This window comes from Delphinus delphis, chromosome 2 (assembly GCF_949987515.2).
Source record: "Delphinus delphis chromosome 2, mDelDel1.2, whole genome shotgun sequence".
In the NCBI taxonomy this organism is placed as follows: domain Eukaryota; kingdom Metazoa; phylum Chordata; class Mammalia; order Artiodactyla; family Delphinidae; genus Delphinus; species Delphinus delphis.
The window spans coordinates 155,750,119-155,822,207 of NC_082684.1; positions in this window are offsets into that span (position 1 = coordinate 155,750,119).

The following is a 72,089-nucleotide window of genomic DNA, read 5'->3' on the forward strand; positions in this document are numbered from 1 at the left end:
TCCATGTGTAGCACCATAACTGCTGTTTTCTGTAACGTTATCAATGTAAAAAAGTCTATGTAGTCTGATTTTTAGACTATCTGCTGGGGATTCCAGGACAAAGAGATAAGTAGCATAAGTTGGAAAACAAGTGATTTTCAAGAGTTCTAAATGTTATTAAAATACCATTGTTTTATATTGATTTCCATGCATTTTCTTGTGGTAAGAATTGCAAAAGTAAGAAGATTTTTGGAAAGACGATGTTGATTGATGGCTGCATAGATCCAAATCTCCCTGAATCCCCATATAATACCACACAGAGTGACTAGAGATCAAAACCAAAAATGGGTGAAAAACATGCAAAACAAAATTAGACTGCACGGTGTCCCTATGAATCACAAAATACAAGCAGGTTGAGACAAACCACCACCAGCCACAGACCTCAGGTTTCAGAGTCTGTGAAGGAGGATACAGAGGAAAGCACAGGGTAATGTACTGTGGAATGAGAACCCCAAAGAGCCAGGAGTAATTTCCTGAAAAGCACAATGGGCCAACTTGACGCCAGCAGCTGAAATGGGGAGGATTTTGCCAAACCTAACAGAGGGTGAGTCCAATGAGTATGTTGCAAGATCCGAAATGGCACCAGAAACCTAGCTGCAGTACCAGGAACTCTCCAAGATAGCCAGCCAGGTGCTCTTCCAGATTCTCGCTCCACAGTGAGGACAGATTTTTGCAAGTGAGATCAAAATGGAGAAGAAGAGAAACAATGGAGACAAAGGAAAGAAAGCGTTCCGATTAACGTCAAGAGGGGACAGGAGACGCACAAGACACACACTTTAGGACACTACATAAAAACAACAGAAAAGACCCTGTGAAATTAGAAACTCTATTGGACCACATCTCCTTGTAAAAGTCCAGAGAAACTAATTTCACATAGAAATGAAAATGGACAAATATTAAGGTCAAATCTCAAAGTTATTTTAAAGAGAATTAGTAGAAAACTGTCATTCTTAAAGACAATGGAAGCATTTCCGAAAGATATGGTAATCAAAAAGATCAAAATTAAAGACTTCTCTTTCAGAATAAGCTAAAAGATATTTAAAATAATAAAGGATTTAAAAAGACAATATAAATGAGCACACTTGAAAAGAATGAAAAATAATTACAGAAAGACTAAACTACAAAGAACACAAATGCAAATAACCCAACAGTTAATACTTTAAATTAAAGGTAAAAAAAATTAAATAAAAGTGAAATGAAGAAAGAATTAAAAGGACTTTGTGGAAATTTTTAAAAGCTATCAAAAGAAGACTCAACATACAGTTAATAAAAAGCCCTGAAAAAGTTAACCAAAATAAAGAGAACAGAATGAAAACTAAAGCTTTGAAAACTTCCTTTGAATATACCCCAATCCTCAGAATTTCAAGCAAAAATGACCAACAGAAAAATATATTCTACTGAAATTATTTAACTTAAAAAATAAGTTACTTGAGAATCTAGGCAAAAATAGCAAGTGTCTTAAAAGGGAAAAAAAAGGTATACAATCAGATTTTCTGACAACGAAGGTTTATACGAGAAAAAACTAGATAATAGGGCTTCCCTGGTGGCGCAGTGGTTGAGAGTCCGCCTGCCGATGCAGGGGACACAGGTTCGTGCCCCGGTCCGGGAAGATCCCACATGCCGCGGAGCGGCTGGGCCCGTGAGCCATGGCCGCTGAGCGTGTGCTCGGAGCCTGTGCTCCGCAATGGGAGAGGCCACAACAGTGAGAGGCCCGTGTACCGCAAAAAAAAAAAAAAAAAAAGATAATATACTGAAGTACACAGAAAAAGAAAATGTGAACCATGGGTTTTATATCCAAGAAAACTGACATTCCAGTACAGAGAGCACAAACAAAATTTTATCAATGTGCAAGAAATCACAGTAATATTGGAGATGAATTTCAGGCAATCAAAATAACTGAAGAGATATAGATGTAAGAAAATATATTCAGCACAAACTGCTGCTAAAATCACAAAAAGGAAATGGCCAGATCTTTTGTGATCCCATGTGAAAGAAAACAATGCCTGTAGTCTTTATAAAAAGAAAATTTGAGTGCAATCAAGCCTCTGGACCCAGATGCCAATGTGGAGGGATTACAGAGGACAAGGGGACATGTTAAACTGTACCAAGAGTGATTCCCACAGGATGGATTTTTCTCATTGAAATCCATACTATGGGAAATTCTGCAGATTAAATGACCTACAGATAGTTAATTTAGAAGGAAAAGAAAGAAATGAAGGAGAAATCTGAACATTAAAAGAGAACTTTAAAAATATATTTGAAAACAAAACAAAAAACTAAACTACAGAATCTAGGATAAACACTTGGGTGATAAACCTAATAAAAATGCAAGGAAATGATTACTCTGAAAGTTGAAAAGCAGTTAGGAGGAGGGAGAGTGATAGGGATGGGGTACATAAATGGGTTTCTGGCAAAGGTCTATTTCCTGACCTGGTTTGTGGTTATACATGCATTCACTATACAATTATTCAATAAACTATACAATAGTTTTGGATAGTTTTCTGTCTCTGTTTCATTTTACAATAAAAATCACAAAGACAAATTTTATCTGACTTCTATTTTCAGAAAACGCATGCAAAGTTAAAAAAAAGTCAAAAAACATTTTCCAAACAGAAGTATTATAAAGGTCAGTTAAGCCAAAGACTAAGGATGGTGATATTTTCAGGGGGAATTCAGAAATCATGGCTCTAATGTCAATGGCATAAGCAGTTGCAAAGGAATGGCAAAGACGGCTGGGTGATAGGGTGTCATTTTCTGGTCAAGGTTAAAGCCAAATATACAAAAGGAATGCTGACACAATAGCAAATATGCTAGAATTTATTTCCTTTCATACCACCACTTTAGGAGTGCTTTTGCCTGTTAGTTTAAACTGAGTTTAGTTGGCTAAATTTCAATCAGATAATCCATATTGTAACTGCTTACGTTCAATTTCCTAGTAACTTAACTTACATAACTTAGTTGTTGTCATACGTCCTCATTTGTGGCTTTGGTTTTTTTCTATGCTCTTTAAATGATGAGCTTTTAGCTCTATTAAAAAAAAATAAAAAACACATGCAGAAGAGATGAGAATTGCTTTTCAAATGATTTAGTGATTAGTAGAGTTCATTTGGTTATTATAAATTAAGGAAAGAAAGAGTTAACACACCAATTTATATCAAGAATATTAACAATTTGTAACTAAGTGAGCCTTTAAAAATATCCAGGTTTAGAAGTTTATTCACTTGTGTTTAAACATTATTGTAGAGAGTCGCATCCTAGTATTTGGAAACTGATACTTCTCTCTCAATGAAGGAAGAAATACTAGCAAAAAAGAAAAAGTGTGATGCCAAACAAGGAGACAAAACAACAAACAAAACAAGCAAAGGTATAAAATACTATGAACAAAAGACTGGGAAGACAAGGGCTTAGATGCAACCCACAAAATAAAATCAGTTAGTTGCACAGTATTGCCATGAATCTATACACATTTTAAATGTATTCAAATATTACAATAAAGTCTAATTTTGTTATTCATTTTTATATTTCATTATGTCTTTTTTAATGTCCTTCTTTTATTAATTGTTGTTTTATCTTTTTCAGCAAAATTGCCTTAAAGCCAACCAGTTATGGGGCAAAAATTGTTGGGGCAAAGATGCTTATGGTGAAAGTATCTAGAACCAGATCTTCTATTTACTACCTGTATGATCTTGAATAGAGCTCTTTCATAATTTTGGCACAGATTTTCCTATTGTTTAAAATGGCTATAACAATTATCTCGCCAAGTTCTTATAAAATGAAGTGTAATTCATATGGTCTCCTATAAGTAGTAGTAAGGTTCTCCATAAATTAATTCTTCTACTCATTTAAATTATAAAATTAACCAGACTACAGATCAGTTTGAAAACAGATAAAAAACCCATTATACTATTTATTTTAAAAGATCAATTTGATTTTTGCTTATTTCCTATGAGTACTTTTTCCTCATCATTTCAAATATGTACTCTAAACATAAATACATTAAAATATTTATCCAACTTCACTTAACATCATATCTTAAACTTGTCTTCATATAGGTACATGATATCTATTGTATTTAAATATTGCATACTTATCCATTGGTAGGCTTGGCCAGAAGTTTACTTTTTCTCATATTATAATCATCAATTAAATCAATTTATCTGATATTCTAAAAATTGTATATTTGATATATTTGTGTATATGTCTTTTTATACATTTTGAGAATTTGCCTAACATAAACTTCCATAAGTAGAATAGTTTTTCAGTATGATAGTTTCAATTTATAAAATAAATTGAAGCATACGAGTATCATTTTAAAAGGTCTTAGCTTTCTCTCTACGACACTGTTTAAAATTGTTTATGTCTTGCTAATAGATTCTTTCTTCCAAAGTTAGTACACAGGTAACTTCCTATTGAATCTGGCTCTGTTTTATCCCAGATTCTGAAAGATAGGACTAGTTGCAATTGGAAGGACTTTGTTGTGTTATTGTATTAATATATGTAGTTCTACTATTAAAGAGGTGCTATTAAATATTGAATAGAGGTTTTCATTAACTTCCTAAATGGTGCTAGAAAGTAGTTTTTGAAACTATGTGAAGAGCTGCAGTCAGTTAAAAACAAATACAATTTATGTATTTAAATACAAGTTTAAACATCAGCTAAGTCCACATAGTCACAGCTGTGTGATATAAGTGGTCTTTCCAAATTTATATTATGCAGATTATTGACAGTCATTTGCAAATGACATCAATTCATCAGTGAAAGTTAATTAGAATTTAAATCTGGTGGGACACAGGGCAACTTCACCAGCACAAGTCACTTTCCTTCAAACTGAGGCACCTGAGGTCAGATCAAGAAGGATCCAGTTAAAAGGAATAATTTATCATATTGAGAGAAAAAATCAAAAGAGTTCTGGAATCCTATTGGCAGTTTCAAACCCTCCTATTTTCCCTAGTAACTGGAGCCCTCCTCCAAATCAAGAGCAATTGATTTTTCACAGCAATGGATGGAAATTTCTCACTTAGACAGATACTTACACACATTAGAAAAAGTACGTGTGGGGAACAAGGATGTGGACAAATATAGTATAAAATATGTGTTTTTTACCATAATATAAAAAATTGTAGGAAGTGTATTATTTGATTTCTCTTTCTCTCTCCCCAACTTCCCTCTTTTCACACTTTTGCTGATATTGTCCTTTGTCATATACTTAATCCGTCTTCTCTCCCCATGTTTTTCCAACTTTTTTTCTTTTTTCCCATATTCCCAAATACCTGTTTAAAATGACTCACTAACAGCATTAACTTTAAATGAACAACCTAACCTTCTAAGTCTCACTGCGGTGGAGTCAGTGGACTACTGTTCTTTAAGAGAAGGCAGAGGCCTGAACATCTCTTGAAGCCTTGGCGGGGGGTGGGGGGGTAGGGGGGTGGATGAGAGAGTGCATTTTCTTTTAGAACAAAAATATTCCAAAGAAAACTAAAAATAAGGTGGCATAGTTTAGTTAGTCCCCGCTGTAGTGCAATTCTCTCCTAAAGAGAAAAGCTTCCTCTGCAGATGATTAAGTACATACTCTCACATTGTCACTTTACATAATTCTTCATGATCCATCTCCCCACCTGCACACCACCTCACATTTACCAGAATGTTTTCCTGGGTAGCAAAAGGTTAATTTTTTGACTTCTATTTGTGTGTATTCCATGGTTTTATTATTTATTAAATGTAGTTCAGGCTCTTCACACCGAAGTAGCACTGTTCACACTGTTCACCGAAGTAGCACATTTTATCAGCACTGTTCAACTTTAACTAGAATGTCACTGGCATAGTGATTCATTCCAGGATTATCACTTCTTTTCTCACATTCACAAAAGCTGTGAACAGAAACATCAGCTGGAAGAGTGCACTCTCAATGTGGGTGGGAGGTGGGTCTTTGCACAACCATGGTTATTATTAGCAAGAAAATCTGGATTCAGTTCATCTCTCTAAGACAAAACAAGCCCCCAGTGCCCAGCCCTCCATACTCTAAAAAGAACTCAGAAGGAGATCCTGAAAGAATCCCGTCTGAATAAACACTCAATTTTATCAATCTCTCAGGCAAAGGTAATATAGGTGTCGTTGTTATAAAGGTAATTCCTTCTAACTTCACTAAAGATTAATAAGTTAGAATATTTCTTTAGGATTTTCCCCAAAACCCTTTCCAAAAGAGTCTAACTAGAAGGAAAAAAGAGCAAAATACATATCTAAACACAACATTGAAGGACTAAATTAATAACAATATAACCAGAGCTGGTAAAAACAAAAACAAAACCGAGAAAATGTTATCAGGACTTTTGGATGTATTCTTTGGATGTTACTTCTACTCATTATAGACGTTATCTACACACACAGTGCTATCTAGGCATTGATAGATGAATGAAATAGACTTTGTCTCTTCTCACCTGGACTTACAAATTTTAAGTGCTAGGCAGGAAAAGACTGAGCTTTAAGAATATGTTGTAAGATTGAGTCATCCAAATATCTCTGAAGGATGACCAGGAACCAGTCAGGCAAAGAGTTGTGGGAAAAGTCTTCTAAGCAGAGAGAATTCTAGGAACTAAAAGAGAATCAAGCGTGGTTAAAACTCAGAAAAAGAAAGCTGCACGAAATGAGGTTGGTGAAGCAGGGCAAGACTAGACAAGCAAGGTCAAAGAGCAATAAGAAGCCCTTGAAAGATTAATAAAATGTTGGCATAAGCTCTTATTTATATTAATTAGATGATTAATCTATTTGCTGGTGAGAATGGATTGTAATAGAGGAAAAATGGGTACAGATAAACATATTGAGGGGCTCTTTAGGCATCCAGGAAAAAGAATAATTTTGAAGCTACAGTTGATTGAGTTTAGTAATGGAGAGATAAACATTAAGAAAAATTTGCTACTGCCTGGTCTGAGAAATCGGATGGATAGAGGTGTCATTTACCTAGGTAGAAAAGTTTAGTAGAAAAAAATATATATTTGCAGATTTGGAGTGTACGGGAAGGCAAAATAAAACATTTTGTTTGGAATATGTTAATTTTGAGAGCTTGCGATAAAGCTAATTGGAGATGCAAAAATAAGAGATACAGGGGTCTGAAAAGAGGCCTAACCCAGCAGTATAAATTTGAGAACTTTGGAATGTAAGTAATATGATAACTAGGGAGATTAATGACATCACCACTGTAGAGAAGACAGAATTAGAAAATGACTGAAGCCTAAGCCATGATAAGCTAGACAACTTTCAAGATGGTGTGCAGTGACCCCTGCCTCCTTGCATTCAACCTTTGTGCAATCCCCTCCCCTAGAGGAACTAGTGACTTCTAACAAACAGAACACAGAATGATAGGATATCACTTCTGAGATTAGGTAGAAAAAGACTCTGACTACTATCTTGCTTGCCCTTTCTTGCTTTCTGGCTTTCTCATGTGATTAGTGCCCCTGTGGAGAGGCCCACATGACAGATAACTAACGGAAGTGTCCCGTCAACAACCTGTAAGGGACTAAGTTCTCAACCACATACCTGAACTTGTAAGAAGATATTTCCCCAGTTGAGCCTTCAACTGAGACTGCAGCCCCAGCCTATAGACTGACTGCAACTCCATGAGAGACCTTGGCCAGAAGTTCCCAACTAAGTTGCAACTGGATTTCTGACTCACAGAAACTGTGAGATAAATGTTTGATGTTTTAAACTTCTAAGTTTTGGGATAATTTGTTGTGCAGAAATTGGTAGTGAAATCACCTGAGGATCTTCAGTAGAGAGGAAAATATGATGGAGACTGAGAAGAAATGGTTTTATTAGTCTGGAAATTGGGTGTAGTATGGAAGTCAAAAAAAGAATGTCTGAATAAGAGAGTTGTTGAAAGCATTTAGAGGAACTTAGAGACCTAGTGAGATGAAGACAGAAAAGATTGGATTTGGCAACATGAACGTCATGGAAACTTTAGTGCATGTAGTTTCAACAGAGTAGTGGAAGCAGATTTCATGTTGGAATTTATTTCATAGTAAAATGGAGATATGTTTAATAATAAAATAGAGAATAGAAAGAGTGTGTGAATAACTTCTTTGAATAGCTTGACTTTGAAGAAATAATGGACATGTTTTGGTTGCCCCCCACCATCCATTTCCAGTTTCCCCTTAAAGTTGGACTAGAAATTTTGTAGTTATGTGTTTTCAATGGCCTTGATGTCACCCCTAATTCCAGAAGAGATTTTGAATGGATTAATCCTACCAGGTTATGCCATCACTCAGGCCATAGTAATTAAAAAAAAAAAAGATTATGTCCCTTCTCTGCTCAAAATACTCCACAGCCTACCCATTTCACTCAGAGTAAAAGCCAAAGGCTTGCCAATGGCGTAGATGCTCTTACATAATCAGGAGCTCATTAACATTCTGACCACGTCTCCTATCACCTACCCCTTTTTCGTTCCTCTTCAGCCATGCAAACCTTCTTGCTACTTTTCAAACATGTCAAGCATGTGAAAACCTTATAGCCACTGTGGTAGCTATTCCCCCAGATGTCCGAGTTTCAAACTCTTCCATATCTTTCAAAAGTTTGTTCAAATGTGTTATTTTCAGTGAGACTAATTGTGAGCCTCTTATTTAAACATGATACCTGCCCTCTATTCCCAGTACTTGAATTCTGTTTACTCTGCACTATACTTAGTCCATTGTACTTACTTCCTTCTATATTACATACTTTACTTGTTTCTTATATTTATTCTTATAGTCTGTCTCCTCCTGCTTGAATGCAAGCTTAGCAGATCAGAGACCTTTGAAAATTTTATTTACAGATGCATTGCCTGGCACAAACGACCCTTGCTTCTAATAAACTTTCCCCATCATCCAATCAATTCTCCCTACCTCTACCAGAGTGATCTTTCCCAAAGATAAATATTAAAAGACTTAAACAGGACAAGGATATGATTATAGCTATCTTTTGGTTTCAGAATACATTATCCAATGGCTTTCAAATTATTTTCTTAAGCCAAATAGCTAACACTAATTTATTGCTCTAAAAAATCTATTGCCATATAATTTTTTAAATGGTCATCCATTAGACAAAGAAGTAAAGTTTAAGTCGGTCACAGAGAACATTTTGTGCTACAGAGTTTATCATTCTCCTGTTATATTTTAAAAAGGGGGGACTTCTTGCCTACATTCTAGTATCCTGCTTTTCCATTAAAACAAATTAACAATCTAGAGATAAAACTTTAAACATATTTCAAATATCAAGTAAGTGGTCATTTTAGTGAATTTTAGGTTCATTTTCCATACTTAAAAAATTAACACACTGTACTTTTAGATTACTCAAATATTCAGTTGACTTTAGAAGCAGTGGAAACATTGCAGAACTTGACATAAGATGGATATGTTTTGGCCATAACACTGATCACAGTCGGACCTTGAGCAAGTCAAGTTTTCTCCTTAGGCTACACTTTCTTCATTTGTAGGAAGAGATAATTGCTAGGTTCTCTTCCAGCTCAAAATTTCTGTGAAAGTATTTAAAGGCATTAGCTGGTCTTAAAAATGCATTGATTGGTCTTTAAATAATATCACAAATATGGATACGTAAAGGGAAAACCTTAGCTGCTATCTGAAGGTTCAGGTAGATTTGACTTTTTGCACTTGTTCAGTATAAATTGGGGTGGCTGGGGCTGGATTACATAGGATGCTTAGAATTTATTAGTAACAGCAGCTCCTACTATTCAAAACAGGATGAGACTGGTTTGAATAAAAGCTTTCAGGAATGAATAATTACATTCACTTTGGTTATTTCACAGAGGAAAATCCTGTAGCCCTTGGATTGCCAGAATACAGGTGGGCAATATGGTCAGGCATCCAAATTGTATCATGTATGCCTTCGGCCACTGTTAATTACAAGCTTCAAAACCAGGGTTGGTGAACGTATTATGAAGGCAATAGAAACACTCCCAGCAATATATATTAAGGCAAGTATAGTGGAATAACACTGAATGTAGAGTCAGAAATCGGAAACTGGAAGATTTGAGTTTTAGTCCCAACTCTGCCACCTATTCCCATTACCAAAAACGATTTCATCATTCTGGTGTAACAGAGTCTCCTCTGTTAAAGAGAAGAACTGATACATGATGCTGTAGGGCCCTTCTATCCCTAACAGTCTACCACGTCTAGACAAGGCATCCTTGGTGTCCATTTCATGGAGTCACAGACATACTGTCTTCATGCAACTACCTAACCAAGGACTTGCAACAAATAGTTCTGGGGCAGTTTTCATGTAATATAGTCTTTCTTCCTCAGGAACACTGTCATATTGATTGTATAAATGACACAGAACACATCCAAACTCTGTAATGCAAAAATAGTAAAATGAACTTTATCCTAATTACATTAGGGTAGAGAGCTGCATTGAAAGAGAAAGGTAAATACAGTATGGAAATCAGGGAAAATGTACCTCCTTCCTTGGTACTTTTTAAAGTCAAAACTTACCAATTTTCCAGTGCTATATAAAGGGATTTTGAAACATCATTTATTTTTGTGATAATCTGTATATGCTATAGCCAATAAATAGTAAACATTTAAATCATAAAAAACTATCAAATAAATTATACAACTAAGCACTTATATCAGAGCCTAACATATTTACTCAGTAATTGTTAGTTTGCTTCTCCTTTCCCCTAATAAATACTTGAGACTGAAATGCCACTTATTAAAGTTTACTTAAAATAAAGGTTTTAAAACTCTTTAAATCAAAGTTCTATATTTATAAATTTTCAAATATGTTCTTTGTTTCACCAGCTAGAAATTTCCTAAAATTTTTATTTCATGTGGAAATTAGTTAGAATTTTCTTTACGTCCTAGACTACATTATGTGGGACTGATTTCATTCATACTGAAACCAGAAAGGAACTGATGGGGTAACTCCATCTCTTTGGTTTAGCTGGGTGGTTGCTTTCTAAAACTTGAAAGTGACTTATTATTGCTTGAATACTGTATCTCAAGATCTCAAGATCTGTGTCATTCAGTGAACTGAAAAGTGATTCACATTTCTTAGGTACTTGCAACTAGGAATTTGATTCTTAGAAGTTAAAATTCAGTTGTGTGGGAAGATGTTTAGGTATCAGGCGTGGATTTGAGATGACTTCAATACTCTCCCCACTTACAAAATACACTGTAAAGAGTAGGTTATCTCTTAGATACGAAGGTCAGACATTATTGGGTGAAACTAAAAAATTAGTGGTTTGACTTTTATTTCATCTTGATCAGCAGAAAAATATAGTCATACATGCTTTTGCTACAGCAAACAAGAGGGTTCTACATGTTGCACTTTAAATAAACTGATTTTTCTGGTGGACAGAATGGATTGTTCTTTTCGGAAGTAAGTGAAAACCACATAATAGAAAAATTACAGAGGACATTTGAGATCAAGTTAAATATATTTCAGACTAAATTAATAATGGAAACAACAGCAATGGCAAAGACAATAACAATGGTAGCTAACATATATTTAGTAGAGTATGATGGACATCGTTCTAACTAAGGAATTTATCTATATTAATTCACTTAATCCTTACAATAACCTTATAAAATATGTTCTATTATTACCCTTACCATTGTTTCTACCATCAAACGAAGCTTAATTTGTCGAGTTTCACAAAGCTCTTGTTCTACCATTTCCCCCAATTTTGGAGCTGTGAGCTTAAATCCAGTTTCACAGTTCTTGAATTTGGGAAAGAATTAGTTCCCTTCAGCAAAGGATACTGTCTCCCTACAGATTTTAACAGAGAAGCCCCCTTTTAGTAAGTCAGTATCCCAGTATCTTTTCTCACTCCCTTTTAAAATTCACACCTTAGTTATCAAACAAATCATTTCATAAAAGTCTTTCAGGAATAATTATATGTATCAAGTCATCTCTAGGAATTTCTTCTGTGTGCTTGTCACCAAAGTCTCCTCCCATGGCCAGACTGCTGTACTCCCCCATTTCCTCTGTATACATTTCCCAATGAAAACAATCAAAGAGTCCTCTACATTTCAGCTCTTGGAATCTCCCTAAATTCATTTACAATTATTTTTTCACTAACTGTGAATGCCCACGGATATGTAACAGTTCTTCAGCTACTGTTTGGTTTCAATATCTCAAGTTATTTATTTGGAGTTTCAAGGAAGATGGAGTATTTGAATAAGCAAGATATAAATAAAGATTACATCTTTGACAGAGTTCTGTTCTCACCAGTTATATAATTCTGCAGAGTATCTGTCAAATATCTTCAAACATATTGGGAAACACTGAATACAATCTATCTTGCAGATAAGAAACTGAGGTACAGCAAGGTTAAATGACAAATACAAGGCCACACTGATAACCAGCAGAAGAAATAGGGCTCAAAGCCAGGAAATTCTTAGACCCAGTTCAGTGGATTTTCCATTAACTATTTATTTCCATAAAACAACAAAAATAAAAAAGTTTGGGCACCTTTACGTGCCAGTTACTGTGTGGTGATGTGGAACCTTTCCTTAAGCATTGAGTCATGATGGTTTAATGGAATGAAAACGATACTGGGAATCAAGAGCCCTAGGGATTTAGACTCTTGTCACTAAATAATTTTGTGACTTGAAAAAAAAATGTACCACGTTTTCTCAGATCTAAAATGAGGATTTTGAGCTAGTTGTTCTGTCAATTTAGTGCTTTTATTCTTATTATTCATACAGTAAGGGGATAATAAGGGGCTAATAAAACTGTGTATAAGAGTTTTTGAAAAAGAAAAGCAGCAGGATGCATGGCCTCAGGCTGTGCTTTTCCTTCTTTTTCCTTATCAATTCCTTAGTTTTTACCTGGAGTTACCTAACTTCTGCTGCTAAAGACATTATCAAGTCCCTTAAATAAATACAAACAAAATTATATATATAATTTATATTTTAGAAAACATATACAAAATATATTTTTACATATATGTAAAAATATATTTTACATTTGTCTCTTTCTCTCTCGCTCGCTCACTCACTCTCTTTTTCAGGAAATTACCAACTCTCATACTATGGAGAGAATCTAGAGTATAACCCAAATTGTTTAGCTTTGCCCTCCCCTTCCCTATCCAAACTAGCAATGTGTTGGCTACTGGGTAACAAAGAACCCTAAGCAGATAGGTAAAATCTTTATCTAGTTTAACTGTGACTTATTTATTTATATGGAGATACACACATTTTCCATTTCTCTGAAGGCATTTTCTAAATGTGATCTCTATTATGTCTGGTGCCATAATATTGCTCATTTCCTGAGGATACAATATTTTCTCCTCGCTTATAGTATATTACTAATCAAAAAATCTTTTCTCTTGAAATTTAATTTTCAGCTACCTTTAGTTTTTGTGTTTTTATTTATAAATCATTATTTTTATCATGTGAAAGAAATCTAAATTTACTTACCTATGTCTATTACCCATTAACTGGGAATAAAAATTATTGATACATTAAATTTAATTCTAGCCATTTTAATAATTGTGTATATGTGTGTGTGGAGGGAGGAGGATTGTCCATATGCCTATAAATGTCTCCCTCTTGCCTCCTTTATTCCCCAAATAAGGATCCATACCTTGTATTTATTTTTGCCTTATACTTTTTTCTCCAAACATTTTATTATGAGCATTTTCTCATGACAAATATTCTGCAAATAAATAATTGTAATTGCTTCCTAATATTCAACTGTAGGAATGTTCCATGATTTAGTTAACTTTTCTGATTTTGCTGGATACTTTGGTTATTTCTTGTTCTTATTAACATACTTAATCCTGTGATAAACATCCTTGTACGTAATCTTCTACTACATCTCATACTATGCCCTTAAGTAAGATTTCTAGAATTGGAATCATTGGAACTAAAACATGTCCTTTTCAGTTTTGTTTTGTTTGATAGATGAATCATTTAATCCGTGTACTAAGTTTTGTATTCCATATATAAATTTCAAAGATTCACATTTTTAAGTGTTCTTTTATTTACTACCCTCCCCTAGACTTTTCCTTTTTATAATAAATATATAGGTATGTCCTACGAGGTTCTTGCCAGATTGATGCCTACCTGCTTCTCTAGGTCAAGTTCAGCCCATGATCTGACCTCACATTTTCTCAAGTTCAAGTACACTGGTCTTCTATTGTTCTCTTGTATTCAGGTGTTCCCCCAGGCACCTGTCCTCACAACCCAGTAGGTGCCACTCTTTTCAAGAAAGAGCTTCTACTATCTCATTTGTGTTGAAAGGTATGTAGACTATCATGAACTGGAGGATTTCTCTTCTTAAAAGAATATATGAGGTGCCTGGGGGAACCTAAATATGTATTTAGGTTTTCCTAAATACTGTCTTGAAGCTAAGTTTTTCTGCCCTTTTGAGAAAGCAGTCTATCTCAGAATATTTTTTATTCATTGAAAATATCCAGGGTTTAAAAATTATATGAGCATTGTCCTATGTTTGTACAATTTCTCTTCCTCACTGCTCCCCATCTACCTGCCCTCTTAGATTTTAGACAGATCTGGAGTGAAAGAACTTTCTCAATATGTCTGTCTGTAGCACATTACCAAAACAATAAAGAATATCAGTTAGGATTTGCTTAGCTGCTCATAATAGAAATCTCTGGCTTTCATAACTTAACTACAACATTTCACATAACAGGAAGACTAACTATGTCAGTTTCATATGTACAGCTCAAAGATCCAGGTTTTAATCATCTTTTTTCTTTATAAACCACAGTGAGTTGGCTTTTACCACTTATGGTCTTAGCCTCATGGTGGCAAACTGGCTGCAGAACTTCTAAGGATCAAACTCTCGCACACAATGTCCAGAAAAATAGGAAGCTATTTCTTCCTTGAGTCTTTTTTTTTTTTTTTTTAGAGTCAGGAATTATGTCCTAATAGATCTCCTTAAATAAACCATTGTCCAGAATTAGGCTACTTGCTCTCTCCTAAACCAATCCGTGAAAGGGAAAAAAGTCACATAAACTAGCTAAAACCAATGTGATTCACCAGTGAAGCTATGGAGCTCATAATTCACTGAAAATATAGGGCTTCTGTTAGGAAAAAAATTTGTAAAGGAAGATACAGAAAGGATGTGATATGATAAAAAAAAAAGTTGGGGGCTTCCCTGGTGGCGCAGTGGTTGAAAGTCCGCCTGCCAACGCAGGGGACACGGGTTCGTGCCCCAGTCCGGGAAGATTCCACATGCCTCGGAGCGGCTGGGCCCGTGAGCCATGGCCGCTGAGCCTGCGCGTCCGGAGTCTGTGCTCCGCAACGGGAGAGGCCACAGCAGTGAGAGGCCCGCGTGCCGCAAAAAAAAAAAAAAAAAGTTGGCTTGAAGAAAATGAGAAACTTGTGAATTTAGGATTTCATGAAAAGTGAATAAATTTTACTGAGAAGCAATTAATCAAAATAGAATTAGAGTTCCCTCTTTTTCTCTCAAACATTTTTTGGTCTCTTCTGTCTCTACTGATTTATAAACAATTAACATTAAAAGGTTTCCAAAACATAGTTTTATATTCTATTTACCTTGGGAGAATAAGAGCCATCCCTAAGAGATAAGCAGGTTTTCCATTAAAAGTGTAGGTTATTCTCAAAGGGATATTGAAAATCAATATGATTTCTGAAAAGGTGTGGTCCAAATATGGCTAGCAGACTTGTAATTATTTTCTGTTGGTCTACTCACTATTAACTACATTTCAAAGATTAAAAGAGAGAAGATGGAATGTGTTATGTTCCTTCTGTTTTTGTTTGTTTGTTTTAATGTGTGTATACAAAACCAAAAAAAGAAGTATTATTAAAAGCATTGCAGAGGGGGAAGATGGCGGAAGAGTAAGACGCAGAGATCACCTTCCTCCCCACAGATACACCAGAAATACATTTACACGTGGAACAGCTCCTACAGAACACCTACTGAACGCTAGCAGAAGACCTCAGACCTCCCAAAAGGCAAGAAACTCCCCACGTACCTGGGTAGGGCAAAAGAAAAAAGAATAAACAGAGACAAAAGGATAGGGACGGTACCTGCACCTCTGGGAGGGAGCCGTGAAGGAGGAAAAGTTTCCACACACTAGAAGTCCCTTCGCGGGCGGAGGCTGCGGGTGGCGGAGGGGGGAAGCTTCGGAGCCGCGGAGGAGAGCACAGCAACAGGGGTGCGGACAGCAAAGCGGCGAGATTCCCGCACAGAGGATCAGGGCCGACCGGCACTCACCAGCCCGAGAGGCTTGTCTGCTCACCCGCGGCGGGCGGGGCTGGGAGCTGAGGCTCGGGCTTCGGTCGGAGCGCCGGGAGAGGACTGGGGTTGGCGGCGTGAACACAGCCTGCAGGGCGTTAGTGCGCCACGGCTAGCCGGCAGGGAGTCCGGGGAAAAGTCTGGACCTGCCGAAAAGGCAAGAGACTTTTTCTTCCCTCTTTGTTTCCTGGTGCGCGAGGAGACGGGATTAAGAGCGCTGCTTGAAGGAGCTCCAGAGACGGGCGCGAGCCGCGGCTAAAAGCGCGGACTCCAGAGACGGGTATGAGACGCTAAGGCTGCTGCTGCCGCCACCAAGAAGCCTGTGTGCGAGCACAGGTCACTGTCCACACCCTCCTTCTGGGGAGGCTGTGCAGCCCGCCACTGCCAGGGCCCGCGGATCCAGCAACAACTTCCCTGGGAGAACGCACAGCGCGCCTCAGGCTGGTGCAACGTCACGGCGGCCTCTGCCGCCGCAGGCCCGCCCGCACTCCATGCCCCTCCCTCCGCCCAGGCCTGAGTGAGCCGGAGTCCCGGAAGCAGCTGCGCCTTTAACCCCGTCCTGGCTGAGCGAAGAACAGACACCCTCCAGCGACCTACACGCACAGGCGGAGCCCAATCCAAAGCTGAGACCCTGGGAGCTGTGAGAACAACGAAGAAAAAGAGAAATCTCCCCCAGCAGCCTCAGAGGCAGCGGATTAAAGCTCCACAATCAACTTGATGTACCCTGCCTGTGTGGAATACCTGAATAGACAACGAATCATCCCAAATTGAGGAGGTGGACTTTGAGAGCAAGCTTTATGATTTTTTCCCCTTTTCCTCTTTTTGTGAGTGTGTATGTGTATGCTTTTGTGTGAGATATTGTCTGTATACCTTTGCTTCCACCATTTGTCCTACGGTTCTGTCCATTTTTTTTCTCTTTATTTAAAAAAAATTTTTTTTTCTTAATAACTATTTTTTATTTTAATAACTTTATTATATTTTATCTTACTTTATTTTAATTTATCTTCTTTCTTTCTTTTTTTTCCTTCCTTCCCTCCTTCCTTCCTTCCTTCCTCCCTCCTTTCTTTCTTTCCTTCTTTCTTTCTTTCTTTCTACTTCTACTAATTCTTTCTACTTTTTCTCCCTTTTATTTGGAGCCGTATGGATGAAAGGCTCTTGGTGCTGCAGCCAGGAGTCAGTGCTGTGCCTCTGAGGTGGGAGAGCCAACTTCAGGAAACTGGTCCACAAGAGACCTCCCAGCTCCACAAAATATCAAATGGCGAAAATCTCCCAGAGATCTCCATCTCAACACCAGCACCCAGCTTCACTCAACGACCAGCAAGCTACAGTGCTGGACACCCTATGCCAAACAACTAGCAAGACAGGAACACAACCCCACCCATTAGCAGAGAGGCTGCCTAAAATCATAATAAGTCCACAGACACCCCAAAACACACCACCAGACATGGACCTGCCCACCAGAAAGACAAGATCCAGCCTCATCCACCAGAACACAGGCACTAGTTCCCTCCACCAGGAAGCCTACACAACCCACTGAACCAACCTTAGCCACTGGGTACAGACACCAAAAACAACGGGAACTACAAACCTGCAGCCTGCAAAAAGGAGACCCCAAACACAGTAAGATAAGCAAAATGAGAAGACAGAAAAACACACAGCAGATGAAGGAGCAAGATAAAAACCCACCAGACCTAACAAAAGAAGAGAAAATAGGCAGTCTACCTGAAAAAAAATTCAGAATAATGATAGTAAAGATGATCCAAAATCTTGGAATTAGAATAGACAAAATGCAAGAAACATTTTACAAGGACCTAGAAGAACAAAGATGAAACAAACAACGATGAACAACACAATAAATGAAATGAAAAATACTCCAGATGGGATCAATAGCAGAATAACTGAGGCAGAAGAACGGATAAGTGACCTGGAAGATAAAATAGTGGAAATAACTACTGCAGAGCAGAATAAAGAAAGAAGAATGAAAAGAACTGAGGACAGTCTCAGAGACCTCTGGGACAACATTAAACACACCAACATTCGAATTATAGGGGTTCTAGAAGAAGAAGTGAAAAAGAAAGGGACTGAGAAAATATTTGAAGAGATTATAGTTGAAAACTTCCCTAATATGAGAAAGGAAATGGTTAATCAAGTCCAGGAATCACAGAGAGTCCCATACAGGATAAATCCAAGGAGAAATACGCCAAGACACCTATTAATCAAACTGTCAAAAATTAAATACAAAGAAAGCATATTAAAAGCAGCAAGGGAAAAACAACAAATAACACACAAGGGAATCCCCATAAGGTTAACAGCTCATCTTTCAGCAGAAACTCTGCAAGGCAGAAGGGACTGGCAGGACATATTTAAAGTGATGAAGGAGAAAAACCTGCAACCAAGATTACTCTACCCAGCAAGGATCTCATTCAGATTTGATGGAGAAATTAAAACCTTTACAGACAAGCAAAAGCTGAGAGAGTTCAGCACCACCAAACCAGCTTTACAACAAATGCTAAAGAAACTTCTCTAGGCAAGAAACACAAGAGAAGGAAAAGACCTACAATAACAAACCCAAAACAATTAAGAAAATGGGAATAGGAACATACATATCGATAATTACCTTAAATGTAAATGGACTAAATGCTCCCACCAACAGACACAGATTGGCTGAATGGATACAAAAACAAGACCCATATATATGCTGTCTACAAGAGACCCACTTCAGACCTAGAGACACATACAGACTGAAAGTAAGGGGATGGAAAAAGATATTCCATGCAAATGGAAACCAAAAGAAAGCTGGAGTAGCAATTCTCATATCAGATAAAATAGACTTTAAAATAAAGACTATTAGAAGAGAAAAAGAAGGACACTACATAATGATCAAGGGATCGATCCAAGAAGAAGATATAAAAATTGTATATATTTATGCACCCAACATAGGAGAACCTCAATACATAAGGCAAATACTAACGACCGTAAAAGGGGAAATTGACAGTAACACATTAATAGTAGGGGACTTTAACACCCCACTTTCACCAATGGACAGATCATCCAAAATGAAAATAAATAAGGAAACACAAGCTTTAAATGATATATTAAACAAGATGGACTTAATTGATATTTATAGGACATTCCATCCAAAAACAACAGAATACACATTTTTCTCAAGTGCTCATGGAACATTCTCCAGGATAGATCATACCTTGGGTCACAAATCAAGCCTCGGTAAATTTAAGAAAATTGAAATTGTATCAAGTATCATTTCCGACCACAATGCTATGAGACTAGATATCAATTACAGGAAAAGATCTATAAAAAATACAAACACATGGAAGCTAAACAATACACTACTTAATAACAAAGTGATCACTGAAGAAATCAAAGAGGAAATAAAATAATGCCTAGAAACAAATGACAATGGAGACATGATGACCCAAAACCTATGGGATGCAGCAAAAGCAGTTCTAAGAGGGAAGTTTATAGCAATACAATCCTACCTTAAGAAACAGGAAACATCTCAAATAAACAACCTAACCTTGCACCTAAAGCAATTAGAGAAAGAAGAATAAAAAAACCCCAAAGTTAGCAGAAGGAAAGAAATCACAAAAATCAGACCAGAAATAAATGAAAAAGAAATGAAGGAAACGATAGCAAAGATTAATAAAACTAAAAGCTGGTTCTTTGAGAAGATAAACAAAATTGATAAACCATTAGCCAGACTCATCAAGAAAAAAAGGGATAAGACTCAAATCAATAGAATTAGAAATGAAAAAGAAGTAACAACTGACACTGCAGAAATACAAAAGATCATGAGAGATTACTACAAGCAACTCTATGCCAATAAAATGGACAACCTGGAAGAAATGGACAAATTCTTAGAAATGCACAACCTACCAAGACTGAATCAGGAAGAAACAGAAAATATGAACAGACCAATCACAAGCACTGAAATTGAAACTGTGATTAAAAATCTTCCAACAAACAAAAGCCCAGGACCACACGGCTTCACAGGCAAATTCTATCAAACATTTAGAGAAGAGCTAACACCTATCCTTATCAAACTCTTCCAAAATATAGCAGAGGGAGGAACACTCCCAAACTCATTCTATGAAAACACCATCTCCCAGATACCAAAACCAGACAAACATGTCACAAAGAAAGAAAACTACAGGCCAATATCACTGATGAACATAGATGCAAAAATCCTCAACAAAATAGTAGCAAACAGAATCCAACAGCATATTAAAAGGATCATACACCATGATCAAGTGGAGTTTATTCCAGGAATGCAAGGATTCTTCAATATACGCAAGTCAATCAATGTGATAAACCATATTAACAAACTGAAGGAGAAAAACCATATGATCATCTCAATAGATGCAGAGAAAGCTTTCGACAAAATTCAACACCCATTTATGATAAAAACCCTGCAGAAAGTAGGCATAGAGGGAACTTTCCTCAACATAATAAAGGCCATATATGACAAACCCACAGCCAACATCGTCCTCAATGGTGAAAAACTGAAAGCATTTCCACTAAGATCAGGAACAAGACAAGGTTGCCCACTCTCACCACTCTTATTCAACATAGTTTTGGAAGTTTTAGCCACAGCAATCAGAGAAGAAAAGGAAATAAAAGGAATCCAAATCGGAGAAGAAGAAGTAAAGCTGTCACTGTTTGTAGATGACATGATACTATACATAGAGAATCCTGAAGATGCTACCAGAAAACTACTAGAGGTAATCAATGAATTTGGTAAAGCAGCAGGATACAAAATTAATGCACAGAAATCTCTGGCATTCCTATACACTAATGATGAAAAATCTTAAAGTGAAATTAAGAAAACACTCCCATATACCACTGCAACAAAAAGAATAAAATACCTAGGAATAAACCTACCTAAGGAGACAAAAGACCTGTATGCAGAAAATTATAAGACACTGATGAAAGAAATTAAAGACGATACAAAGATGGAGAGATATACCATGTCCTTGGATTGGAAGAATCAACATTGTGAAAATGACTCTACTGGCCAAAGCAATCTATAGATTCAATGCAATCCCTATCAAACTACCAATGGCATTTTTCACAGAACTAGAACAAAAAATTTCACAATTTTTATGGAAACACAAAAGACCCCGAATAGCCAAAGCAATCTTGAGAACGAACAACGGAGCTGGAGGAATCAGGCTACCTGACTTCAGACTGTACTACAAAGCTACAGTAATCAAGACAGTATGGTACTGGCACAAAAACAGAAATACAGATCAATGGAACAGGATAGAAATCCCAGAGATAAACCTACGCACATATGGTCACCTTATCTTTGATAAAGGAGGCAGGAATGTACAGTGGAGAAAGGATAGCCTCTTCAATAAGTGGTGCTGGGAAAACTGGACAGGTACATGTAAAAGTATGAGATTAGATCACTCCCTAACACCATACATAAAAAGAAGCTCAAAATGGATTAAAGACCTAAATGTAAAGCCAGAAACTATCAAACTCTTAGAGGAAAACAGGCAGAACACTCTATGACATAAATCACAGCAAGATCGTTTTTGACCCACCTCCTAGAGAAAAGGAAATAAAAACAAAAATAAATGGGACCTAATGAAACTTCAAAGCTTTTGCACAGCAAAGGAAACCATAAACAAGACCAAAAGACAACCCTCAGAATGGGAGAAAATATTTGCAAATGAAACAACTGACAAAGGATTAATCTCCAAAATATACAAGCAGCTCATGCAGCTCAATAACAAAAAAACAAACAACCCAATCCAAGAATGGGCAGAAGCCCTAAATAGACATTTCTCTAAAGAAGATATACAGACTGCCATCCAACACATTAAAGAATGCTCAACATCATTAATCATTAGAGAAATGCAAGTCAAAACTACAATGAGATATCATCTCACACCAGTCAGAATGGCCATCATCAAAAGATCTAGAAACAATAAATGCTGGACAGGGTGTGGAGGAAAGGGAACACTCTTGCACTGCTGGTGGGAATGTGAATTGGTACAGCCACTATGGAGAACAATATGGAGGTTCCTTAAACAACTAAAAATAGAACTACCATATGACCCAGCAATCCCACTACTGGGCATATACCCTGAGAAAACCATAATTCAAAAAGAGTCATGTACCAAAATGTTCACTGCAGCTCTATTTACAATAGCCCGGAGATGGAAACAACCTAAGTGTCCATCATCGGATGAATGGATAAAGAAGATGTAGCACATATATACAATGGAATATTACTCAGCCATAAAAAGAAACGAAATTGAGCTATTTATAATGAGGTGGATAGACCTAGAGTCTGTCATACAGAGTGAAGTAAGTCAGAAAGAGATAGACGAATACTGTATACTAACACATATATATGGAATTTAAGAAAAAAAAATGTCATGAAGAACCTAGGGGTAAGACAGGAATAAAGACACAGACCTACTAGAGAACGGACTTGAGGATATGGGGAGGGGGAAGGTAAGCTGTGACAAAGGGAGAGAGGCATGGACATATATATACTACCGAACGTAAGGTAGATAGCTAGTGGGAAGCAGCCGCATAGGACAGGGAGATCAGCTCGGTGCTTTGTGACCACCTGGAGGGGTGGGATAGGGAGGGTGGGAGGGAGGGAGATGCAAGAGGGAAGAGATATGGGAACATATGTATATGTATAACTGATTCAGTTTGTTATAAAGCAGAAACTAACACAGCATTGTAAAGCAATTATACTCTAATAAAGATGTAAAAAAAAAAGCATTGCAGTCTAATTTAACTCTTGGTTCTATTTAAATGACAGTTGCAGATCATAAAATAGAATTTTTTTACTTTTTTTTTTTTTTTGCGGTACGCGGGCCTCTCACTGTTGTGGCCTCTCCCGTTGCGGAGCACGGGCTCCGGACATGCAGGCTCAGCGGCCATGGCTCACGGGCGCAGCCGCTCCGCGGCATGTGGGATCTTCCCGGACCAGGGCACAAACCCGTGTCCTCTGCATCGGCAGGCGGACTCTCAACCACTGCGCCACCAGGGAAGCCCATAAAATAGAATTTTTTAAAAAGCCACAAATGCTTTCATGCAAAAGTAACACAAAGGCCCATTTAAAATAAGAGGGTTTTTTTTGGTTTGTTTTTTGTTTTCCAGGTAACAAATATATGAGGATAACACAATGACAATGCTTAGTTAGATAAATACCATGAAGCTTAATCCTCCTTTAAAGTTTAGATTACAGACCTACTCATCAAAGAACAGTCAACAAACTGGCAGGATAAAGCAAAGTTGCATTTAAATAAATGAGTATATAACAAAACACAGTTACTGCATAATGGGCTATCAGTGTAGTGCAAATCTTTATAAATTGCCAGGAAGTAGACCACAAGCCATCCTATTTAAAGTGAAATTCCTCCCTAGCAAAGCATCAGGTGATTTAGGCAAACCTTAAATTATTTGGGATTCCATTTCTGTCATTCTCTCTCTGTCTCTCTCTTTTTTCTCTTTGGAAATTCTCTGCGCAAGTTAGCCTTCCAGGGAGCTGAAGGTACAGCAGTAAACAGGCTGGGCAGGACCTCTCTGGTTTAAACAACTAGGAAAGGTAGTAGTCAAGACCTCTTTCTACAAGAAATTTATGTTTTGTTTGTTATTCACATAGTTAATTGAAATATAATCCCTATTTGGTAATCCCTTATTCCTAGAGGTTCTGTAGTCCTATTAAAAAAAATTATAGGTAGGGCTTCCCTGGTGGGAAGGGTTCGTGCCCCGGTCCGGGAAGATCCCACATGCCGCAGAGCGGCTGGGCCCGTAAGCCATGGCCGCTGAGCCTGCGCATCCGGAGCCTGTGCTCTGCAACGGGAGAGGCCACAACAGTGAGAGGCCCACGTACCGCAAAAAAAAAAAAAAAATTATAGGTAAAACATTCTATCACTATTTAAATGGGCAAACTGTTCACTAACACAGAATCTACTCTTAAGTTCCACTGAATATTGTTTTCCAGGAATTTCAGGGGTCTTTTTTATTTTTTTACTTAATAGAATATAAAATGTCAATTTTCCAGGTCATTTTTTTCAGAATAGAAAAAAAAAACTAATCTTGGAGTCAAGTCTCTGCTTATTTCCCTTTCTCCACCCTGTCCCTGTCTAGTGATATGACCTGAGGCAAGTGTTTTAACCTCTCTGAGCCTCATGGGGGGGGGGGGGGTGGTTATAAAGACGAAAAGAGTTAATGCATACTTTAAGGGCACCTGGTATGTAGAAAGCACCAAATAAATGTTGGTCTTTCCTCCACCTTTTATTAGAGATGCCTATATTAAAAAATGGTAAAATAGAGACAACTGTCTTCCAGGCTACCACCTTTCTGTGCACCATCCTGTTCTCCCAGGAGAAACTCTACACCATCTCAAATGAGTGTCACAGCCCCATGTACTTGTCCTCCCCACATCCTCATTAAAACATCCTAACCATCCATTCCCTCAAGTATGGAGGGGCACACAGCTTACTGCCGTCACATCACGCTCAGTGTATCCAACTTCGGGGAGTTTACATGAACAGGTTATGCAAGAAGAATTAGCAGAAGAAAAGAAGACATTAAAAATTAGTTCAGTAGTGTTAGTTTTGCCATCATCATTCCCTCTGGGCAAAGATGGAGAATGGAGAACGGAGGGTTCTGTGGGCGATGCCATGCCTACCATCAGTGAAGGGTTTTCAGGGGTCAGTGTGACCACACTTGGTTTTTGCTGTAAGTGTGGTACTGATTTGAAAGTCTGGCCTCTGTTAGCATCAAGTCCACTGTCACGGTTAAAGCCTGGCTCTGGGTTCAGATTGCCCTTGCCCACTGCCTCTCAGCTGGCCTTAGGTTAAGTTCCTTCATTTCTCTGGGTCAGTTTTTATTTGTAAATTAGGAATTACTAATAGTATGGAACTATCATAATGATTGAAATAATCTGTTTAAAGTGATTTTCACAGTTCCTGGTATAGAGTAATTGTTGGCTATAATTATTACTAGGAGGATGGAAATAACCAAGTCACTGGTTACAGTGATTGGGGGATGGGTAGCTGACCCACGCCTGTTCCATTAGAATTCTCCCAAGATACTTCAAACTAGAGCTGGGAGAGAGACATCTCTTCCTCTTCTGGTCATGAAGATGTAAAGATATGAGTGTAGAGTTCCTGGAACCATCATTGACCTGCATAATGTTAACAAGAGGACAGAAACAGTGATGAGAGCAGCTTTTCCTTCAACTCAGAGGGCTACACTAGTACCCTTCCAATAAACGCCTTTTTGGCCTAAACCAGAGTTGTATTTCTGCTCTCAAACTGCATAGTCCTGTCTAACACATGTATTTTGAGGAATTATACACACAGACTGTTAACTCAGCTTCACATGACGTCAAGTATTTGAATGTATCTATTTTTCAGGTAAATGGGTGAACAGAAGCCTCAAAATTAATATGAAAAACCTTGAAATAGTTATGTTAGTGATTTAGTTTCCAATTCATATCACTGATATCATTAGAGCTTAATATTTATATCATTTCCAATAACGTAATACAATTTAATTTTTTTTTCATGGAAAGGCATCGTATTTTAAATATAGCAGTGTGTACATGTCAAGCCCAAACTCCTTCCCCCTCCCCTTGGTAAGCATAAGTTCGTTCTCTAAGTCTGTGAGTCTGTGTCTGTTTTATAAATAAGTTCATTTGTATCTTTTTTTTTAAGATTCTGCATATAAGCGGTATATGATATTTGTCTGACTTACTTCACTTAGTATGATTCATATGATTTTTTTTCTGCCATTAACCACTAGAAACTGGTCCTTTGAAAACCAATCAGTCTGGTAATATTTTGACCTGTAACTCACATTTATCAAGTTTATTTGATATATTATAATTTAGTTATTGTTCAGTTTGAAGCTTTTTGCATTTTAGGTATCTTTTTCTGTTTTGTCTCCGTTTGATGATTTTTAGGAACTTTCTGGTGGATAAATCTCAGGGATACTGCTTCTTAATATCCAACTAAAAATCTGAAAGTGAGGAATTTAGGAATAACATGACAAATCCAGAAAGAGGGGCATGCACTTAGGGAAAGCATAATTACCACTTTTACCGCAATGCTAATTATAAAAACTTGCAAATGCAAATGAGGTACTTTGCCCTTACAAACTGAAAGGAGACAATTGTGTCTTTGCATTATTCCACACAGAAGAGTAAGTTCCAGGTGGATTAGGAGAGTTGCATACAAAAATTATACCACAGGAACCACAGAAAAATTATAAGTCAAATACGTACTTACAAATGGAGAAAACACGTTTCATTATACATAACAAAAGTAAGAATCTTCTGAATCACATCTTACTTTTTAAATGAACGAGAAAGATAATACAAATCTTATTTCCTAAAGCAGCCTGCCCTGTCTGAAGCCTGATGGAGCAGTGAGAGATATGAGCAAAATGCGAAATTTCATTTTCTAGCCTTTACAACAATTATGAATACAACTGAATATCCATAAATCTTCTGAAATGGCCCTCACAGGTCATGAGATTTCTAGCAAGCCTATCCTCTAGGTTGAAAGAGATAATATGGGGAATTGGTGTTTCAATATATTCCCAAGCACATATTTGAACTCTGCTAACTATCACATTTTTTAAAAAATCACAAATTCTGGGAACTAATTTATTTATTTTTATTTATTTGCATTTTTTATTTGCAAGCTTGTTAATAAGCTTGCAATAAATAATAATAGGCTTGTTAATAAACTTTATAGGTTTTGCTAAATCACCATAGTAAATTTTAATAAAGATCATCATGCTAGTTTGACAACTGTGGAAACTGAAGCACAGGAAAACTGCCCTTTTAAAAAAAGTATACAAAGTGCAGTAATATACATCTCAACTCTAGCTTGACTCGGTGAGTCACTTAACAGCTTAGTTCAAGCACAGGGAATCATCATGAAGGAGCATGTGCTTGGAATCTGTAACATGGCAAAACACAAGCTCTGCTCTAAATTATTATGCACTGTATTATATGTATCACATATAATTATGGCACAAATATCTCCTTATGCATCAGATAACTCTTTCAGAATGTCAGCTCAATGAATTACATGTAAATGAATAGAAAACATATGGGCAAAGTTTATCTTGAAATATAGAACTTTACCAAATGTGTTTTGGGTTTTCACCCACCGCAAATATCTGAAAGATATTGTCGGACCCTGGCTGGTCTTACATCTCTGTTGTGGTGTTTCCTGGGCGTTTCCTATCATTACCCAGCCTTCACTACCCTGGCTTCTGTCTGCTGCTAATGTTCCTTATTGGTTTGGGGCACTCACCGAAGGCATACAGCATTTAGCAAAATATATTAAATATGCATCAAAATTAGGTAGAGTTAACATAGAATATGTAATGCATTAAATATATGCTTTAATCTGTACATTAGGAACATTTTAGTGTGCAAAAGACAATGTAGAAACAAAAATTTTTCATTACGTTTTTAAAATTATAAAAGTATGTCAGTCTGAAACAGTGAAATACTTCAGAAGGTTATGAAATAAAATTAAAATCCACTCTGGTTTCTTCAGAAGTAACCACCAATAATTTAATTATATATGTATAGAAATATACGGCGTATGTAAATGGATTCACATACATGTGAACATTTGTGTGTATGTCTATGCATGTATATATATCATTTGTCTCAGAGACAGGTCAACACTGTTTATGTTCCACTTCAGTCTGATTTATTCACTTAATATGTCATATTTTTTCTAACATAATGGAGCTTTAGCTTTTCTTTTTAGTGATTGCAGAATACTTAGTGACAACCACATAGGTTGTTTCTATTGTTTTCTTTTCCCCCTTGTATTAAATATTGATCCAGGATGCTGTTTTGCCTAAAGTATTTTCTTTTAGAAAAATCAGAATTATAGGAATTAAAAAGACAAACAATCTCATTATATGGTGCCCTCACAAAACAGGATTTAAAAAAATCTATTTATTTATTTGAAAAGAAGACAATCTCTGGGCAGAAGGTTGGGTTTATACTAACACTTTCAGATATGTTATCTGATCCATTTCAGAAATGATAATCTGGCCTGAAAACCTTTTTCCTCAATTACGGCAGAAGCTGGCATTCTTTTGCAGTAAAGTCAGCAAATGGGAGAGATCCTGAGAGCCAATCTCTTGGGAATGTGAATTTGGGATTATGTCACCACTTAGCAGAATAACAACACTGATGGGCTGAAATGAATCCCTCTCCCAACAGACTGAACTTTTTAGCCTCTCCCGTATCAGCCATCTCCCTGTTGTTGGGATACGATTTCAGTAAAGTAAGAGCAAGGCCAAGTTCAGAAAAGGACCAGACCACCACCACAACAAAAACTTGATAATGAATAATACCAATTCGTACTAGGCTCCTTTATCTGCTAGTGGTGTAAAGTAGCTTTCCCTATTTAATTCCTCAGTGAAAGGATTACACATTTAATAAATAACGGCAGAGAAATAGCCCAGGAATGATTATTTTTACTGTAATCTGGGGAAATATATGGAAGCAAAAGTTTGCAAAATAGTAAGTTACGTGCTTTGAGGACAGAGGGATGAGAGAAATATTAATGTTTACATGGTTTTTTTTAAATAATTACATGGAAAATTATCTTTAAAATACCTATGCTACAAGGTAAGGGGAAAAAAACTTTTTATCTCAGCTACCTCACTGCTGCTATTAAATAGTTCAATTAAAGGAATCTCATGACAGAATCAGAGTACTGAGATTCTCCTTAGAGTTTCATTGTGTTTTAAATATGAGAATTTTCAGAATCATTAATAAAGTCTGAAAATAGTTGAATAGTTGTATAGTATTCACTTATATGCATATACAACATATACCTACATGCTGAATTTTTAAATAATTCAGAAGTATTTAACTTATAATCAGAAAAGGCAAGTAATTCTGTTCTCATTGTGGATCTGTCTATGCTGGATTTCATATATATATATACCCACATTTTTTCATATTGGTATGAGATTTTGGGCCAGTTCATAATTTGGTCATCAATAGTCTGAAAAAAAATTAGTTAAGACAAATTCCCTGGGACACGACAAATGCAAATGGCAGAATCATGACTTTGAGTTCCTTACCATTAAGCTCTATTAAAATTAGCATGAACACATCAAAATGGAACAGGTATGTTTTCATCATAATCTAGCTTCAGTTATACACATCCCATTAACCACCAGGTGCCAACAGTCCTATTTGTAGCAATCCCTCTTCTCTAGCCTTCTTTTCATTTCTATTGTCATTCAGTCCACTTGATCACTACACCTCCCATTTGAGCTAGTGCAAAAGTCTAGGTTTTGTCCACTTCAAATTCAGGAATGTCACTAATAACTCATTTTCAGAAAAAAAAATCTTTCAAAGACATAATTTATCAAGTAATTCACCTGCTTTAAAACAGCTTTAAATTGCATATAAAGTGAATCACAATTTTCATAATGTCAGGATTGATCTCAATTCCATTCTATCACATACCATTTATCACTACGCTTTCATAAAAAATCCCGATTTCCAGCCTTGGACGTGCAACTCTCTATCACAGCTCCAAGCCTTTGTTCTTACTGTTCATTAGCCTTTAAATATTTGGCATTCCTTACCCATACTTATTCTATTTTGTCTAATCATTTCTCCACATTCTCAGCAACACTGTATTTTAAATATTATTGCCATTTTAGTAAGAAAAAAAGTAATTTTTATTACTACTGATATCAAAATTTTTATACATATTTAATCCCTCCCAAGGAAGATTCTTTTTATCTTTGAATCACACTGTGTCCCTTGCCTGGTACATTTTACAAAGAAATAAAAATCAACATCTCACTGTAATCCATGAAATTTCAAAGGTACTTTAGCCCGTAGAGTTTCTACACTTGGGACATGGCACTCAGAGTTTTCAGTTGTAACCCTGTTAATCATGCAAGTATCTCCCATCTTCTTTACATATGATGTTTCCAATTAAAGAAGGAAAAACTAAGAGATTTAGCAATCATTGCATAGGCAAAAATCAAATATTTAACTCAAGGATGTTCCATCTTACTTTTTAGTTATGATCTTTTTGTCCTTTTCATTGTAAGTATTAGCTTTATTGTTTTCACAAAAGTAAATCCCAGCCAGGAATTTTGCAGATTTCTAAAAAAAGCAGTCAGACTTGGCTAGTTGATATCTTAAATGCCATATACTTATGCATTTGTAAAATCACAGCTTTCATGATTTACTCACAAAAGTGCAATTAACTTTAGAGGAAGCTAGGCCAATATATCTCTATTCCTGTGAGATGAAAATACCACTGACTTATGTGCCCTGTCTACCTAGGTATCACAGATTTGTAAAAGCAAAATATTCTATTTTGCATAGAAATGCTGTTTGCAAAATTATTCCATTTTTCCTAGTTGAACTCCAAGTTTCAGAGAAGGCAAACTCTGAAAGTTATAAAATAATCATTATATGTGTCTATTAGAATCCCACAGCACTTTAATTTATATACTTACTGTGTAGCTTACTTTGCATAAAGACATATATTTGACTAATTTTTAAAAGTGAATTGTAAACAGGAAACAACACTGTCCAGTGAAACTGTGAGTGACCATAGAACCAAGGATCAAATCAACACACATAACTTTTATGGCCTCAAGTTCATATAACTTGCTATCCATCCCATCTTGCCCTGATTTACTATGCACATTTCCCTTATATGCTGGAGTTCTCAATAGCATAGTGTCTTACCTACAGTTTGCCTTGAAATAACACTTTCACATTTTTCTCTCAAAAATAGCTAATAGCTAATAGTAACCACAAAGGTTACTGTTTTCAGATTACCTCCACAAAGAACTAAAAGTAATGTGACATTACAGGGCAAGCTGGATAATCACACACAAGGGAACTCTATGTACTATTTTTTTCAACTTTGCTGTGAGTCAAAATAATTTTTTTTAAGTTAAAAAGTATGCAGGTTTAAGTTACTTGATATGATTCTCACTTTTCTTAAAAACACAATATTTCAGCTGTTTTTTTTGGCACATAACAGAATCAGAATATATAAATAACTATAGAACAGTTACTTCATGAAGTTTTGTTAAAAAAGTTTCCATCTCAATGAAACTACATATTATTCTTTTCTTTAGTCATTGCTTATCTTTAGAAGAAATCCCTTGAAAATATTTTACTAGATTGAAAAATATTTTTAATATAGATAGAGATGAAAATAATTGTATTCAAAATATACTAGTATAGTGAATCAGATATTAAAATAAAGTAAATGAAATTTCCTAATAGGGTAATATTTTTAAGTGAGGAAGTTGTTTATTTGTGTTCCAATCATAAGTACCTATGTGGGGGGGTGGAATCTAGATTTCCATAAATCATTATCCTTGGATGGAAAAATTTTTGCTAAAAAATTTGGGAGTCTATTTCTTGGAAATAATGCCATTAAATGTGCTATTTGGTGAGATAACAAATTAATAAACTTTAAGACAATGCTTAATTACATTTACATATATGCGTGTATGTGTGTGTTCACTATATACTGTCAATTTACTTACTTGAAGAGATCTCTACTTGAAGACATCAATACATTGTATAACTAGGTAGCATGGGATAAATTCAGTAGGTATATATGCAAGTCACTGTAACTAGTTCAAAATGCTGATTTTAAAAAAAACGAGCCCTAAATCAAATACTTCCTCTTTACTTTACATATCTTGTAAGAACTTAAAATCTATGTATTATCATTAAGATCTGACCCTTGAAAGGTTAGGCCTGAGCTAGTTTATAAGTCACTTGAGGGCCAAAATAGAGATTATGATATACATGTATTCCTGTTTCTTTGCAAGTAATAAACAAATACGTGTTACAATATTATTCTTTTATAAATGCCACTTGCAGTCATTCTTATATATCTGAAAGCTCATAAATTTACAAACTTCACTTATCACTATACAAGATTCTGAATCTCTGAAGAACTACATGAAGGAACAGAGAGCCTAATGGGATGCCCCCGCTTTGTGAAGAAGCTGAGATATGTGAAGGAAGGTGGGTTTTGCAGGGGCCCTAACTTTTGGAGAAAGGTAAAGGGGGAGAAGAAGGAGGGAGACAGGGAAGGGAGAGAGAAAAATCGAGAGTAAGGCAGAGCAAAAGTTGGAAGCCAGAAAGATGGCAAGTGGTCATTTGTTGCCTCCTCAGATCATTTAGGTTGCAAAAATACTAATTTCCATGATGCATTTGGATTTTCATGGAGCTGGTGGGAAAGTGCAGTTTTGAACTCAGAAAAGCAAATTGTGGAGCTAAGGGGAAGTAAAACTATGATCTGGGATTTGGGGGGGAAGTTCACCTAAGTACCTGTGACGGGAGAGCCCTGGGTGATTTAAGTAAATGTAACATTTTCTCGTATTTACAAAGAAAACCAAGTATTGAGGAAATTTACACACAGACACTCATAGCAAATATCTAGATCATTAAGACATAATGTGGGATCTGAGTGGGTCAGATAATTATTTAGATTGATTTGGAATTTGACTGGAAAAATCATGGTATTAAAATATGAAGTTTAAAAAAAGAAGCTAAAGATATATCAGAAGTTTTTTAGGAAAAAATAGTGGGTGTTTGGGAAAAGAGAGCCTGTAGATTGAGTGTGCTGGCGAACCCTGAAAACCGTTTTGGCTCTAAATGCAAAAGGTAGAGGCAAGTGAAGCAGGCATACGACTGTGAAATATAATCATTCCTGGACAGAATTCCTTTCAGTAAGTCTTTGTTGAAGCAAGCACAGCTAATATGTTTGAAAGTAGAGACTAGGTAAAATGATCAGTGATGTTGAAACTGCATGTATTACTTTTGTCCTGGTAAAACCACTTTGGGGAAGGGGAATAAAGATACTGAGAGGATATCAAGTGTTCAAATTGTGGCCTTTTGATTGTTTATAACATTGAACATATAATATTTAAGTGGAATTCGTAGTTAATGATAAGAATAGATTAGTACCTTCCTTCTTTTGATAAGAGAGACATTTTCTTAACAGTCCTTCCAAAACATTCTTTTTGGGCAAACAAGGTTCTGTAATTTACCCTTATTGTGTAGCCCAAGTAGAATTATGCCAAGTACCAGAAAGAGAAGCATTGATACTTTGTATCTCAAATAATAGACACTCATGGAGACAGAGAAAATTAATTCCACATTTTTGTGAATTGCAAGATAGGCTTTTGTATGTGCAGGTAGGGGGAGGTGGGTTCTAGGAATATTTGTAAAGCTAGAAACCCTTCTCTACTCTAGGAAGTTGCCCTAAATTCTCCTCCTCCCTTTCCTCTCTCCTCCTCCTTACTCTTCCTCTTTTTTTCCTTCCTCTTTTTTTTAACGTCTGCCATTAGAAGAGTAAAAGCCAAATAGATGTGGCTATGTTTCATGATTTGCTGTAATATCTGACTTTTTCTCTTAACTCTAAGGATGCACTAGGGACTCCTGGAGCTGGTGACAGCTGAAGCATGTTCTGCAGATCCTGCTTTTGTTTTTGTTTTTGTTTTTTGCGGTACGCGGGCCTCTCACTGTTGTGGCCTCTCCTGTTGCGGAGCACAGGCTCCGGACGCGCAGGTTCCGGACGCGCAGGCTCAGCGGCCATGGCTCACGGGCCCAGCCGCTCCGCGACATGTGGGATCTTCCCGGACCGGGGCAGGAACCCGTGTCCCCTGCATCGGCAGGTGGACTCTCAACCACTGCGCCACCAGGGAAGCCCTGCAGATCCTGTTTTGAGGGATGATTTGAACTCACATCAGCAAGCAACTGCATAAGGGAAGCAGAAAACTCTGCATCTTCAACCAGAAGGAGATAAATATGCAAAAGGACTCTTAAAACTATAATTTCTTTCTAGCCCTGAAAGGGAGCTTAATGATTGTGCCCTCACAGCCTTTAGAAGGCACATTCATGGCTCTTTATTTGATGCTCCAGAGGTATGTGACTCAAAGACAATAAAGAACACACCCGAAGTTCACACATTCTAGTTTGTGTTTATGTGTTTGAACATCCAACTATTAGAGGATATTATTAAATAAATATAAAAATACGTTTTACAATTATTAAAACATAGATCATTACCAGACAAAACTCTAACTCGTCATAAGTAAAGCTTCTTTCTAGAGAGCTATGAGATGAAGTATATGGGCCAAACAGATCATTAAAGAAGAGCAACTCATCTATTCAGCTAAAGAACAAATGTGTTCATTCAAAAAATATTATACCATTACATCGATCAGTTTCATTTGATAGTACCTAATCTAATGATAGTAATAACATTTTGCAGACATCCACAATGAAACAGACCCTCACCACACCCAAAGGGGACTCTGATTATAATAAACGATTGTCAGTCTAGAACAAACAATACCACTGCATACAAAAAATATATAACATAACTCTAGAGTGAAAATGTCATGCAATTCCAATGAAAAATAGCATTCTCCTTTCATTTGGCTCCTAAGAATATATCACAAGCAACAACTTTAAATTAGAGAGATAAAGACATTATTATTCCTTGGAAAACCAAATAGAAGACCATAATGTTATTTCTGTAACACTGAACAGAAAGTATCCATGATTTCTTTTACGACCTTTACTGGGTAATATATCATTAAAAATAAATATTTTAGCTAACTGTGATGCATTTGAAAGTCAATTAGAAATTATGAATGGATTATGATATTATGTTAAAACCATCTATGGGCCATTTATGACTATAGTTATTTCATAACATCTTTTCCTAAGTGATTGAAAAGACACATATGTTTAGTCTATTAAGGGAGACAGCAGGCACACCGTGGGAATACGAGAGAGTTTCAGTTACACCAATTTAGGAGATAACTCTAACCTCGGTCGCCACCTCATCTTTTCTGGTAAGCTGAATTCAGCATTTGGTGTCTAATGGCAGTCTGACTCACGGAGCTTCAGAAGCAAGAAGCATCGCCACTGAGCGGCCATGGGTGCCTTTCACAAAGTGTTAAATCTTAGGACAAGGAAACAATGCTTTCTCATTTTGGTAACACAAATACCTATGTCGTTTATGTATCTCACTTTTTCAAAAAATGGGGCAATTGTAGTTTTTTAAACATCTGGGGGCAAATTTTAAATGATCACAAACAATGTTAAATTTTTCTATCCTAATGAATATACAAATAAAGCCCTACAAAATGGAAAGGAATAAAGTTCTTTCATTGGACATGTGTGTCTTGAATACACCTTCAAATCAACTGTTATTTATTAAGTACAAACTATTCAAGGCATTTTGCTAGAGGGAAGGAAAGGAAGAAAGGACATTTGCTGAGTCAGTCAGGGTCGTGTGTGTGTGTGTGTGTGTGTGTGTGTGTGTGTTTGTGCACGTTGATCAACCCCTTCTATTTCAACCTTAATGAGTTTGCATACTGAGATCTCAGCTGCCCATGAAACACCTTGTGGCATCTTCTTGAGTTTCACTGCTGCTGTGTCTAACCATAATTATGATTTTAGCCTGATGCCCAATGCCCACATAGCTACTAGGGACACCTCCTCACACTGGCACTGTCACATTTCTGGCTGGGTGATCACACTGGCGCTGCTGTGCACTAGAATTGGACATCCCAGTCAGTGTTTACTGTGCCCTAGTGGGAAGAAGTCATTTGTATCCACTTGTAACATATTTTGTTCTATGGTTACCAAACACATAACCCAGTTTAGAGAAGTGTTAGTGGAACTAGTTCTTTGCCTCTCCCTTCTCCAACTATTTTCAATCATTTATGAGGCCATAAAAGGCTGAGCAAAATTTGATGATCAGGCATCCCAAACTAATCAGAATTATCAATTGCTTCTGTTTATTTGAGAAACGTTGAGAGTGTTCACTTGACAGGGATTGAATCTCACGTATAAGAGGCCAAGGTAAACTCAGGGATTTAAAAAGTAGACAGTACCACTACTGTGGTAACACGGATATGGGGAGAAGGTCATTTGGGGTTTGGAAAAATAAAAGGCTCCTAGGAATCAACTGGGGGCCAGACAGGTTTGGATAAATGCTTTTAAGATTCTTTCTATCTAATATACTCATGTGGCATTTTCTAGAACTATCTATATAAAACTTGCAGCAATGAAATTTAAATCATATCAGTGAATTCACTACTTTATTGAACACCAATGGTGAGGAAATGTGCATTAAAGGACATGCATTAGGGATTCAACAGAAAAAGAATTCATAATTTTGTTGATTCAGTGTGCAGTCTCTTCCCCTGGATAAAATTTTAGTTATTCACTTCTATAGGACTCCTATATTTTAGTTATTCACTTCTATAGGACTCCTATATTTTAGTTATTCACTTCTACAGGACTCCTATATTTTAGTTATTCACTTCTACAGGACTCCTATATTTTAGTTATTCACTTCTACAGGACTCCTATATTTTAGTTATTCACTTCTACAGGACTCCTATATTTTAGTTGTTCACTTCTACAGGACTCCTATATTTTAGTTGTTCACTTCTACAGGACTCCTATATTTTAGTTGTTCACTTCTACAGGACTCCTATATTTTGGTTGTTCACTTCTACAGGACTCCTATATTTTAGTTGTTCACTTCTACAGGACTCCTATATTTTAGTTGTTCACTTCTACAGGACTCCTATATTTTAGTTGTTCACTTCTACAGGACTCCTATATTTTAGTTGTTCACTTCTACAGGACTCCTATATTTTAGTTGTTCACTTCTACAGGACTCCTATATTTTAGTTATTCACTTCTACAGGACTCCTATATTTTAGTTATTCACTTCTACAGGACTCCTATATTTTAGTTATTCACTTCTACAGGACTCCTATATTTTAGTTATTCACTTCTACAGGACTCCTATATTTTAGTTATTCACTTCTACAGGACTCCTATATTTTAGTTATTCACTTCTACAGGACTCCTATATTTTAGTTATTCACTTCTACAGGACTCCTATATTTTAGTGCCTGACAACAGCTTTTCACAGCTCAACAAAGCCACTCTCAGAGTGGAAGTGGAAGGTGTGGCTGTTGAAAAAACAGATAGGTTTTACATCTCATATTTTTTAATTTTATCTAAAGTGTATAAAGTGTTAACACTCTGGGAATCTAACAGTTTAATTCCTCCTCCATCATAGATCTAAGAGATTAGTCAATTTATTTATACTTTAGAAATTTTGAAGAAGGCCAAAACCTAATTATTAATTTAAGACTTTGTATAAAGTATGTAAAGATGATCACAATGCCTGATTATCTCAAGCATGTCATCCATTTTAAGCAAATCCTGCAACTATTTTAATGTTTATGAACTTATTTCTGAATTGTGTTTTCTAATTAGAGAATCTTTTAAGCAATTATAACTAACTATAAATCATATTTGACCAGAGTTATCTAATACTGCTGTTTGGCCAACAGGATACAGTACAGTTTGAGTCCTGGCTTAAGCCACTGCTTTCTCACAATAGAATTTCAGAGTAGCTGGAGTTAATTAATTTAGATTTGGCTCCAGCTTGAGTTCATCCTTTCTAAGCCACCCTTTACCCAGCCTCAGCAAAATGGTATTACCTCATTTACTGTAATGGCATCCTGGTTACACAGGCCCCACTGTTGTTCCACCTGTTAACCCTCTCCACTCGGAACTGGTAGAAAACAATCTCCCAACATGTATGTAATTTGTTAGTAGATTTTTTTCCACAAGTTCTTTTTCACAGAAACTCCATCCAAGGAAATAAACTTGTATATACACACGTGCACACACCAAAAGACACACCATACACGCATGTACACGGAACAACAAATAATATGCATATATAGGTATTTGTATATATAGACAGATATTCTCATAGTGTAAAATGCTTTAACTTCACTATGATTTAAAACATAGTGAAGTATTTTACATTCTTGGTGCTTTCCTGAGCCTGCTATGAAATACAGACACTTGGCTTTGGTACATTAACTGTAAATAACTATTAAGGTAAGTTTTTACAGAGAAGTAATTTCTCCATTCCTTGTAACTGCTTTTTAAAATTTCTTCAACAGAATACATCCTGCACTGTAGTGTTCCTGTCCAAACAATGGACCTTTCTGAACCATCTAGTGAAATCTACCTCTCAGCTCTATAGGAGTATTTCACATACAGTCCTTTACAAACACATGTACTCTCTCTCATCCCTTCCTATTTCTCAACCAGACTCTCTCTCCCTCTCTCTCTGTCTCCCACCCTCTTTCTCCCTCCCTCTCTCCTTCTTTCACTGCCTCCCTCCTCCACCTCTATTTCTTTAAATAAATACCAAAAACTTTGATCTAAAGGTTTACATAGACCTTAGCATTATTTAGTTCTGTCTGACCTGGTGAATCCATTGGTAACAAATGAAGATGTAATTTACCAGATCAGGTAAGCTTATAGAGGGCAAACCCCAGTGGCAAGGTGAAAATAGGATGGAAAAGGCAGAGGCTGGGTCCTATCAGTCTATTTAAATGGTTATTGATGTAACCAAGATTAAAAACAAGGAGGACCAGACACAAAAATTATAATGGGAAGAAGTTCTTCAGTCAACTATTATCTCCGGAAATTTTTCTGATTCAATATTACATGAATTACTGTATGAATCATTAGGATTAAAATTAAATAATGGCAAAATAATAACTTTCAGGATGCTGCTGTAGAGGACATGATAGGATTGTAGTCAAGACACTCTGATTATGCCTCTGAAGGGCTACGTGACATTGTGCTACTTACTTCATCTTTCCTATTTCAATTGCTACTTTTAAAAAAAATGAGAATTAGTTAAGATTTTCTCTTGAGACCCCGCTAGCTCTAAGATTCTGGGTAGTAAAATATGTTTATGTTATCAGGAAGGAAGGAAGGAAGGAAGAGGTACTCCTTCATTATGTCCAGAACTGTTGCTGGAAATTGAGAACTTAGTGACAAGTAGCACATGACCACTGGTCTAAGGGGGCTTCCATGTTCAGAGCATGTGGTGGTCAGCCTCCCAGATGGCTCCCAAGCAACCCCACTTCCAGGTACTCACATCCCTGTGCAGACACCTCCCACATTTTGCTAGAGGTGGTCTGTGTGCCAAATTGTGAAGATGGGATAGTGTGTCATTTCTGAGGTAAGGTCAGAAAAGACACCGTGGCTTCCATCTTGGAGGTCTTCTGGGTCTCTCACTCTCTCTCAGATCACTCTCACTGGGGTAAGCCAGCTACCAGTTCAAGAGTCCTGGAGAGCCTATTTGGCGAGGAACTCGGGCCTTCCAAATTGGAACCAGACCTCTCAGGTCCTGTTAACCCTTACAAAACTGAAGCTTAGGCCAACAGCTAGGCTACAACACCATGATAGACCTGAGCCATAACCACACAACTAAATCATCCCCATATTCTGGATCCTCAAAACTGGGAGAAAATAAATACTCATTTAAAAAAAAAAAGAACGTATGCTGTTATATTTAATAACTCTTTCCATCTACTTCATTTAGTTTTTTTTTTAAGTTTATGTATACAGCATGATGGTTTGACTTACATATATTATGGACATATTACCACAGTAGTTCCAGCTGACACCCATTGTCTCATATAGATACAATAAAAAGCAAAGAAAGAAAAAAGGAAAACAAATTCTTCTTTGTGACGTGAACTTAGGATTTACTCCCTTAATGAATTTCCTATATATGACACAGCAGTGTGAGCTACAGTATCATGTTGTATGTTACAACCTTAGTACTTATTTATCTCATAACTGGAAGTTTGTGCCTTTGGACCGTCTTCCTCCAACTCCCCCTGCCCCCACCCTCGCCACTGGTAACCACAAGTCGGATCTATTTTTCTATCAGTTTTTTGGGTTTTGTTTCGTTTTTTTGTTTTTAGATTCCACATGTAAGTGAGACGGTACAGTATTTGCCTTTCTCTAACTTATTTCCCATAGCATAATGCCTTCAAGGTTTATCCATGTTGTTGGAAATGGTAAGATTGCCTCGTTTTTTATGGCTGAATAATTTTCCATTATATCGATCTACCTAACTACCTATCTATCCATCTATAGATCTTTCCATATCGATATCTGTATATCACAACTTCTTTATCCATTCATCCATCAATGGATACTTAAGTTGTTTTCATGTTTTGGCTATTGTAAGTAATATTGCAATAAATGAACATGTAGGTGCAGATATCTTTTTGAGTTAATGTTATTTACTCAAGCAAGACAAATAACTAGTACCTGGTAGGTGCTCAGTAGGGATTAATAACCGCTCCTAATAATGTCAACAAGGTCATTTACAGTAGGTGAGGGTCATATTTCTAAATGCAAAGTCAAATGACTGGAGATACACGTAGCTCCTTATGCTGTCATCACGCTTTTATCCATTTTCCCATTAAACAAATCAAACACTTGTTACACATTTTTTCTTTATCCCTCTGAGGATTTAAAACCTGAACCACTGCTTCAGCCTCTGTAATGATACATACAAATCAACCAAAAATTAAGGGCCTTCATAATGTTAATCAGTAGGTTGATGCCTACGGCTCCAGAACATTCACATTTCATACAGAGATTCTAGTCTTTCTGAAACGTTGTTTTAAGAAAATATTTGATATATGTCCATCATTTCTTCAAATTGGACATTAACGTCCTGTAAATATTGTGTTATGCTTTCCTATGTACATTATTACCCAGCTTCCAGGTGTTTAAATGGCATCTGTTTATGATACATATTTTTAAAGACGGTAAGAAGCATGCTGAGTTGTGATGTAATGGGGATTTTAGAGCCTTTCTAATATTCTCACTCTTATTTCATAATTTTTAGTTATCTGCAACTCATTGCTACATTCCACTTAGGTAAATAATTCCTCATGTTTTCTAATAGGCAGCTGCATGTACTGGTAAGAGCAGTTAGGTGTGCTTAAGTTGAACAAAGTCATTAAAAATCTAAACCTAAATTAGCTCACTGTAAAACTAATGGTAGCTGGACTACATAGAGGGTAAGACCTAGAAAGTGTAAAGATAATTAACATAGGACCTAACACTTGCTGGGTTCTCAATGGCTATATTTATAAAGGCTAAGGTTATAAATCTTTAGATAATTGAATAATATCATATAACACATTTCTCAAATCCTATTTTTGCATTTTATATTTTAGACTATAATGTTTCTTCTGTTTTGCTTTGTTTTGATGGGTTTTGACTCTGTTGTATTTGATGGTGGTGTTGTTTGTTTCACTTCATATATTCTGATAAATATTCTAAAGATATAGAGATCAGATAGATACATGAATAGTTCACTCTCTCTAGCTGGGTAGCTTATCATCACTAACACAAATCGTGTTATTCAACAGGTAAAATATACATCTTAGGCATGAAAAGAACAACAATCCCAAGTCATAAAGAATGGCATCTTATTTTTGGTCTTTGAATCACCTGTCACTAGTTGTACCCTCAAGAACAAGGCAAACAATCTCACAAAGGAATGAAAGTGGGGTATGGAAGATACATGTTTTGTGAATGAATTGTAATATTATGATTTTAGCATAATGTCTTCAATTTAATGTTGCATGCTTTGTTTCTTAAAATCCATAGTTCAAGAAAAATCACTTCCTTGAAACTATGGAGATGATGAGTAAAGAAAAAGATAATTTTAATAAAATAGAAGGTGCAGAATTGGCATATAATAGAAAGGCAGTTACAGGTGGCAAGAACTACAACCTGGGGGAATTTAAACTAAACTAGTAAAAGGCTAGGATGGAAAGAAAGCTAATGAGACATTAAGGACAGTGACATTGGGTAAGAGGATCAGCTTCTAAAATTGCCATCTCAATTTAAACGTTTAGAGTGACCCTATACCAATGTTCAATTTTATTTAAAAATTGATTTTTAACAGAAGCATATGCTTAAAAATTCATTTGAAGAAAAACATTTCCAAACGTTTTCCTTTCATCATCAGAAATAATTTGTCACAAGATATACATTTATTTTTCATTTTTGTCATAACAAATTAAAAACATAAAGACAATCCTTCTGCCTTTGTAAAAATCTCACCTTGTATATGAAGTTTTAGGAGATGTAATTCCATTTCAAATTAGAGAAGCAAAGCAGAGCAACAGACACATGAATATCTTACATAAAGACTGACTCCTTACCTGTGGTTTCATCTTTGAATGCTTCCATGGCCCTGGCATATCTCAAACATCCTAATTCGTAGATGGGCAAAATTAAAATATGTTTTCAAGCTGCTCAACATCACTAATCATTAGAGAAATGCATATCAAAACTACAATGAGGTATCACCTCACACCAGTTAGAATGGGCATCATCAGAAAATCTACAAACAACAAATGCTAGAGAGGGTGTGGAGAAAAGAGAACCCTCTTGCACTGTTGGTGGGAATGTAAATTGATACAGCCACTATGGAGAGCAGTATGGAGGTTCCTTAAAAAACTAAAACTAGAATTACCATATGATCCAGTAATCGCACTACTGGGCATATGCCCAGAGAAAACCATAATTCAAAAAGACACGTGCACCCCCAATGTTCACTGCAGCACTATTTACAATAGCCAGGTCACGGAAGCAACCTAAATGCCCATTGACAGACAAATGGATAAAGAAGGTGTGGTACATATATACAATGGAATATTACTCAGCCATTAAAAGGAACAAAATTGGGTCATTTGTTGAGACGTGGATGGACCTACAGACTGTCATACAGAGTGAAGTAAGTCAGAGAGGAAAACAAATATCGTATATTAATGCATGTATGTGGAACCTAGAAAAATGGTACAGATGAACCGGTTTGCAGGGCAGAAGTTGAGACACAGATATAGAGAACAAACGTATGGACACCAAGGGGGGAAAACCACGGTGGGGTGGGGATGGTGGTGTGCTGAATTGGGCGATTGGGATGGACATGTACACACTGATGTGTATAAAACTGATGACTAATAAGAACCTGCAGTATATAAAAAAAAAAACTAATACTAAACTTTCTTTGGGTTATTTGTATGGAAATATGTTAATATAAATGTTTCAGACATTACATGAGATTTCTAAAAATCTTATATGTTCCGGTATAATGTTATAAGTCACAATTCTAGTTATTACTTTAAAATGTATTTCTCAGAAATAACTAAATTTCCTTGTCAATTGCATTATTATGAACTTTCATCAAATCTTTAACCATGGTCATTTTTAAGCCTTTTGTCATTACAGACAGTTCTGGGTGTACTCTGATGCTTTCGCAAAAATGTTCCTATAAAAGGGTTTCATCTTCAAGGAATTCATGGAAAAGACTCTGACAAGTACAGGTTTCTGGTAGCTGACTATACTGCTGAACTGAATGAAGCATTTTCAGAACTCTAATGGAAAACTGATGAATTCATAAAAGTGCTAACAAAAGATCAAGATGAAAAAAAATTAATTACATGGGACTGAGTGAACTGATGAGGATGATTATAATTTTTGTGACTCTGTATAAAAAAAAGTGTTTTCAGTAAATGCTGCACACAACAGACATGTCAGAGATGCTAAAAACTATAAACGACTTAACTAATTATTCTAATAGCAACTTAAATGATTTAGTAATTAAAGTACAGTGGTGGTTTTCAATTTTAATGGGTGCTTAATTCCATATTTTTAACTATTGTGGGCTAACTAAATGTGACTAGCGATCGATCATATTCAAATGTTTACAGGAAATTGTGTAAGGATTTCAGAGCATTAAAATGTTAAAGCACTTTAAAACTGCCTATTTTTTTAAAAAAATACATTCCTTCATTCAAATCACCTACTGTACTCAAAACACATTATAACCAGGTAGCCAAATGCTGTTTGGGGGATAAAATTAAACTTTAAATAATTCCTGAAAGCTCTTTGTTCTTTAAAAATTTTTGAGTCAAAATATATTTCTATGAATATTAATTCCACATGCCTTTAATCTGTTTATGCAAACCATCAGACTGATCTGTGAAAGGGGGTATTTGATATTTCAAAAAGTTGTTCTTTGAACAAAGAAGCTATACAGGGTGTGTGTGTGTGTGTGTGTGTGTGTGTGTGTGTGTGTGTGTGTGTGTGTGTGTGTGTGTGTGTGTGTGTAGTCTACTTTAAAAAGTAACACATGCTCACAACTTAGAATACACAAAACATAATAAAAATTGCTCTTAATTTTACTAATGAAAGATGTTAACTGTTTACACTTTGGCACATTTTTCCAGTAATTATATACTACATTTTCTCTATATAGTATATGTTCTCTTTATAGGTAGATAGAGATGTAAATACAGATATATAGTATGTATTTATATCTATATATTTTGTTCTTTTCTATCCATAGACAAGTAGTATATAATATTATAGTATATAATGTGTTATGTAGATAAAATATATTATTTAGATAACATATATATATATAAAGTTATATTTTTATTTTTATAAATCTTCCAAATTTTCTCTTTTTGCGTATACATATAAGAAAATGTCAGGATTGGGGAGAGTTTTATAGCTGTCTTTAAGAAAATGGGCTATATTTTCAACACAAAGTACAAATGCTGAGCAATAATTTGAAAGATTAAAAAAAGCTATCTAGTTAATTTTTCATGTAGTTTAAAGTTATTTATAGTTTAAACTACTTTTTGGTCTTTGAAAATCAAAATCTACGATGGGAACATGATTTACTCGAATGGATTATGCAGGACATTTTATTAACCACTGGAAACAAATGTTAAAAGTAACAAGACATGTAATCTGTTTGGCTAGTGGTTCCAGCATGTAAATCATACCAGACCACACTCCCAGCTGTGTGGCATGTTATTCACTGACGGTTCCTTAGAGCAACTATTCTGCTCTGTTAGAATATCACAGACAAGAAGAGCCTCAAAGAACTGGTTGACCATTCCTTGAACCTGATGTAGTAAGAAGATTTCCTTACCAACTTGAAATAATTAGCTGTTATCATTTTATCAGCATGAATTTACCATGAAACTAAAGATTTCAGAACTAAAATAGTGTGTTCTATTTACAAATATTTTTCAGAACACAGGATGAACTATAATTAACAATAATGAGAAAGTAGTTTTTAAATTGCAGTATCTGCGTAATTTATCAAAGACTAGTCAAGAAAAGTAATGTCTGCTCAGCTCCTTTTTTTTGGAAAGTAAAGTTAAATAGGTGAGTTGTGGTTTTCTTATGTTTAATTTGTTAAATAGAACATTTGTATGCCCAAACTAACACAATATCTTGTATTACAGAAACATAGTACCCTCTAGAAAAATAATAAGGATCATATTAACAGAAAGCAGCAGAAATGATAATTGCATACAGATTTGTTCATTTGCCTGCAAGGAAAAGCTATTTTAAAATATTGGTATTATAACCGTATGCTAACACATATATATGGAATTTAAGAAAAAAAAATGGCATGAAGAACCTAGGGGTAAGACAGGAATAAAGAGGCAGACCTACTAGAGAATGGACTTGAGGATATGGGGAGGGGGAAGGGTAAGCTGTGACAAAGCGAGAGAGCGGCATGGACATTTATACACTACCAAACGTAAGGTAGATAGCTAGTGGGAAGCAGCCGCATAGCACAGGGAGATCAGCTCGGTGCTTGGTGACCGCCTGGAGGGGTGGGATAGGGAGGGTGGGAGGGAGGGAGATGCAAGAGGGAAGAGATATGGGAAGATATGTATATGTATAACTGATTCACTTTGTTATAAAGCAGAAACTAACACACCATAGTAAAGCAATTATACCCCCAATAAAGAGGTAAAAAACAAAAAAAGAAAAAAAAATTGGTATTATATTTTCATTTCATACTGGTACATATACATGTGTGTATATATATATATATATATATATATATAGTTACACATGTATATATAGTTACAGTCTACATAAAATATGAATTTTAGAATCTAAATCGTTTGCAATATTTAATATCTCCCTATTAAAATGGTAATTATGTCACAGAAAGATCACATATTTTGAATTATAAAGGCAATATTTAGTAGCAGGGATTTGAGTTAATTATTTTATTGCTATTAAAAAGACTTGAGTTTGTCTTTATGATCTTAAAGAGACACACTGCCTGGGAGATAACCATCAGAGGGCATATTGCCTTTACTTCACAGTTTAGCCAGTGTCTGTATTGGGACTCATCTATAAGGTAGTCCTCTGGTGGTTTGTGAAAATATTTTAGCACGGCTTCCTCCTACATGTAAAGAAGAAATTACGATTAGAATAAATTACATTTGCTTGGGTGTTCAACTGGGATTTCAGAGCTTTGAATGTAGGTCCTCATCTTCTCACTAAGGAAATCTGTACCTCTAGGCAATTCACTTGGATTTTCTGTGCCTCAGTTTACTCATGCTAACTGAGGGGCTGATTAAATCATCTAAAGTTTCTTCTACCTCAAAAAAAAATCCTCTTTTTCTATAAAACTATTCATTTATTTGTTTTACACCATGAACGATCATGTCCTAGGTCACATCATATAATTTCAATTCAAGACTAGGAAAAAGAAACAAATGAAATTAAAACAGCTAGTGATCCAATTAATCTAGTATTAACATTAATATCTCCACATTTGAGCTGCTAACTCTGTCATTAGATTTGAAAGTGAAAAAAAAAATCTATCAGAGCCAATTAAGTCAAATGGAGTGGATACAGCATTAACACAACTCAGTAAACCAAGTAAAACCTTAGAACAAAATGCATTGTTGGATCTGAGTACAGTTCCTACTAGTGACATCAGCTGAATGTTATTCTTGAAGAGATCTCCTCAGGAACATTAAGGAGGAATTCCAGGAGTTTTCTATTGACTAACCTAATGAAACACAACTTGCCTGTGTTTTTATGAACCTGACCATTGGTCATTATACAAGATGAGTTTGTTTGTTATATAGCAGGTAGCAATGGGTGATATATTTTCTGACACAAAGTGGGGAAACCAGTTTTGGTTCTCACTTGGGCTTCAGATCCTTAAGAACACAAGGGTGCAGAGGAAAGATGTCTGGAAGAAGATCTGAGTCAGAACAGGACTATTTCATCTACATTTCTCTCTTGCTTAAGGCAATTTGTGCATTTATGCTTCCCTTTGCATTTTCACCCAGAAGGATAGTAATAATGAACACTATTACACTGAGGTTTTGTTCTGTTCTGTTTTGTTTTGCTTGCTTCTGTGTGTGTGATGTTGACATGTGCTCTGGGCACATTAAATCTTAAATCCTTATCTAAGAGATTAAGATTGGCATAATATATTAACTGAAATTGGCCCGAATTACCTAAAATAGCTACACATTCCAGCAAAGTCAACAGTTTTGAGCTAAAACAAATTACATGACCCCGTTACCTTAAAAAGGCAATTGGAAAAACAACCTATGGCCTAGAATATGCCTGATGCAGGAATAATTCAAAGGAGATAAAAATAACAGAATATGTATGTCACTCATGAGAGTCTAAATAAATGTGTATTTCTCCCACTAAAACTTGATACTTAGTGGTGTCAAAGGGATCTACTCAGCCTTAGTTATTAATTATTCATTAGTGTTCAAAACATTTCTACCAAACAATAAAATTGAGTAGTTGAAATTCCTGAATCTAATACTTAAAAATACATATTACATATATGACACTGTGTATATAAATCTGACATAGGCACACACACAGGCTGTAAAGCTTTTCTCAGCACATATGTGCAGGGATGTGGTTACAGTTAAAACTCTCTTTAAAAACTGGAAAGCCACATGCCAAAGAAAGACACTGTATCTGCTGTAGGTCCTTACAGCAGAATTCAGTGTCTGTCTCTATAAATTGAGGTAAGGCTGTGCATTGCTATATGCTCACATACACAAATAATTCTGGCTATGTAAATCCACACAAACCCATGTGATTGGGCAAACTGATCAGAGATTTCTAAAATGAAGTATGATGGTGAAAGTGAACCAGGGAACTGATTTCATTAAGCATAAAGTCGACTCTACGGGGGGATTTGAGGACATCTTCTCAACCACAGGCCATGCTCTGTACACACTTACCATCTTGGAACCACTATATAGGTTCCTCTCCTTATATTGCACTTTTACTTTTCATGTCCATCCAAGGGGAATAAATATTGAACTGAGTCATTCTTAGTTAAGCAATTAAATGATCCTGATAGAAAATAAGATCTGAAGCTCTGTGAAAACCTTTGGAATCTTGGTTAAATAGGGAGATACCAAACTAGAAAGGAAGATTCTCTGAAGGCAAAGTCCTTCTAATTTGCTCTTGAGTGGACAGCATTGGTAGTATGATAGAAAGCAGAGGAAGGAACTATAGGAAAGCTAAATACTTCTTTTTTAGTAAGACATCAGTATGTATCAAAAACTGAAACACTGAGCAATAGTTGTGAAAGTATGCCTGTTTAAAATATGGAAATAGGGACTTTCCTGGAGGTCCAGTGGTTATGACTCTGCGCTTCCAATGCAGGGGGCGCGGGTTTGATCCCTGGTGAGGGAACTAAGATCCCATCCCATGTGGATGCTGTGTGGCGTGGCCAATAAATAAATAAATAAATAAATAAATAAAATATGGAAATAACTACTAACAGAAACTGCTAAAATAACTGGAATAATTGAAGTAGTTTCCCTTTGGGAGCAGAAATCAAGAATGAACTGGAATCAGGAAGGAAATTTGTGTTTCATCCTGATTTTTTTAACAATGTGCTTGCTTTATTCCAACAAAAGTTTTGTAAATATCTACAAATCAGAAACAGAAAGAAGGCAACACTTTGCAGGTAGCAGCCATGACTTCTTTACATAGAATAGACTGACCACTCTTCATATTAAATTTGGAGTCCAATACTTCAGTAAGACTACAAAACAGCAGTTCACAAACAATGGCCTGTGGGCCAAATCTGGCCCACCACCACCTGTTTTTGTATGACCCACAAGACAAGAATGCTTGGTATAGTTGTTTTTTTTTTTTTTTTTTTTTTTTTTGCGGTATGCGGGACTCCCACTGCTGTGGTCTCTCCCGTTGCGGAGCACAGGCTCCAGACGCACAGGCTCAGCGGCCATGGCTCGCGGGCCCAGCCGCTCCGTGGCATGTGGGATCCTCCCGGACCGGGGCACGAACCCGTGTCCCCTGCATCGGGGCGGACTCTCAACCATTGCGCCACCATGGAAGCCCCTGGTATCGTTTTTTAAATGGTTGAAAAAAATCAAAAGAACACTATTTCATGAGACGTGAAAATTATACAAAATTCAGTGTTCAGTGTCCATCAATAAAGTTTTATTGAAACACAGTCACAGGTGTTTATTTCTGTGTTGTATGTGGTTGCTTTCACATAAAAATGGCAGAGTTGTGACTCTACTGCCTGCAAAGCCTAAAACATTTCTTATTTGGCCCTTTAGAGAAAAAGTTTGTCAACTTGTGTGTACTAGGTTAAATAGTTTTCCCCTGAATTCATGTCCGTTTGAACCTTGTGAATGTGATCTTATTTGGAAATAAGGTCTTTGCAGATATAATCAAATTAAGAAGAGATCACACTGGAGTATATCCAATATGACTGATGTCCTTTTCAGAACAGGTTAATCTGGACACAGAGACACAGACACACAGGGGAGAACATCACGTGAAGGCAAGGCAGGGGTTCAGTGATGGGCCTACAAGCCAAGCAATGCCAAGGATTTCCAACAACCACCAATAGCTGGGAGAGAAGCATAGAACAGATTCTCCTCAGAGACTCCAGAAGAAACCAACCCTGCCGACACCTTGCTTCCTAATCTCTAGCTTCCAGAACTGAAAGAGAATACATTTCTGTTGTTTTAAGCTACCCAGTTTGTGGTATTTTTTCACAGCAGCCCTTGGAAATGAATACACCCTGAGATAAAGGTTAGCAGCAATCAGCACATATGATAAGACCAAGATAGGGTTTGTATGACAGCATCCCCATCGTGAATAAATTACTCATTATTAAAAAAAATTACAATCAATTCTATATTGAGTTATGTTTTGTACACAATAGCCTTTAAATTCCTTGTCATGCTTTCATAAAACTCCCTTATGAAATAAATAGCGTGGAGGACCAAAGACCAGAGGCAAGTCGGTTGGCTGAGATAGGGTGGGGGGAGATACTTAATATTTAAGATAACATCGTGGAGTTATAAGATGCAGCTTTGCAAAATGATGATAAGCAAAAACAAAATCATTCGTGTCAATATCTGTGGGATTTTAAAAAGCAACAAAAAGCCACAGGCTGGATAACCATGCTTACTGAACACAAGATAGAGGGGCACCCTGAAGCTGCCCTAGTGATGCTGCTCTGGGAGCGGAGGTGGCCCAGCTGACCTAATCTGTCCTCTCTGGCTCCAATTTCTCATGTCTGGGCTCCCACCATCTGGCACAGAACAAAGTTATTTTTCCTGCAACACTTTCTACAGAAGGAGAGGGGGTGACTGCTGAGCGCTATATGCTTAATTTCTGGACACAAGCAATGAACAAAAATGACAGATTGATTACCGGATTTCAATAGCAACTACATGCCAAGGACCAGACTTCGGTACTTAGAATCTTCTGGATTTGAAGATGATTATGTACAGGGTTTAAAGTTAAGAAAAGATAAACTGAAAACTATAGCCTTGTAAATTCTTATTTTAAGATTTCTGAAATAGAGCAGTTGGTCAGAGTAATTTCATTTGGGTAATTTTTCTACTGTGACAATCCATCCCCCAAACCATAAAAGTATATAGAATTTTAGAGTTGAAAATTCTCTGTGTTACGGTTTCAAAATAATTTTCTTTTCCCTATTAAAAACTCTTCATTATCCTCTAACTCTCTGTCTACTTTTACCTATAGACAACAGAAATTGCCTTGTAATTTTTTTTTCAATATTGTCATCTTGTGAGGGTTAGAAACTATTTAAAAATCGAATATTCTGATTCTTCTAGTTAAATTAGAAACACTGCATATTTTGCATAGAAAATTAAACACGTTATAAAATGAGTACTTCTCAATGGTCCACATATCTTGACAATAACCTATGAACAGAATCCATCCAATATTTTCTAAGCCATAAAGTTATTCAAATGATCAAACTACATTAAAACTATTTACCTTAATAGATATGAAAGTCTCCTTATTGCTCCTAATGACTTCAGAGTTGCCTAGAAAATTGGTTCCCACAGTTCTATATCACTAATGAAGTCATACAAACCATGAGGAAGGTGGCACTGTTGACCCTTCTGTTGCCGTATGCCAAATTTTAAAGGTAACATGATAAGAGTTTTGGATACAGAAACAAAGCCCGCCTATGTGTAACCACATAACCAGGGGAATGACAAAACAAAGATGGTATAGAATGGAATTAGATAATTTCAGACAAGAGGAATGTAAAGTAATCCTTCTTGCCCTGTTTCCTGTACAATAGCATGTTCATACCTTTCTGTTCCCCTTCTTTCCTTTTTCACCCTTAAAAGCAAATAAAGAGCTTTGTTTTGTAACATGGAGTAAAACAACCTTAAGAATGTTACTAATTTCCCCAATTTTCAAATACAATAAAATGTGCAAGAACCTCAGTCTATCTTACAAGATTACACACTAACGCTTGGAAGAAGCATCTTGGCATAAGATGCATTAAGAATGGCTTATAAAACATTTATTTACTCATATTTGGGTTCTTAAACAGTTCAAACCCTCATAATAGCCTTTTCCCTACTTGAAAAGCCAAGGAAATAATATAAAATTAAAAGATAGATTGTAACTGAGAGGTGGGAAATGTTTCATGTAAATATGTTTTCTCTTAAAAATGACTAAAATGTACTTAAGAATTCACGTAGATATAGCAAGTTATTAAAATATTAATTATACTTTAACTGCATGAGCATATGTTTCAACTTACATTCAAAAATCTGAAAATACATTACAGTTATTTTTTAAGAATAAAAAATACCTTTATGAAGAATGTAAAGAGAAGTTAAGCATTGCTTTATCTCAGGATAAATTGCAGCCTGAATTGAAGCAAAACAATTTCATCCATCTCAACGTATTGACGACATTTTACAATCGACATCATTTTCCCTGTCCGTGGGTACTCAGTTGGTACTCAGAGCATGGTTAAAACAATTGAACTAAATAAATAGTCCATGTGTGGGTTTTCACACTGGCAAGTACAATCGTTTTCACAAAAGTGGGGAAAGGGAAAAGAGGGAATCTGTTCTGGAATAAAAGAGAATTAAGAGATGTAACAACCGAAGGCAATGAATAGATCTTAATTGGATCCTATATGGAATAAAACAGTTCTATATACATTGGAATTATGGACTTGATATTAAATGACATTAAAGAATAATAAAAATGGTAAAGTGAATATTATAGAATCAAAATCCAAAATGAGTACATTCATTCAACACCCCCTATATAACCAGGTGTTTTGCTCAGCACTGGGGAAACAGAAGAAAGGAAAAGCAAGACAAGAGTAAAACATGTTACAAATAAAATTGGTCCAAGGGGGGGTTGTTTAAATTAAGAAAATACAGAAAATACTGTAGAAGACATAAGTGTAGAAAACAAGTCAAGCGTTATCTTTGGTTAATTACTTTTTTTTTGGACTCAGCAACAATAATAAAATGAAACACCTTTGATTTTATTAAAACAATAATCACCACTACTGGAGATGAAGTTAGAATATTTGGATTAGGATATGAAAGCTACCTTTTCTGGTAATTTGCTGTAAAAGTTATTTTCCTCCTCTGTAAAATAGAGACAATAATTACCATGATGTGGGTCTGCTGTGAGAAATCATAAGTTAACATTTCTGTATTGCTTTGTGACAAGCACTTTCCATCCATTTCATATGTATTAATTCCTGTAATCTCAACAAAAAGCCTATGCAGTCGGTACAAATATCTCCAATGTATAGTTGATGAAACTGAGGCAAGACAGATTCAGTAATTTACTCAAGTAACCCAGCTTGTAAGTGGGAAGCCAGGTTAGAAATCAGTCTGGTTCTGAAACTTACACTTTCAACATGAAACAACATGAGAAAGCACTGGGTACATAGTAGGCTTATGAAACTGCTGTTTCCATCCACAAAACATGTTCCAAAACCAAGCATAAATTATTTTCAGATGATCTCTATTTTATACAATGTATTCAAATGTTACATGAAGTAACACATACATTATATGAAAACACTTGCCATCTATAAAGTGGCATGTACATTTATACATTATTACTATCAGGGCTGATAATTAAAAGTGACCTTATCTTGGAACAACGGGTCACATGTAGGAAGTCGGGATATCTTGCAATAAATCCATCCATCTATAAATAATAGGCTATTTTCATAACACACATCAGCTATGGTTCACTCTAAATCTACAATCTCAAAGGATACATTTTGTCTTAGGGAGATGTGTGTGGGGAGGTTTCCTGTGTAAATCTTGTTGAAAATAGTAAATGTTTCCCTGAGGACAAATTAAGTATGATAAATCTCGAGTTGTTCCTCATAAAGCAAGAGAGTAAGCAACAAATTGTTTAAAAGTTGTTTGAAGATAATGCTTTTCTTACAGAGCTAGTACTTCCCACAGTAACTGTGGCACCACAATTTGATATAATTTGAGTTATTTTTATCGGTATGAGTATTTTTACCGATAACAGATAAAATATAAGATCTGTCTTTATCAAAAATTCCCATCCAAACCAGATTAGTCTTTGGAAGAAAATGGAGATTTTAGATAGCTATTATAGGAATTCTATGAAATCAAGACATATTAGTCATAGAATATCTCTCAGGGTCTTTGGGAAAACAAAGTTTGCCTAAAGCCACATACCATGGATCAACCAAGTATTTACTGAGCTCCTAATATATATTTAACCTGTACAGGAATACCGAGGAGACTTTTGACTATAACATGGGAATAAAAAAATCGAATAATCACAGACGATGGGAAGGTGCTACTTAAGGAGTTCATGCTCACACCCTCTTGAATGCATCTGAACTCATCAGAATGTAATTAAATCCTCAAACCTGTCTTATTCATCTTTGCATCTCTGGTGCTAGATTAGTGTTTCACATGTAACAGGGACTAAGTTTTACAAATTTTAGTAAACTCTTGAATTGATAAATAGGTGTGAGTGCACATACATGTATGTATGCCTAATTCATGAACATCTGAGAAAATAAATGGGATGGCAATGAAAATGATATATTTAGGGTTTGGGAGCATGATTGGAGAAAAATGACTTTTCTTTGGGAATGCAGAAAGACATGATTCCTTGTTCCTTTTGTGTCATTTATCTACTAGTAAATACTATAGTCATAATTGAGCTTTACCCTCGATTAAGTCTTCTTCACAGCAAAGGCAATGAGTTACTTCCTGACATTAAGTCTAAGATCTGAGAATATATTAACAGCATTGTAAGTAGGAATACATGACCTTCAATTTCCACCATTTGTGTATCCTACTTCCAACACATACACTGGTCATTGCTCTACCTTACCAAATCCTTCCATTTAAAATAGGCTTTTATTGCTCTGGAGATTGGCAAAAGAAACAATATTTGTTTAAAGCAACTATAATATTTATCAAACAAATAATTTCCCAGTGGGAATGGCTTCCTCTCCCAATAAGTAGAACAACTGAGAAATAGATTTGCAAGGTGTTTGTTTTGTTTGGGTTTTGGTTTTTTTCTTTTCTTTTTTTTTTTTTTGAAAACCCCTTGGACTTGATAAAATTTGAACTAAAAACAAACATTTGGATGAATTTTAATTTTTTTCCCCATTGAACAGGAAGTACTTTGCTACGGAGAAAATGCATTCAGTTCTTTTGTGTATTCCATTAATTGGATTACAATAGGGTATATGGTTGGAATATTTACTTTATGCTTATAATGCCTATTATAAATACATAATCTTCAGAGCCCAAGATTGTCTTTTCAATGTAGGACATATTTAGTGTCAGTTTTTGAGAATCATGAAAGCCAGTGAGAAACACATGCAAAGTTCCACAGCATAATATTTTAGTACTATTATTCCTTCAGGCATAGCATCATTAAAATAATTTTCTACACAAATTCTTCTTCCATTAAAAAAAATCGCAGTGGTGAACTTTGATTGAGCTCCCACAACATAAAGGCACTTTGATAAGTGCTTTCCATGAATTATCTCATTTAGGCAACAAACACAAAACAAATTGGAACAGTCCGTTTTTTTTTTAATTAAAGTACCTAAATTATTCTATACTACTGCCAAAATTGATCTAATAAGCTAGATCAGTACTAATTTCTCACTTCACATTTTGCATGTTGCTAGCCATGAATTTGAAATTCCAAACAGATCTAGAATTTTAATTCTCAAATATGATATAGAATAGTTTTCCTATCTTATTAATAAGGAAATTCATTGGACGATTATTAGTTCAGTTTTAAGTCAATGTCTATAAAATGAAGGAGAAATATAGTTAGATACATATTTTTGAGGGAGGGTAGAATCTGACTCTGTTTAAAGGCCAGAATAACTTTCTAGTATCTTAATAGAGGAACACTAGTCCCAGTAGAACTAAAAACTATTTCTGCTCAGTATTTCACTAGTCCTTTGGACATCATCTGTATTTTGTTCTCAATCTTCTTCTTCTTCTTTTTTTTTAAACTAAACTGGTATAATGCGAACAGTATTTGGCTTTGTTTTTCAATGTTTTCGGAACGTGACTGTCATTGAGGGCTGCCCAGTATCCACGGGTACACTGAAAAAACAGCATCATCTCCCAACATAAAAGTGTGGAGAGAGTCCCTAAGCATTTAATCTATCAGCTTTAAGGGCTATGTTTTTCCTAAGAGTATTGACGCGGAGCTTAAACATAAAGCCTTGCTGATGGGAACTTTTCCCTGTTACATGGCGGTTAGTATTGCAGTGATAATTTGATTAGGAAATCAGCCCTGAAGTGCATATTTTGCCTTGTTCTATCCAGAAATAGTTATGTTTCCATCTTTCTTTTGTGCCAAATACCAAATGAATATTTACACAGACCGTCCCTGTTGTGAGGGTCCCTTGGTTCCTTAGACATCCAATTTTGGGAAAAGACTTATTTGAGTTACAAGTTATAAAAATGGATGTGGTGGTCGAGCATGGCACCCAAGAGCTCTTTCTGTTAGTTAGTGTTGATACCTGTCTCCACAGCTTGGTAGCTTTGTGATCTCTGACAAGCTACTCAGACTCCCCAGATCTCTCTTTCCTTATCTGCAATGTGGGAATCGACAAAAGCTAACACTTCAGATGTTGGGAATATTACATGAAAAGGTATATATGGGATTTTTGGGTAGCGTTTGGCATATAGTAAGTCCTAAGAAATTATTTTAAAGTTGCCAGCTACTGCCTGAAGTATCTTGATTCTCAAATGCAGCATTCTGTAAATATCTAATACTCATTCCCATATTTGAAATGACGTGGTTTACATTATCTGAGATTAAAAAAGAGACGTTTTCTATGCAATCTCATGTTTAAGAACTTAGAAAACAGCATCATTTCTGGGGCCAATATGGGAAAAGTAAGATCCATTTCAGTCCGATAGAGGTCACCCTCCTTGAAGGAAATAATCCCCAAACTGTCTTGAGAGAGCACTGCTGCACATTTCTTCTCTTACTTGAGATAGTGAACTCTGTACAGACATCATATTTACCTTTATATTCTATACTGTGCCTACTCAACGCTTTGCACCAAGTAGATACCCAATGATAATTCTAAATTCCACTGAATTGCAGTTGTCTCTTAATAATTCTGTATAATTTTTGAAGTAGTTGAAGCTTTATGTCTTACATTCTCATATGGTACACTTTAAGGTAGCAGCCCTTGGTTTGGGAAGTAGCTATCTTCAGAACCAATTATAATGTCTCAGGAGTGAACAGAATATCCTTCTTGGAAATATCTATTACTGTCACTTTAGAACAGAGGAGAGCTGAGGAAACACTCAAGACTGGAACACGGCATAGAGAGCTTTGCTTTGCTTTCCTTAGGTGGGGGCAGAAAAACTTAAATTATAGCATCCTACTAAATAAGAACATGCTTCGTATAGTGGTTTGCTAGAGCTGCCATGATAAATTACCACAGACTGAATGGCTTAAGGTACAAGACCTTAAGACTTCATATATGAATTTGGGGAAGGGATGATTCAGCCTATACACTATGCTACGTAAAGTTGCTGGAATATAACAGAGGGGCCATGTATGCAAGCAGCATTCCTTAGACTCAAGAACTTGATGCTCTGCCACCCCCACTGAGCCAGAGGTGCAGCCTCACTCTGCTTTTATCTTTCAGTCAAGTGACCTGTCTCTACATTTATCCTTGGTGTCATCTAAGAGTGTGAGGGTTAGTGGTGAAGTGGGGGAAGCCTTTGTTTGGGTGAATGAAGGCATTTTGGTCATGGTAACAACATGGGCATATGGCATGGAATGGTCGAGTAATTAAGAGAAGGATGAATTGGCTGAAAGAGTGAGGGAGGTGGTGAGATGAAATCAGAAAGAGAAAGATAAAAAAGACAATGTGTAGCTTCATCCTAAGGTCACTCAGAAATTGTATGGGTTTTGAAGCAATGGCCATAGGGGTAATATGATGTGACTCATTTTTTGTTTAAAAATTATTGTTTACTAATAATCACTCACGTTAATGATTCTGCTTCTATCAGTGACATTATCACCCATACTTTATGTCATTACTTTATTAACCTATTTCTGAATTGAATTAAAATTGTGAAAGTGATAAAATGACAAGAGTAATCAAGGAAAACAGGAGATAAAGGCATAATAGAGAGAGAAATATTTCATGATCCTATGATAATCGTGTTTTGATAAAAACATAACTAACTTGATGAAATCATATGTCTACTCAGTCAAAATATCCATTACTCTCTTACACAACTTTTTAAACACAGTTTAGTGGTAACTGGTCAGATAACACACCAGGCTACAGTAACAAAATAGGGGTCTGAGTCACAGGCATCACTGTGTCAGCCTACAGGGTGTGTAGGCTATTTGCTTAAATTTGAACAAATAATTTTTAAATTGAGAATAGGCTGTATATCCCTTAAGATGACAGGAACACAGATGTGACTTATTTATTATATGTATGATTAATTCAATAATATTTTGAATCCTTCCTATGCTTGGGTATCTATATTCTGAGTTTTGTACCTGGTAGGTATAGTTATCCAGGACAAGTAATGGAAGAACTTCTCAATGTATACATTCCACTCAGTAATAGCATTTCTCATGGTGTTTTCAGAAGAAAACTAACCTATGAGATTCTTCCCAAGAAAGGGATTCCTAGCCACATAAGTTCAGAAACCACTGTATAATATATTCCCATACTTAGAGTTGCATAATGAACATTAGCTATGAGTAATTCTGCATCCCAGAAGTCTGTTTACCTCTTTAAGATGTGTGCAGTTCTGTTACTGTAACTATGGACCTAGGAATGAAAGCAAAACCTCAGTGTTTGATTGAGCTTACATTTTCTAAGACAGATAGATATAATTATATTTATTCAAATATAATTACAGCAATTACCTATGTAAAGAAACAAACAAAAAATGATTAGTCATTTAACATACCTATCTATTTAATCTATCTACCTATCATGGATCTATCTTAATCTTCCAAATATATTTTTCTTGGTATCTTTCCAGACACTCATGAACAGACACTCATGAAGTGACTGTTACTATACAAGATGAACATTCTGTAGAAGGACATCACTTCCAGTGTTGCCTTTCTTGCATCACTCTAGATATCAAATCTAACATCTTCACTTACATCAAAATGCCATCTCATTAACTGTCAGTGCTGTAAATCCGCATTTCAGATTTCTGGATTATATTCAGTGGATACTAAGTTGCCCTTTTCCTTGCCTGATGTATCGTGGCTTTTTTTGCAACCAAATATAATCATAGATGAAGAATAAAACTGTAGTCTCTGACTCTTTTTTGTTTGTTTTCCCATCGCAACTGTTGCAAATATTCAGTCACAACTCATGCTATTAATTTCAGCTGATATTTTCAACTCTCTTAACCCAGAACTTACATCCGACAGCTGTAAAGGCTTTCAGCCATAATAAATCTCTGCCTGACTTCCCAAAGCAAACAGTGTTGAGGAGAGTGATCCCTCCAATAACATTTTGTCAGCTCAAATCACCACCACGACATAAGTGATTCAGACAGTCTGAACTGACTCCAGGCTTCCCAACCTCTGGTCCTTATTTCCTATTTTCTTTTACTTATGACCTGTTCTTAATATTCTGAAGGCTCTGAAAATGCTGTGTTCATTCCTCAAGACTGGCTGAATGCCCGTTTAACACATTTTTCTTCTCTCTCTCTCTGAGAAGATTCTACCTTGTGACCTACTTAGTCTAGTTCATCGGAAAACCCAATTTATTCAGGTCTGCTAATCTTGAAAAAGAAAAAAAAAAACACAAAAAACCAAAAAACTGAGGGGTTAAACTGTAATTATATAAAACTAAATGTTTAGTAGCAAATCTCTTTTCATGGGAAGTAAGTGAAACAAAGTGGTTTTCCTTGATATGCTTAAAATTAATTCCAGAGGTTGCGATATCCACAGAGCATATCCCTCTCAGTTGTGCACATCATAAATAATGGGTTGAGTGAATTAACGAGCTTCCTTGGAATTCAGTTCATTGAACAGAAGTTAGGTCAAGCCATGTGAGCCTGGTAGAGAAATGTATATACTATCTAAAACCATGCTTTTCAAATAGCAAGTAATGCAGCAATTAAGAGCCCAGAGTCTTTGAGTCAGATCCATCTTCAAATCCTGGCTCTGCCTCTTAGATCAGTCTGACCATGGGCACATGGACCCCGTTGCCTCATCTGTAAACTAGGGGTTCGTTACCTGCCTAATTAAGTAAAACTGGGTTTGTTTTCTTTCTGTTGCTGCTAGCAGTGTCTAGGTTTTAACTCAGACTAAGCTATTGACTAGGGATGAAGTGTTGACCCAGAGTGACTGGAAAACTTATAATTTTCCAAATAATTCATTCACTGTTGATTTTTTCCAGTTTAATGAATATATAATTGATATATAACATTATTTTGGGTTGAGGTTTACTACATAATGATCATATATTTATACAGAGAGACAGAGACAGAGAATATTACCATAATAAGTTAACATCCCCCACCTCACATGATTATAATTTTTTTCTTGCGATGAGAACTTTTAAGATCTACCTTCCTAGTAAATCTTTAATTTCAACAATTTTGGCTAAAAGTTAGCATCCCTTATCCTGCCAATTATAGGCTACTTCAGAAAACATATTTTGGTATTATTCATTATTTTATTTAAATCAAATTGCATAAGCATACCTATTATTATTACTCCAATACTAAAATAATTTCCTTTATTAAATGCTGATACATTATGGACACTAGTTTATTATATTGTTAGATAAATGCAAGGTAAATATTATAATGACTCTTTTATAAATAACAATGTTAAATATCAGCCAGCTTAAGAGCTAATAGCTATAAAAGGAAAAGTTTGAGCTAATAGGTTTCATGCCCAGAATCAATCAATGAAAAAGTCTTTAAAAAAAAAATTACTATCCAGCAACGTTAATTTTGAAACAAAACTGAAATATCACTTAAGGGTGTAGGGAGGCATATAGAATAATGATTAAGAGCCTGGGCGCTTGAGCCTGGATGCCTGGACTCAAATTCCCAATTCTGTCACTTACTTGCTTTGCTAATACACAGGTTATTTAATCCGTCTGGGCTTTAATCCTTTCAACTATACCTTAGAGATAATAAGAGTATCTACTTCACAGGATTTTTATAGGATTTAATGAGCTAATATACTGCTCATAACAACACTTGCTACATAAAAGTTGCTCCCAAAATGTTAGCATTATTATTATTAGCAAAGGAGGACACTGACTAGAAAATGTAACTAATTTGCCTAAAGGTCACGCAATTAGTTCACGACAGCAGCTGCATTGTACCTGGAACTTCACAGCTGTATTGCACTCATTACTTGATAACAAATAGATAGTGTTTACTATGAGCATCATGCTAGGGATTGGAAAAGCAATGATGAGTAAAACAAGTTATTTTGTTAGATCTTACAGTCTCATTTTGGAAAAATATGATTACGTAAGCAAATGATTGTGTGTGTGTGTGTGTGTGTGTGTGTGTGTGAGAGAGCATGCGTGTGCATGTGCATGTGTGGGTGTGAGGGTGCTGGTGCATACAACTCACAGAGGGCAAAGGGGCACCTAGAGGAGGAACTACCTCTCAGTGTCAGAGAAGCTTCATGGAAAAAAATGACCTTCAAGCAAAGAGTGAAAAAGTGAAAGACGGGGGTCTTCCCTGGTGGCGCAGTGGTTAAGAGTCCGCCTGCCGATGCAGGGGACGCGGGTTCATGCCCCGGTCCGGGATGATCCCACATGCCGCAGAGCGGCTGGGCCCGTGAGCCACGGCCGCTGAGCCTGAGCGCCTGGAGCCTGTGCTCCGCAACGGGAGAGGCCACAACAGTGAGAGGCCCCCGTACTGCAAAAAAAAAAAAAAAAAAAAAGTGAAAGACGTAAGGACGGCGAACTAACAGTTAGGCAAAGTGGCTAAGACCTTTCAACATTTGCACTTCATCAACACCATGACTAGTTTTCACATCTGGAAAAGCATGAATGAGCATGGATCCTATGAAAACCAGCAAGCTTATGGATAATTCCATAAACTCAATAATCTGAATCAAATGACTACAAAAGCATATAACCTCCTGATTTTTTTCTTTTCATCTTTTTTTTTTGAAGGATTAATGACTGTTTATAGAATTCTAAGCAATGCCTTTTCAAACTCAGGCATCTAAGTGCAAAGTGTGATTAATAACCCTGTGAGGTTAAATGTTTGATTATATGGGGAAAAAAGAAAGTGCTACTGTTGGTACAAATGGACTTGGTGTGTAACAGAAAGAACATTGAAAAAGAAGTAAAAACATACACTGTTCCTCTTCTGGCTCTGGTTGTTGAACGTATATTCTACTTAAAAACCTTTCTTTGTTTGTTTGTTTAGGGAGCAACTATTTCTGTTCTTCAAATAGTTGAGGGTATCAACTTCTTCTGGTTTTAAACATCTCAACTTTATCGAATCTTTTAAAAAGAGAGAGAGAAAGAGAGCGAGAGTATGGCGGGGGTGGGGAGAGAGAGTGAGTTCTTAAGAGAGTGAGTTCTTAACACTTGGCATTGGCTCTAGGAGAAAACTGTAATGCTGAAGATAACAGTTTTGCTGGCCGGGCAATCTGGACTTTCATCTTTCAGAAACTATAGTGGTACCCTTTTAACTTTGGGATCCTATTCTCGTGGACGTACAGCCCATCAGACAAGGCAATAATTCTGTTAGAGCTATCTCGGTTTTCACAGAGTATTGAGAGTAACAGTAGAATTTTCATCACATTCCAGTTTTGTAAATACACTAGGTAACTAGATGATTGAATCTGGTTTCCTTCAACATATTCCCTTTATGTCAGTGTATACTAGTTCAATGCTTCCTTTCTTCTCCAAATTCATAGGTCATTTACAGAATGCAATGTTGTTCTATGATGATTAAAAACAGTTATTAAGTTTATGCTAAATAAAAACAAATAATAATGGGACCGCCCAAGAAGATTAAATAGGGAATAAGCGATAAAATCTTTGCCCCAAGCAGTACTTGGTTCATAACATGCTACTGATGTTTAAGACTCCATCCCATTCCCCACAGTTCTTATTACATATACTCCATTCATTTTATAAACTCAAAGTCAGACATTAAATATATATAAAGGAAAAGGGTCAAATGTTTGCAATTTTATAACAAATTAACTATTCCTCACTTACATTTCCAAAAAGTTTAATAATAATCACGCCTCCAACATAAAGTATATGCTATGAGATGTTTTAACCTGTTCATGTTTTATTCCAACAACAGCAATAATAACAAAAAGAGCCAATACCTATATCGCCCTCATTACATACCAGACACTGTTCTAAGCACTTTGCATGTAACACAGCAGCTATCCTTACACAATCCAATGAGGTGGGTCCTATTTTCATCCCCATTTTGCATTTAAGCAAACTGAGCCACAAAGATAAGTTGCCCATTAACGCAACCCATAATGAGACTGGAGGGTGCTAATGGGTCACGTAATAAGCCAATAAATTTTGTACAAGAGTTAGCCTGGGGTTGAATCCATTATGGGACTCACGGTTTGGGTGCCACAGTGAAACAGTATAATGTATTATTTGAGTATGGCTCGTAAAAATGAGCTCACCTCCTTCAGCTGTTTGTTCATGTTGCCTCCTACGGGAGGCCTTTCCTGACACCTTTGTTTACAATGATAACCACCCTCTTCCCAGTGTGCCTCTTCTTCTTCTCTGATTTATTTTTTGTCTGTAGCCTTTACCATGTAACTACTATATGTGTTATTTATTTTTGTCTTAAATTGTGTTTCTCTTCACTAGAATACCAACCCCATGAGGGTAATATTCCTTAGTTGACGCTTTGCATGGTGCGTGGAACAAAGTCGATGCCCCATAAATGTTAGTGGTATAAATGAATGAATGGATATGTTGGCAATCTTTCCCAGTCATACAAATATTACAGAGACAACTGACATTGTTTTTTTTATATGTGAGTAGCTACCTGCCTTGATCTAGTCAGATTTTCATTATTTAACACTGCAAGATTTTTTTTCTCTTTAGTGAGTGCTCCTTATATGTAAGTAGGAAGCCTCAAATGTAATTTACTTTATTTCAGTCACTGGAAGAAGTCAGACTTTGGAGATGATGTCCTTTGAGCCTCTGGAGACATTCTCTGCCCCTCCTTTGCCAGGACCATGCTCTCCTGGTCAATTTGAACACTTCATCCTACTAATAACAAAGAAAAATAGAAAAAAAAAAAAAAGATTGTTGACTTGTGCCTAATAGCCCTTTGGCTTGTGCGTATATATCTATAAAGCTGGTTATATATCTATATCTTTATCTAACTAGCTTTTTATAATCAGACTACAGCACAGTGATGTTATTCTAATGTTAAATGGGTCCTGTGATGCTGCAAGATTGAAGGTCCAACCAGAAAGTTCCTGTTGGCCACTTAAGCAAAGCATGGATCATCACATGTCTTAATAAACCCAGTTTTGACAAGTAAATGCATTATTTTGCTCAGGGCAAGAGAGAAAAAGTGAGCATGAGCAGAAGTGAGAGCTAGAAAGAATGTCTTTAGACTCATTGAATGAAAAAGTAAATCTGACAGTTGTGCAGGTGATCAAAATGATGTAATAATTCAGGCACATATGCTCAATAAACGTCTTACATTTTTGTTCAAATATTTCTGAAAATACCACCTAAAATGTTACCTGTTCTCTTATTCATCTCTTCATCTGAGAATTTTTCTTTCTTTTTTGTCCCCTATTTTTCTGCAATTGATCTTTATTTTATTTATAGATTGGCGTGTGAGATTGTGTTTACAGTCCAAAGGAACTGTTTTCTGGGAATATTCCTGCCTCATATTGGACCTTAGGGAGCACTGCTGAGCAGCTCAGTGTTCAGAGACTGGAGACACATCTCAACTTCCCAGGGGTTCCTGGACAAACATAGCGAAGAACTGCAGAGAAAACTCAGACCTCCAGCAAAGATTACTTAAAAACGCAACTTGACTGAGTGAACTGATGAGGATGATTATAATTTTTGTGACTTTCTGTTTGAATAAAAACAATACATATATATACACACAACATATATATACTTTACAGTATGTAATTTTTAAAAAGCTGTATAGATCAATACCTTTCTACTTATTAAATTAATAACAAAGTAAGAAAAAAAAAATACAGCTACAGGTGGAACAACTCCTACAGAACACCTACTGAACGCTGGCAGAAGACCTCAGACTTCCCAAAAGGCAAGAAAATCCCCACGTACCTGGGTAGGGTAAAAGAAAAAACAGAGACAAAAGAATAGGGAAGGGACCTGTACCTCTGGGAGGGAGCTGTGAAGGAGGAAAAGTTTCCACACTCTAGGAAGCCCCCTCCCTGGTGAAGACGGGGCGTAGGCGGGGCGGGGGTGGGGTGGGGGGAGAGACTTTCAGCCACAGAGGAGGCTGCCCCAAAAGGGGTGCAGAGGGCAAAAAAAAAAAATGCAACTTGACTTCTTATTAAAGTCCCTCTGGCAGCCTCTTACGGCAGAAAGAAAGTGAGAAGAGAAAGAGAGAGAATGAGGGGGGAGAAAGAGATAGAGAGAGAGGGAGGAGAGTGTTCCTTGGGGAAAAGTGCTCTGGGGATTCGTCACCCACCGTTACTGCCAATCTTTTTAAAAATTTTCCCAATGATTTCAGTGTGTCACCCTGTATCCTAGTTCACATTTCCTAGATGCAAAACTTCAGTCACCCTCAACTCCTGTATCTCCATCCTTGCAAATTCTGTCTTTGAGATCTAGTCTATGCTTTCTCTGTGATATTAACCCAGATTTATGATTTCCTATTCTGTGTTCCTGATAACATTTCTTTTATTCCAAAAAATAGCCTGCCAAACAATTGTACAGGGTCTCCCTTCCCAGGGCATCCTCCTACCTCTTCTCTAACCCAAATCTTAACATTCAGTCCCTGCCTTCTCCAATCAGTGGATTTAGCACCCCCTTCTCGGCTGGCCCCAGTGAATAACTTTTGTGAATTGCTCTCAAGGTTTCTGATGTATGTAAGTCCTCTTCTGTGGGAGGTTGTGAGCTTCTTAGGAGGCAAAGACCATACATGTCCTGTATGTGTCCCCCAAATGGCTCATACAGATTGGGGCATGGAATGAGTTCTTTGTAAATGTTTTTTTGAAGAGTCTTTGCCATATATAAAAATATTATAAGTGTATTATCCCTTAGGGTTTATTTCTATATTTTCTTATTTAGAAACCACATTTTGCTAACTGAAATCATTTGCATTATGTTTACTTCTCTAGACCTAGTTCAAGTTTCTTCATCTCTCAATTTGGGAAGACCCCTAGCAAACACGATTCTAATTCACACCAAATCAATTCTATGTTAACTAGAAGAAACACTTCATCCTCTCTAAATGTGTTAATTTTCTGTTTGTAGTTCAGCTCAAAAGAGTTTACTTTTTTAAACAGTGTAGATCTTCTCACTATTGTCTGATGTTCAACTCCTAGATAATTTTTGTTACATTTCAACATATTTTTGTCATTTATCCTCCTCTTTTAATATGACTCCCTCTTCTTTCCTTCCTTCTCCTCTTTCTCTCTTCCCATCTTTGATTTTTCATTTCTACTTATTCATCTCTTCCACCCAAGGTCTTTCTTTTGCAAAGTGCCACGCAATTTCCTTCTCCCCAGAGGTACAACATGTTGATTTTCCCCCACTCGAATTAATTTATGGATTCAAAATAGCTTTCTCTCAAACATTTTAGTAAGTTCAATTCTGAAACTTATCTAAAGGCCTAATAACCTCTTTAAGTTTGAGGGGAAATGCTAACAAATTAGATGTTTCTATGGAGAAAGTTTTTTATAAATTTGTAATACTTGGAAAATATCACTTTAAAATATATGTATTGAAGATTTACCTACTCAACAAACATTTATGAAATACCTATTACAGGCATTTTGCTATACAGTAGAAACATCTGATAAATGCCCAGTGGGATGGAACTCAAGTAAAAATAGTTTTTCAATATTAATTTTGATACTATTTTACTTTGTAGATTTTTATTTTTCAATGATCAGTTGCCAAACTAAGATGTTTCCCTCTATATTTTTCTTCAATATTTTATTCTTATATTTATAGTAATTACTTTTTCATTAATTAATTTTTAGTAGCTAGTCTTGGTTACCAAGAGACAGTCCTGTTTAATTGCATTAGAGTTATTTCGTTTAGTCTTCACAAGAACCCTAAAAGGTAAGTGTTATTATCATCCCTGTTTCAAAGAGGAGGAAAGGTATGGCTTGAGGCATCAAATCACCTGCCTGAGGTCACATAGCTATTACAGATTAGTGCAGGGCTTGAACCCAGGCAGCCTCACTCTCCCAATTTTTTTCTAACTACTATGCTGTAGTGCTTCCCATTTCAAGTGCTTAGCATAATACCTAGTTAATCGTTCTTCTCTCCTCCTCTTTCTTTTCTTTTCCTTCCTTTCCCTCTCCTTCTCCGCCTTCTTGCTTTTCAAGACCCACATTTATAGATCCATATCACTGTGGCACCTCTGCTTTCTGTGTGAGCTGGGAAAATACTGCCTTCACAAGAAATATTCATGACAATTAATTATTAAACTGAGTCGATTATACTTTTCATGTTTGTTCTATCTCTAGGGTTTTAAATTTACTTTATGGTAATAATCTCAATTATATGTTCCTTGCATCTGGGGCCTTATACCATTCAAGTTCACACTCAGTTAGCATTTATTAAACATTTAATATTCCAGGTCTTAAATTAGGCAGTCCACAACCATGGTTTTATTTAAATCTCACACCAATCATAAAAGAACTCAAAGTCAAGGACGCATTCTCCTATTCCACAGTGGTCTCATGTGTACTAACCATTTTAAAACAGCCAAAATAAGTGCTGACTCTTTTTAAACTGCCTGACAACGTTTCCTTTCTGTGTATTCAGAAGTTCCAATACCGAATGTGATATCTTTTTAAGGGTTTGGTATATATGTCCTCCACAGTTAAACTTTACATGGCAAAATAAGAAAACATATTATATTAAGTGAAAACGGTTTTAAAATTTGCCTATAAAAGGATCACATGCGATTGATATTCACTGAATTTCAATGCCTTTTTCAGCAACTTACGTCAGTGCAGACAACCCTGATTATTGTCCCTCTCAAAATAAATCCACCTGAAAGAAGAAATGCTTTCGGAAGGTGTGATCCTTGTGAAATAGGGGTTTGTTGTCCTCTGAGGTGGCACCTCTGGGAAATACTGACCCAACTGAACCTATAAGGAAGGTATTATTTCTCTCTGTTAAATGCATGTACACGTTTACAAAGTGATTCACAAGCGCATCATCAGCGCTCACTTCAAAGCAAAGCGCTTCTGTGAATCCCTGGCAAAAATACGGGTGTGGCTTTAGTATTATAGAACAGCAGCAGGAGTGAAGAGGATTAGTGACAAAGGGAAAGACAGCCAGAATGGAAGTACATGCAAGAGATCTTATCTTCACTGATGAAACTTTCCAGTCTTTGGGCACCAGAAGATACAACATAGAGGTTTATAGAGAAATCAAGGATGGGGCAAGGCAAAACGAAAAAAACAAGAGACCACAAACAATACAAATCCATCAAAAGATGAGACTTGCTGTAATGCTTCAGTACAAGAAACGGCCCAAAGTCTATAAAAACCCTGAAGTGAAAGTGGTTCCCTTTTAAGTTTTGCAAGCTTAGTGAGGTGATGACAGCTTCCTGCAGACTGGCCTTTAGCTGATCAGATTTCAGCAGCTCATTCAGCTCCAAGGCCAAGTTCTCATCCTATGTAACAGTGGAGGGTTCGCTTAGACAAGAGCCCATATGGCAGGTTTTGCTGCACAAAAGCACTTTTCTCCCTCCACCCTCCCCATTGACTCTTCGGGCAAGTGGAGGCCAGCATCTCTAATGTGGGCCTGATTCCTAATTTAAGATTTTCACAATCGCAAGCCAGTATTTTCATTATAAATGCACTGGTGCACCAAGATTTAATGTCCACAGTATTAAAGCTTAATATCGCCTGGAGTAGCAAGTCTCTAGATGATAACTTGCAGCTCTGAGATACCACTGGCTTTGGAATATTTCTATTATAACAATTTATTCAGAGAAACAGCAAACTTAAATGGCTAGAAAAGTCAACATTCCATAATATTTCTCTTGTATGCTGTGTGATATGATATATATCTTACATGATACCTAAGAAAAACCTATTTGGGGAAGAAAATGCTGAAGATTCACTTTTATTTCATGCAATGATTTCTCCCCAGGTGGAAAGAAATAAAGTGTGTGTGTGTGTGTGTGTGTGTGTGTGTGTGTGAGAGAGAGAGAGAGAGACAGAGAGAGACAGACAGACAGACAGACAGACAGAGAGACAGACAGAGAGGAATGTCTGAGAAAATGTATTTTGCATGTCTGAGTTATGTCTTTCAAGACTCCATATGATGTTTCCCTGCTTCTAAAATTTTCCAGCATTGCCATCCAGAGTCAACATACTATTTAAATGCAGAGACCACCATCACCATCTCAGGGCAAAAGACCTGAACAGTCACAATCGTTTAATATTATCAGTGGAGGCTTCTTGGGAAATTGTCACTCACAGGCAGGAGTCTCTGTATCACAGAGCAAATCCTCTGAGATTCTTAGTCTCTCCTGCTGAAACTTCATCTTCCACTGCTGCCTTGGGGTCACTTCCAAACAGCAGGGCACCAGACATGTTACTTTATGAGGAGCCATACCTCAGTACAAGAGGATGGAGTTTCAGTATCGGCTCAAAGCCTTTTTACCTTGGAGACTTTACAGTAAGTCAGGACCTTGCAGTAATATGATCATTTGTTGTTTTAGAATGTTAATCGTTCCACTGAGTTATCTCGTTATTTAAAAAATAAAATAAGAACCACATTAAGATAAATTAACCCTTCTTTCCTATGCCATGTCAAGAGTTAAAAAATTATTTAATTACCAAATACATTGCTAATTCCCTTCTGACAGTTCAGGGTTTCATGCTCAGATCTGAAGTCAAAAGGAATATTTTTCTGAATTTACTCTAATTCATAGTCGGGGTCCTAACTTGCATTTGTGGACTTGTGCAAATCACTCAAGGCTGCCTTCGATGCCTGAGTCACTTCAGTCTCAATATCGTTATCATTTTTATGCATAGGAAGGAGGGGGCCTCCAGTGTTTCGAAATCAAGCTTCCAGTGTCATCACTGAAGCCTGTGAGAATGGGGGAAGTAGGGCTGTTGTCCCCAGTTGCTGATTTTATCCCACTGACTGGCCCTGTCCGCTCCTTTGGGCTGGCTTGACATGAAGAGCAAATAACAACAGCGTCAATCCGCAGGATTTGGAAAGAAGGTGGGATTTGGAGTTCTCTTTCTCTTCAAACCTTTGCCATGAGACTGTGTGGCAACAATCAGCAAGACAAGCTGCTTGTGTTATTCTCCACACTGAGAGTCACCCTCGGAACAGTGTGGGCTCTTTTGTTCTGTTTTGTTCCTTCCAAGATGAGAACTGGTACCCTTCCTGTGGCAAATGTGAGCGGAAAGGGCTGAGAAAGGCACCGTGAACTGGTAACAAGAAGAAAGTCACTTATTGTCAACCATAAAAGCTTTGCCCACAATGCACCTTTTTTTCTCCTGCCACTAAAGAAAGAATCTTCATTCTACTCCTGGAGTGAAGCATGTGGATCAACTATTCCTGATTTAGGCTGAGATTACCTCTCCCGGTGTGGGAAGAATATGTGATGACAAGATGGCTGTATTAATCATTGGTGCTCTCAAGTCAAAAACCTGTATTCTTATTTTGAAGAAATTAGAATTTTCTTCAATTGGAAATATACTCATTAAAGGTCTCTTAAAGTAGAAGCCTGGAAGTTTTGAGGATTATAATACAATCGGGGGATGTACTCCTCATCACCAATAGTTCAAAAAATTTTAAAAATCAGATTTACTTCATAAATCACATGTCTAAATAAGTAATTTTAGAAGTTATTAAATAAAGTATGGAATCAACTACAGTATATATGTTAAAGATGTTTTTGAAAATATTTCCTTTAAACTTACGATGTAGAATAGTTTAATCATATTGCAAGTTTTTCCATGAAATCTATAGCAATAAACTGTTAAAGAAAGGTCAGGGTATATAACAGCATGTACTGGCCTTCAAATCTTTTACAGCATCTGAAAAGCTGTTAAACAATTGTGATAGATAACTGCTTACTTTCTGACTTTTGTGTCACACTGAAAGCCATTTTTCGCTAGATATTTGCCTGAGTATTAAAATACAGAAATTACTACCAGACTGATTAACTATCAATGCCACATACACGCGCCTCACTCTAAGTGGTTCAATAAATGATGTTTGAAATCTTTATGGTTACTAGGTCGAAAACCTCCAAATCTTTTGGTCTACTCGACTGGAAAGAAGTCATCATTCTTTAGAATTGGAAAGCCAAAGAAGATCAAAAAAGGCAACAGGATGATGACACACAACTTTTAAAAATTTTTTTCATTGCCCTTTTCATTCATGTGCTTTCAAATACTGAATTATGATTTTCCTTCTCAAGAATTCAGCCAAATCCCTAGGGAGATAAGAACACAATGTATTTATGTTCATTTAGATTCACGAAAGAAATAGGGACACAGTTTGGAAGATGACCAAAATTTCTGAAACTTATCCACATGTTCAGTGAAAGTCAGTCAAGGACCCTTTGACTCCCTACTGAGGGCATCAAATTGTTTCATCCTGTTCCTCCTTTGACTGATCACTAATATCTTCAGGATCCCTGAAAAGTCAGAGTTTGTAGCCAGATCGCTACCTATTTAAAGGCCATAGGACCTGTAATTTGATAATATCTTTCTCAATTGCTTGAGTTTAAAATAACAGTATATTTCTCTTTCATGATCTAAGACAGAAACCAATTGGGAGATGTCACAAATTCAAAAATATTGAAAATGAATCATGCCAATAGCTTATGCTGAATACTGTTTTATTTTTGAAAAAATTAGGTTAATATTAAAGTGAAAAGAGCTTCTCTTTTTCAAAATATCCAGTCATTTTTGGAGGTTAGGAAATAGATGACATATGTGCTACAACTGAAATACATCTCTATTTATGCAGTGTTTTTCTAGGCAGGGACTT